The 71,863-nt window shown below is 37.8% G+C and overlaps 2 protein-coding genes and 1 long non-coding RNA gene across 3 annotated transcripts; 1 reads left to right on the top strand and 2 right to left on the bottom strand.

The window, feature by feature from the left end:
* Positions 1 to 12,938: 12,938 nt before the first annotated feature.
* Positions 12,939 to 22,533, bottom strand: KCNA4 (potassium voltage-gated channel subfamily A member 4). Its single transcript, XM_032445010.1, has 2 exons — positions 21,739 to 22,533; positions 12,939 to 20,943 (listed from the first exon to the last, which is right to left on the bottom strand). The coding sequence occupies exon 2, from the start codon at positions 20,142 to 20,144 to the stop codon at positions 18,156 to 18,158; it is 1,989 nt and encodes a 662-aa protein (XP_032300901.1). The 5' UTR covers positions 20,145 to 20,943; positions 21,739 to 22,533; the 3' UTR covers positions 12,939 to 18,155.
* Positions 22,534 to 32,582: 10,049 nt separating this feature from the next.
* On the bottom strand, positions 32,583 to 37,899 carry LOC107314373. Its single transcript, XR_001555383.2, has 5 exons — positions 37,678 to 37,899; positions 36,633 to 36,733; positions 35,054 to 35,143; positions 33,922 to 34,002; positions 32,583 to 33,580 (listed from the first exon to the last, which is right to left on the bottom strand). It is a non-coding gene; the product is annotated as an uncharacterized LOC107314373 (long non-coding RNA).
* Positions 37,900 to 56,985: 19,086 nt separating this feature from the next.
* On the top strand, positions 56,986 to 60,466 carry FSHB (follicle stimulating hormone subunit beta). The gene is made up of 3 exons (XM_015863527.1): positions 56,986 to 56,989; positions 57,440 to 57,599; positions 58,093 to 60,466. Exons 2-3 carry the CDS (start codon positions 57,441 to 57,443, stop codon positions 58,327 to 58,329), a joined length of 396 nt encoding a protein of 131 aa, XP_015719013.1. The 5' UTR covers positions 56,986 to 56,989; position 57,440; the 3' UTR covers positions 58,330 to 60,466.
* Positions 60,467 to 71,863: the final 11,397 nt, after the last annotated feature.

Raw genomic sequence — 71,863 nt, 5'->3', positions numbered from 1 at the left:
CAGTGGAAAGGCAATACAGGAGTGGAATGGCAAAAGGGACAAACAGGAAAGGAATGCTCACCCATCTCTGAAGATCTAGGCTCATGTGGAAAACACCACAAGAGATGGACCCCCCAACCAGAGGAGCCCTCCCCAGTGGCAGCCAGCCCTTAAATGAGGTCTAAGAGAGGTGCAGCCAAACTCCACCCCCTCCAGTCACTGTTGAATTGCCTTCACCTGTGCTCCCAGGGCTGACAGGGTCCTTTCCCCTGGTGATCAATCAGTGGTTCAGGCCGCAGCTTAGTAGCAGACTGATTAATACTTCCCTACTGAGACATTTTGGTTATTTCATTTAAAGTTGCACTTACTTAAGAACTAGATGTCCTAAATGTTCTGGGCATGTCAGAAAGACAGTGCCTCCCAAGATGGCAAAAGAAGTAAATTTGCTGACAGATTGTTCTGAATACATCCCAGGCAGCTAATAACTACCAGAATCTCAACAGGAGAATTCTGAATGATTTCATTTAGAAAATTTATGACAACAACAAAACAAGTCAAGAAACTGAATTAATGCACTGAAACGGTAGTTGCACAATTTAATTCCTGCCAACAGGCACAAAATTGATAAGATCCATCATGCAAACGGAATCCTGAGGCACAATCAAGTTCCAGTACAGGATTATGTTCAGTCCACTATTTGATTAAGTTAATCCTGATCTCTAGAGCTGGCTTCTTTCACCAAGTCATTCCAGACCAATGAACAGCTGAGAAATAAAAAGCTTCTGAAAGTGGCAGTTATACACAGAACAGAACATTTTTCACTCAATGAAACCCACTGACTTCTGATTTATGCTTCTAACTGAACTGATTTAAGTTTTGTTCCATTTTCTTGTAATTAGTCAGGACAGCTTAAATTAATTATTAGCCTTATATTTGAAAGCAGTATCAGGAAGTTCCCTGCAGGCATCATACAAACATGATTTTATTCTCTTTTTTTCCCTTTCTTTAAAGTCTGAACACTCTTTAGACTAACCTAAGTTACAATGCCATATGAATTGAAAGGCATTATTCAATTAGCTTCACTGATAAAAATCTCAAAAAGATGCAAGCTCTGCTGTAAACACAGTGATTTTAAAACCTCCACACATAACACCACCTACTGATGCTGGGTGTTATGTAGGAGCCACCAGCTTGAAGCAGCCTTTGTTCTCCTTATTAGAAGGACAGAGTCCGTGCCTGAACCCAGCTCAGGGAAACGTAAAAGCTTTCTTTTATCTATTCTGTGTCTATTTACATAAAGCTAAGCACAATCTAGTACACATCTAAATATAACTAAGTTCTCAGCTACTCAATCAAATTCCATCTGTGTAAATTAAGGTAAGATCTAGTTTTAATTGAATATCTGTTGTCTACACGGCTAGAATACATAGGCATTTCTCACGGACAAATGGAACGTTGAATATTCTTGGCACAGTGTTCGTGGTTAAAGCAGTTAAATATGCTGACCTAATTTGTCATCAATGGTTACATCACTTTAAGACAACTGAGGACAAATCTCACTTCCCAGCACTACGGTTTCAATCTGTTCATAGTGAACACCAGTAGATAACAAGCACCATGCTGCATTCACAAGAAACACTGCCTGAAGAGCGGTATGCCTTGTTCTAGGAAAAATAAAAACGCAGTAGCAAATTGCCAAATAATCAGTTGTAATAATTTAGATCTCTTTCAGTATGAAAAACACACAAATCAGATTATCCTCCCCTCTTGTTATACACAGATACATTTCTTTTTTCCTACCCACTCAGTTTTGTTTCCTTCTAACTAGCCAGTCACAGTTCAAAGCGCATTCAACTTCAGAGCCAATACCTGCTTTATACAGAGTGATTTTACTTGCTGGCTACAGCAAGCCTGTGTTGTAATACAATACAACTACTAAAGTACATGTCACAGTGCAGTTTACTTATTTTACTGTAACAATCGCAGCCAGATAGATAATACATCAAAAAAGTACAGCCTCCAGGAATCAAACTGCAGATGAGATTGCTATAACTGGAGCAGCATGCTGCTGGTACACTCCAGAAGCTCACTTACATGCCACACTTGCAAATCAGTGGGAAGAGGAAGCACAGCTAGCTATAAAAATGTACTACTTCTAACAGAAGATGTTCCTGTACACATGGCTTCAAACATCCATTTTTCACTTTCACCTAGTATTGAGAGCTTGGTATTCCAGGCTGTGTAGCTTAAAAAAGCTGACCCCAGAAAAACAGTCACATTCAGTTTTGAATCTTAGCTTACTTGCACTCTCCTGAGCTGGCTTCCCATCTCCCAGATTTTGCTGTGCAAATTACGACCAGTCATGCCTGAAGTTGCACAGCTCTGCTCAGGCTGCATAACAATCATTAAGAACACATCCACTTACAGCCTGAAATACAAAAAAGCCTGTTTTACCAACAGGTCCTATGACACTTATCACCTCTACTCTTCTTCAAGGGAAGGATGGCTCACATGCTCCACTGCTTTCACAGGTGCTAGGCCACGGTCTTCCTGAGATCTTCCCCAGCAGCAGAATGAAAGTTTCACTCCCACACAAGCTTCAAGCAGTGCTCTTGCTGATTCCACACATAGGGAGGCATTCCTGAGATGCTCACCTAGGAAGCACACTTTCCCATGAAAAACCTGAAGCAGTCTTCCTAGAAGTTATGCAAAGGATGTGCAAAACACGCACAGCACAGTACCCCCTTGCAGCCTACTAAGCTAACATTAAAAGGAAAAGGTTGTTCTGTGCTAGCATCAACTTGTAACAAACATTTCCCCAAGACTTCCCTACTTGCAACAGTACCTACACAGCAATTTTGATATGCACAGCAAGAAGCAAAACCTTGACTATATATACACACACCATGTTCCACAGCAAGATGTGGGATTACATCAATAATGCTGATAAAGCTGGAGGTGTGAAATACATACAGCAGTCAATGCAGGCACTAAGTATATGCTCCCAAACACTCCCAGACACTAAGGACGCAGGCCTAAAGGCACTCAGGCATCATTCTTAAAGAAGGATGTTCAGATACAGGATGCTGTCCTAATTCCTCAGATTTCCAGTTAGCAGTAAGGACCTATCATTTCAAAGCAATGAAAACAACAGCACATGACACATTATTTGATAATTCTTTCACATTTGCCCTAATTCAGACTTCCCTGAAAAGTATCTTCCTGTCTTACAAAACCTCTTATTCACAGTTCAAACGGTCTTATTCTCACCTCACACTTTGCATCATATTTCACATTTATCACCATATATAATCAGATTTACAACTCTGCTGTCTTTAGAACAAATGCCCCGATACATATTAATATAGTCCACAATAAGGAAATAAGTACATGACTTAGCAAAAACAGGGTACAGTATTTTACCTGCTCCTGTCTGTCAGATGAGCTGTTATAACTGATGGCATGTACACTCCCAGCTACCCCAAGCAAAATCAAATGGTCTCACTAAAACACAGATTGAAGAATGAAAAGACAGAACATAGATGTAACAGTTATTAACTTGCACCACAGGAACTAATTGTCACCTAAGTGATATAGAGAAATGATATTAAAATAAACAGTGAGAAAACACCCACCACCACCAAATTCTCAGGGAACAATTACTGCATCTCTTATAAGGAAAAAAATATATACAGTAACAATGATATTGCTATGTGAAAGTAAAACAAACTGCTGCTGCTCAAGATGTTTTAATTCACTTCTCCTGTACTTACCAGTAGAATATACACTGTGGAAAAAAAAGTGGAATGGCAGCTCTTCCATAGAAGAACAAAACAGCCCCTTACAGTATTTACACAGATTTATTAGACATACAAGCCCACATGCACCTTTACACAAGCACATCATTTGAATGTGTGAATAAAAACTGGATAACAGCAAGTTAAACATAACCACATCATTTGAGGTAGTAATGAGGAGGTTCAGTAGCTCAAGCTGGAGTAGTTTTAATAAAGCAAACTGATTTCAACAGAGCTGAAACTGCTGATACTGGAGGCATCAGAATCCAGCATTACAGCATCTTCAAAACCACTACTCTCAGGAAACCATCATTAGAAATCAATGGTATTAGAAAAATTAGCTTGAAATCAAAGTGAATATGTTTGAAAACAGAAAACATTGATAAAAAAATAAACAAAAAATATCAAGCCATAAGCCTTCTTCTGGCTTAAAACATCCTCTGTATGAAGAAAATCCCAACTGTGCTTCTCAGTACTTGTTCTGCTCCCCACAATACTCCTCCCTCCCCCCGTTCAAAGGGGAGCACAGTTGCACAATTCAAGTCTCCAACCTTCTGGCTGTAAACAATACAAAAAACAAAAAGAGCTGCCTAGCCGAGGAGAACTGCAGACAGTGCTTTCCCAGATTTCAGGTGAAGGAGGCACATGTGCCCAAGTGACATTGCTCCAGAAGGCATTGTTATCAAATGGCTTCAGATGAAATGCTAGCTCAGTGATAACACCAAGGCAAGTGCTCTGGTTTCATTCCTTCTTCAGCAGTTCCAAACATAAAAACGCACGCCTCAAAAGAACAGTAAACCTCAAGACTCCTATGAAATGCTGCTCCTGGTGTTTTAAGATGATTCAGATCATTTGAGTAGCATCTGTGGTGTCATAGAAAAGGTTCAGTATGGGACCAATGCAGCCTATCCATGAAAATAACGGAAGCAGCTTTTTTATAAGTTTAATTCTGCATAACCAGAAGTAGTACCTTTATTTTCAACAAGCCATTACATTGGCCTTCTCTAAGGATACAAACATTAAAAATCAGGAAATTCAGATTCATTTATCTTTTGATAACAGTGAAAGTCTCAATTTCTGCCTGATTTTTACCCCATATAGTCTAGTATGATCTCAACTCCATTCAGATCAAGTGACTACCACCAATTTACTGATAGTTTGGGAACGTGACCCTTAATTAAAAGAAAGTTTTAAAGTCTGTTTATTTTTCTTAACTAAAAAATGCTATGCTATCTAGCACAACATTTCAGCTTGTGAGAACATCACTTCCTTGTGCACAAGGGTTGAAATTCTCCCCATTAAGACGGACTGAGAACACTGACATTCACAGCAGGTATGAAAACTCAGCTCTACAACACTGACAGAAACAAACTGAAAGTTATCAGTGTGGTAAGCTTCACTGTAAAGAGGCACAGAGCCAAAAACCACGTATCCTTTAGAGATTGCTGTATAATACAGAAACATGAGAACAGCGTGTTCGCTCTCACTCCAGCAAACCGACAGAAATGCACTATGAGTGAGAATTAATAACTGCTACATCAAAAAAGGCAACCAAGATGTTAGCCATTTTATAGCTCCCTGTCATATGCCAAACCACAGACAGACCAAGAAAAATAGCTATTGGAACTGGTAGGCAATTGTAAACAATATTCAGTGGGTAGCATCAGTTGTGATGCAATTTAACACTGGTCTCAAGTTGATTTCAAAACCACAAATATTTATTTATAGCTGGGTAAAAACATTGCAAACAGTTAAACAGTTTTATAATGAAAAACCTGTTGCGTTTTCTGGAGGTGATGTTGTGCATTTGGTTGTAAAGAATCCCACAATTTATTTCTAAGTGCCTAGAACAATTGTTGGGGTCTGTGTTGTGAACATCCAGATAAACCTGACACAGATGGAAAACCCCTGTTTTCAGTCATACAGATACAGTGCCACTGTGAGAAGGGAACTGGTCCTTCAAGGGCATCTAACTGCACCTAACAGGGAGATGGTCTGGGAGCCAGAAGTAATGTAACTTGGCCCAGTTTTGGTAGCATATTCCCCCAAATTCAGTCACACAGTTCCTGTTTCTTCATAATGCCTCAAAACTGCAAAGTGCTTATAAAGAATAGGTGAAAAAAAAATGCATTCTCTGATATACAATCATGCTTTTACCAAAGCATGAAGGAAATGCATAAATCTCACAAAAAATAACCAAAGCACATAAAAAACAAAGGAAGTTTGGGAGGCAAGAGAGAGGAATAAAGCACAGTAAGCAGTTGAAATTAAGGTGATAAACAACCACAAAACATTCTGTAAAGCTGGAAGTCAAAGCAAAGCACTTAATATTTTCCAATTCTATAACAAGTGGTTCCAACTCTACTGCAGTTTGCTTAATATTTACCAGAAGTTTTTACTACATTTTTCTCTTGTTCTATCCTTACATACTGCAATCTTTTTTCTTTACATTCAAGTCACTCTTCCAGCACTGCTCTCAGCTCCTTTCAGTTGCTGGAGTATTTACCCATCAGTTTTAAAAGGAGCTCAGAAACTTATAGAAGCTTTTTAAAATTGTATAAGTTACATTGCAACCAGTCACATATTCTTTCATTCTTTGTACTACTTCACTAACCTTCTAACCAAGAATCTTTAAAGGTTTTCCCTCTTTTTCTTTAAATTAAAGACTTGTGTTTGAAACCCTTCAAAATCACATTGTTTTTACTGCCTTGTATGGGATCCAAAAGAACACAGAACCGAGCTTGCCTGAGCTTTTACTAAGTTGGCAAGAAAAATTCCCTTTTATAGGAATATTTTGAGAATGACAACTCCAGGCCAATTCTTAGTATTATTACTATCTACAAGTGTGAGGCTCTAAACATTTCTGTGAATATGAGAGCTTTAGTTGAATTAACAGGGTATCTTTAAAGCATCTCTGATCCTGTATGAAACCTGTACATTGCAATCTGTCCTTGATGCTGCTACAATGACTGCTTCCCCTGGCTGACACAGCATCTACAACAGTGACCTTGAGTGCTTACAATCCATCTTGATGTATATCAGCTGAAGACATCAGTGCCTCACGCACTGCAAAACAGTCGAGCTAAATACAGACAGGGCAAATTTTTGTGTTAAATAACCCACAACACTACTGAAAGCAGTGGGAACTGCACACTACCTGCCAGTCTAATTACACGTGTGACTATTGAGGAAAATGAAGAAAGCAACAAACCTGTCTTAATGCATATTCAAACACAAACACCTGAAGTAGACTGTTCCACCAGCTGATTGCAGTACACCAGCAGTGGAACACCAGCAAGCAGGGAAAAGCACAGGCCTACCTTTCCTTGGGAAGAACAGCTTAATAATCACAGAAAGAAAAAAACAAAGGAGGAACGTGACTAATTCTCCACAGTTTCCTGATAACATCCTTCCCACAAGGACTAAATCTCACCATTATGGCCTTGCTCTGGGAAATGACTGACAGAGCACAGTATTTCAATTAATGACATAAACTATCTGCATTTAATATAGTCCATTAGCTGCAGGTTATGAAATAGCATTTCTTGTAGATTCTAAGATGATACCCTCTGCATTTATTACCAAAAGATAATAAGGATTAATCAAATAAAACACTTATTTCCAATTGACTTCAGTTGCTTAAACCAGATGACGAATAATGTAAGGCAGGCACACCACCTTCTTCCTCATAACAAACATGCAATAACAGTGTCTTAAGAAAACCAAGAACAACCAGGAGCCACTGTGTTCTAACACTGTTTTGAACGGTCTTCTGTGTCACCCCTCTGTTTCAGAATCACATGCATTTCAGAGCAAAGATGCATCACCAGCTGACCACAAGGACTTATTCATCTATCATGCACACACATTGCTTTCACATATCTAATAAACAGTGCTTTACAGGAAGTTCACAACAGTTTGACTGCCTTGTTCCTGACGTCACTCTTACTTACACTTTCAGCACCTACCACCCACTTCTTCCCCCTGCATTTTCTGAAGGATTGAGGAGCTCAGCATTCTGCTTTGAAAGCCAGTGACATGTTATTTCCTGCAACATTACAGCAGTGTGAAAAAAAAAACCAACACACTCTTCATAATACAGCAATGGGCTGCTGTTATCAGAGGATGCACATTACAGAACAGATAATGGTCAATGTTCACTAGTGGGCAAAAAAATAATGCAAACTCCTGTTGCAGTAAGGAACTAAGTAAAGAAATAGGGCATTAAAAATGCGATGGAAGACACAGTCCACATTTCTTAGTATAAATTAATGGTAATACACGGATCATTATTATTTAATAAAAAGTACCTTAAAGTGAAGCTCCTGGCTATAAGACAACTCCATGATGCATGGAAACATGCAGTATCATACCAAATATATTTAAGCAGACATATATTTCACACCTACAAACTAAACCTACTTCCAACACTGAGAACTTAAGTACTGCATTCTTTAAATCAGAAAATCTTCTAGAGAACCAAGGAACAAAAAAAAAAATACACTTACAACTAAGAAGTTCCTTACTAACAATAAAATATTGGATATTATGTCACCCTGTTATTGCTCTAGCAATTATGACAACATAATAACTGAATATTTCAGCTAAGCCAGAATAAAAATTGGACTCATAAGCAGGAGGTTGATTACTAAAGGAATGTTTCCAGTATGAACAATAGACCAAAGAAATTTACTCCAGTCTACACAGAGGGGGAGGTACTTCCCTAGTACCTAACCTTAATTAACAACCTTTAATCAAAGGTTGCATTTGCACCATCCACAAACTAAGCCTTACTCAAAAACACATATCTCGTCTGTGAAACTCTGTTCACAGAGAAACCAGTAGTCAACTCATAAAATTTGATCATTTAATCGTATATAATGTAATTGCAAATGCTAACTTAGGATGACCGATACTTTCTCCTATTTTCTCTCACCAAACCAGTGAAACTGCATTAGCTACATTTCCACTGATAACACAGCAATGGCAATCAACTATGTTTTACCCTTTTTAAATGTGAAAAAGTTCCAGGGGAAACACATCAAATATTATAAACAGTGCCCATGAAGTTCAACAACTGCTCATTTAGCAAATCTACGTTAGAAGTACATATTTACAACACACAGAAGAATGTCAGTATGCAAGTTAGAAAGAAGTTCAGATATGTGCTGAAGGTGATACAAATTATGTTAAAACCTAATATAGAAGTCCAGTACAAATAATAAGATAATTCTTTTGAGACTGACTTCAAGATTTAAATTATTATAACTAGATGGGCATCAATATAAGACTCTGCTTTGTTCTGGACAGAATTTCACAGCTCTAGGCAAAATAATTCAGTAAATTTAGAATCTATCCATAATATTAATGAACTCAATATTTAAGCCATCTTGTACCATCAGTTCCTAAGTAGAACATAGTAGTGACTGATAACACTAATCAGAGCACACTAAAGCTTGATATTGCTTTTCATAATTAGAATGATTGTCAGTCATTTTAGACTAAGCATTTAAGGCTGAAGATTAAAAATATTGCAACACTGAAATACTCGAAGCTTCTTGAAAATCTTTTTCTCCTCATTTCTCTACAGAAGCCATTCTGTGTTTTTCTGTTTGTGTCTATAGTCCTTACAGGAACAGCATCATAGAAAGAGAACCAGATCAAAGAGTTGACTAGAAACAAAAGCAGAAATAGGCCCCATAGCAGGGAACCGAATTCATTTTTTATTTGGTCATAATTTCCCAGATAAGACAGCATTTTAAAATTGCTTTTTGAGTCTATTTTTACACTTCAACTAATTTGCTTTGATATGTAGGTAAGTAAAAGATTTCCACCCCCCAAAAAAGCTAGTAGAGATAATCTCATAAGTTTAGAGAAAAATGCATCAAATCAGTGAGCTATAGGAAAAACAAAAACAAACAAACAAACAAACAAAAAACCCAAACAAACAATGATAGACAGCCAAGTCTCAAAACCAGTGCTGTGTAAACTATTAATTTCTAGGAAATAAAGTCTCTATATGAACTCTGCATTTATAAAAGTAAATGGAAAAATTCTCCATGACGGAATTATAGAGTAGCCTGAGTAATTCCTTGAAAATTTAACCACAGCATTTTAAATTAACATTTTGTTCATTTCATAAAGTACTGCCTTTGCAATGACTGAAAACATAAAGTATTACTGAGTATATAAACCTCAAAACGTGTAGGTGTTTTGGAACAAGTGGTCTACTTAAAAGAGCACAGCATTCAGCAAGCATGTACAAATATTTGTCAGTCATACAACAGGCTCCCTGAACTCTACTACTCTGAATATGCCTGCATAATTATGGCTTGTTTGTATGAAATTTGGTGTGTGAAAAAATGAAGAGGTTTGGTCTTCGATATTATAGCTGTGTCAGCTCAAGAAGCCTAGCCTAAACACTTCTTCACCCATGTGTGAGCAGACAGTGAACAGATTCAGAGCAGTGCAATGGCACTTTTTTCCTGTTGCTTCTACTGAAGCAGCAAGCTGCAAATGTCACCAGGCAGCTCTTCAAATTCACTTCCAATGGGACCTCTATCACAGCCTTTGCTTCCTCCAAGGACTGCATACTATTGACACTAACCACTACAGCAATGGCTTAACAGCACACAGTCACAGCATATAAACTACCCATTTGTAGGAAAACAGTTTCAAATGAGGGAAAGATTGTAATCCTTTACAATGTGAAGTGTCAGACATTAGAAACAGAAAGTATACTAAAGACTAGAGAGTATGAATACACTCCCAAAGGCAGCCACAAGCCTCTCTAATTAACATAAGTTTCTTAACATTGCTTGCTATCGACTAATAACAATAAAAAATTAACTTTGCTCATAGTATGCTGAGGTCATGAACTTCTCTACCACTATGCACAAATCCTGGACTTCATTTCTGGATACCCTTGGACTCAGTTTCTATGGTTTTCTGAGGAGAATAAGTGCTCATCAGAGAGAAAGGATCCAGAGAATGCTCAATGCACTGCAGCACCCAGTACTGTGAATTCAGGCCCCAAACTAGCTGTCTCAACAGGTCAGGAGAATACTCAGATGTATCAGCATCAGCAAACACAACTTAATAAAAGCAAGATACTGCAGAAGAAGTAAGACACAAGGATGCCAAACAGCCTCAAAATCAATCTAACCTGCAGATTGACATCCTGGCCTAGCCTCAGACCCTGTAACCAGAGCCTTGCCTGATGCCCCCAGCTGTGAGCTATACCTGAGCATCTCTGCTGGTTATGCCCTACTCAGATAAGTGCTGACTAAGCATCTGCCCTGCAGCTGTGTGATCACGACGAGCTCTTGGCTTCCAGTCCCCTGGGTGGAAGCCAGTACTGCCCTGCTCCCTAACACCTTTTTAAACAGCAAGTTGAGGTGTTAATTATGTGCAAGTATGAGATCAAAGGAAGTTTTTTCAGTTACAGAGCTGATGTCCAAAGTATTAGAAGTGGGACAGTAGACAGTGCTACAATCTAATTTCCTTGAACATAAAAGCAAACCTTTCAAACCTTTATTTCACATCAACTATCCTTTGCAGTTTCCTGTATTCATGTTCCGCTGTGCAAGAAAAAACCTGAATGACATCCTGAAAAGCTATACCAGTAGGGGACAACAATAGGCAGAAAGTTCATTCACATTGCAGATGAGCCACACCAAGGAAATGTATTATGGGCTCCAACTGAAAATAAACCCTCACTGATAGAACAATAGTGAGAAACATCCCTATATCTACAGGGCAGGGCAAGTATAAATGACAGAGTATCGAGTGTGGAGAAGGAACTGTCCTTCAATTATACACAGCAGAGTAAAAAACAGAATGCTTTCATCCTATGTACGTGTTTGGATTTCTTTCCAAAATGTACTGTGAGGGGTTACTCACCCTAGCAAATGAAAATAAACAAGCAGTGAGGTGCTCAGGACATAAAGGAAATAAAGGACAGCCCCTTTTCAACAGCATAAACCAGTACCACAGGATGTAATCAACAAATGTACAATTAGCAGAATGGCACAATAAAGATGATATTTTACAGATTACATGTTACATATATATATATATAAAACATTAGATAACATTACATAACATTAGATTGGTACTGCTAAGAACAGGAAAAAAAAAATAATTCTTCAATTAAAGACTCTTTTGACCTATCTTACTGAATCTGCCCTTTCTTCTTCCCAATTGCAACACAGACAGCCCAGGAACATTCAAACAAACGTGAGGCCACTTTCTACACTTCATAGCAAACCACTGTAACGCTTTGGAAAGCTGCTTCACTATAGGTTTCATTTTGACCCTAAACAAATCACTTGGTCCAAAATTCATTTTGTAACTGAATTCCTAATGAAATGAATGGAAGTTGGGTGTCTAAAATGACATCTTGTGAACATGGACTCAAACCCCTCTGTCAGAGAAGAACTAGCAGACTGAGGGTTTTAGGGCCTCTCTGTCTGAAGGAGTGATACAGATTCACAGAATGGCTTGGGTTAGAGGGGACCCCAAGGATCATCGAGATCCAACCCACCTGCCACATACAGGGCCACCAACATCCACATCTGGTACTAGACCATGTTCCAGATGCCAGTTACAGAACAAACTGAATTGCAGAACAAATAATTTAAAAACCATTTGGCACTCAGGAAGGATAACAATGGTAGAAGCACAGACTTAACACCTAGGCTAAAAACTTCATACTACCCTCTCTAGCTCCACACCCCACAGGTGCAACACGTACCTTCCCAGTTGTAAGATGAATTACATTCTGAATTCATTACAAAGCTGTACCAATAGGCCCCTGTGCCTCTACCAAAGATGCAGCTGCTGCTCCTGAGGTCGCAGTGTATCTGTAATAGATATAATGCCTGAAGTACCTCTCTTGAGATTGCAGATTTAACCCATTAGCTGATTTGTTTTCAATGGCAATACCACACGTGCATAAGAAAACATATAACAAAAAGAAGTTTCTACTTACCTTCTTTCCCTCTAATAGAGTATGTTACCAGTTTTTGACATATAATTTAAGATTTCTCTTCTTTCCTTCTTTACCCATAAGTATTTATTTTCCAAACAACCTGTTACAGAAAAAGGTCTCAAGAAACATTAAAATTGTACAGAAAAGGATTAAAAATAAAAATTCAACCATTTCGGAACATACTGGTTTAATGACTTTTCTTTCAGAATTAATGTCATCAGAGCTCTGAACACACAGAAAGCATGGCAGCAATAGGTTCATGTTTGTGCCTGGTTGCCAAGTAGAACATATTTATGCACTTTTAACCCAGCATTAATGTCAACATTTTTTTTCACATTAGATGATCTCTGTAGAAATGAAGGAAAATTCATTTCAAAACCAACTGCCAACTTTCCTACAGGCCTTTTTTTCAAGCAGAGGTGCACAAACACAGTAAGTCTCCAAACTAGAGACTTATTCACAACAGAATCAGAAACATTTTGTCACTAAGTTATAGCAACAGGAAAAGGGACACCCTGTCCAATGACTAAAAATGTTACAGGCTGCCAATTAGGTTTATTTTATGAGAATAAAAAAAAAGTAATTTATATGTTGGATATTATACATATACATATATATATATATACACACACACATATGCATATATATATAACCTTACTTGTATTTGTTATTGTTTCATGCCAATTAATTGAAAAAACCAACAGGCCTGTATTCATAACAGGCCAACATGACAGTAGAAGTAATAAAGAATCGGTAAGAAACAACTAGAAGCAGCTAGTTACATAACCTCAAGCACCATGAATAGTTCATAATTAATTTGAAGACTATCAATTACCTCTGTAAAGCTTATGCAAAAAAGTCATGGACGTTCAGAATTAGTTTTAGGAGTCTGGTATCACCATCAGTACACATTTCCACAAATTACTTGGATATAGAATAGAGTTTCTGACATTTTTTTGCTGTATCTCCACAGTGGATTTATCCAAATATGAAAAGTTAGTATTTCATATTCTTGGGCAGTTTAACAATGATTTCCCATAGCCTAAGTCGAGTGACTTTCATCACCTAAAAGCACACTTGACAGGAACTTTCCACATCAGGAGGTACAAGACAGTAAACATTTATTCAAGATTATGACCTGATCCAAGTTCTTTGAATATTAATATTATGCAAAATAAATAAAGAAATAAATATCATTTTCCTGCTCTAGTGCTCCTTGAATAGTTATACTGATTGATAACATTCAATTCTCATTACCATGAGAAGCTCATAACACCCATTAGTATCTCTAGACACCAAAAGCTCTGTTGTCACAAGTTAGATATAATCATGGTAACAGTGGGCTTTCTCATTCCCTCGAGCTCCCTAAATGATTCCACATGGCATGGGTGTCACATAAACAGGCTGTGCGCAACAGATTTATGTGAGCAGAAGAATCTCTTTCAAATACAAAAACCCAAAAGCTACACCTTCCATCAAACAGAATTGGCCTCCTGCAGAATGGATCTGAGAAAGCTTAGCCAGACTCTAAAAAAAAAACTGCCTAGCGGGGTGACAGAACATTTGTTACAATACAAACTTCAGTAGATAGATTGAAGTTTTCAAGTAAACAATGTAGCATCACAAAACTTGATCACTGTAATAAGGGGGGAGGGGGAAAACGCATCTCTGACATCATGTCTTTAATTCAATACTTCAGCTGGCAAAACACTCCTTCAGAGCCTGGCTTTGGCACTTAAGACTGCTATAAAAAGATTAATATATATGTGTATGTGTGTGTGTATTTAATTAATGGCCAGTAGATAATTAAGTATCAGTATCAGAAATCTGATTGGATGCTGCTGTGATTTCATGAACTCTAATGGAGCCTCCTCCAAATTTTTTTTTCACCACTGCAAGTGAGCATGAAATATCAAAATCTCATTTTGCATTATTTTTAGCTAAAATGTATGTCAATGTGAAATCATTTGAACTACATTAATGGAACTAAAATGTTCCCCAGTGTAACACCATTCACATCAGTTACATCAGGAGTGCATTTCATCGTGATAGTCTAAAATGCAAAATGCCCAAGTGATTAAAAAATTATTTTTCTGATAGTAGTTGGTATCCAGTAACACTGTAAAAACTCAGGCAAGGAGCAGTAGTAGCATTTTGGAGCAGTAACAGCTCAAATACAGGGTTTCTCTGGCACAAATTTCCATCTAAGTGATACTCAAGGGAAATTTAGGTCTCTTGTTAAGCACTTGGGTTCTTTGGGTTTTAGCATGGTAAAGGGTAGGACTTTGGCTTTTTCATGCTGTGTTGTAACTGCGTGGACTAATGTACAGGTAGATGAATAATCAAACAAAAAAGCCAGCCCAAGTGAAGGTATTTGCTTCCATTCTGAAATGCACAATCCTTTCTGTGATTCAGAATGGCCTGCCAAACTGATAGTACAATCTAATATTAGGCGATGCTAGCTCTGATTTATAATGACAGTTACAAGTACGTAGGCTTATACATTGCAGGAGGCAGAGCAGGCTCCACTGTTATTAGGACTGGTCTCCACAGTGCTGCAGTACGCAGTGCTGACACACCCAGAATGCTGCTTTGCTAAAAGGTCCTCCAGCAAGAATTTTCTTTCAAAGATTAGGGTATTGCTATGATCTCAGCATAATGTAGACAACACCACACTTGTTTTAAATTATAAGATTGTGTATTGGTAGCACAATACCTGCAAGGCTTGCTGGAGAAGCTGGGTAACAACTTACGCAGTTACCTCATGCTGAGCTCCACCTCCGAGTGAACGTATTCTAGGAGTTATTCAAAAAGCTTTCTTTCTTAGTTCTATTAGACATCAAAAAAATCCCCCTTATTAACCACCTTTCCTTTCAAACAGTCAATACCATAAATACATACTAATTACTTATCCTAAGTTTTTTATTTGCCTAATTATTACTCCCTTTCTTTCTACATTTTTGCTATGGTCACTCTCTGGTATTATATGGTTGCTGGTACTACACAGGACTACTAGCAAAGTAGCATACAACTGAACTCTTGTGTTCTTTACCTTATTAACAGTTAAAGCTGTTGAAGAAACACTTTCAGTTACAGATGTTCTCTGGACTTCACAGAACGCTCACCTTGCTGCTAATATTGCCCTCATAGGAAAAAAAAAAAAAGCATTTAATTCATTTACCCAGGTATATAAATGCAATATTTAATTCTGACAAACACCTATACATAAAATGTCTGAAGTGTTCGATTCAAAACATGGCTGAAATTCACATTATCATATTAAAAAGTAGCCTTGTTTAATGCTTCACAGAAGAAATAAGAGTTGAAGCCTCCTCTACAATTTAAAATTATGAACTGGATATTTATACACAAGTTTTAAATCAGGGCTCAGTACAGTGCAGTCTTCTCAGAGCTTATTTATATATTTACTATGACTTCTGCAGTGCAATAGTAGGCAAGCAGAGAAAATTTTCCAAAATTTGATTCACAGAAAATCCATAAAGGCCAAAAACTCAATCATTAAGTAAAATCCTTTGGCTATGGCTCTGTTCTGTATCACTGGATGCTGGAGACAGCAAACAATGCCTTTCTGGTAGATGATGCATATCATCACAGCTACTCAATTTGGACAGGTTTTATTTCTGCTTTTCAGCACCAGAACTATAAATCACTGAATAGTTCTCTCCAGCAAACTCCCTCCTCACCTTTAAAGGAATATCACAAAACCACTGTAATTCAGTAGTGTTTGTAAGCACTCTTCTGTCTCACAACGTCCTGTCCCAGCCCTTAAAGTACATATGCCAATTTGGTTCAAGTTTTATAATTTGGAATGTTTCACAGTGCCTCAAAAACAGCTCCAATTACCTCCCTAGGTAATTATGCGTCTGAAAAACACCTGTTCTGAATCTATTATTTATGTTAAATGCAGGAATATCTTAGCTATTTAATTCTGGAGTCTGGAATGTGCTGTAGGTCAGGTAATCTTTACCTACCTTAATCTCCTATAAAGGGCAGTGGACATTTTTGACACAAACATACAGCTGGTCAAAGAATAAGTGAAAAGAATTCATGGAATGTTCTCCCAAGGACTACAAAGGACCCAACACAATCATTTTGAATCCCTAAATTCCTGTTTCAGATCCAAAATTTTGCTTGAAAGGTGGAAGCTGTAACTGAGGAAAATGTAGCACCAATAACATGTTAACTGTTAGTAATTCTGAATTGCTAGTACTGTAACAACTGAGTATCCTATTACTTTTACTTCTTGTCCCTATACATTGAGTTACTTCAATACTGGTAAGTGCATGTACTAAACATTAACTCTCAAAGTTAAATTAACATGGCAAAAATATGAACATGGAGTTAATCTTAATTGAGAACATCACTAGAAAACACTGATTTCAAATAATTTTGATTATAAAATTTTACTTCACAATCCTTTTCCAGATCACAGATATTCATAATGAAAAGAGTATGGAATTAATGTAATGTTAGCCATTTTGCCATCAGCATCACATAAAGGAAAAACAAAATTAAAATAAACAAACCAGAAAAAAAAGCCATAAAATATGATGCAGATCACTCTTCCAATGATTGTCATTGAACTATTACATTAGTAAACATTCACAGTATGAAGTCTCTTTCAATATAACTCCAGCATATAAAGTAGTGCAAAAAAGCATTCCAGTCATTTTGCCTTTGCAGTCAGACCAGGCTAAACAATTCTCTTACTTCATTTCTTTCATTATTAGACAACAAATGCTGCAATGCCTCCAAAGAGAGTTATAAAAATAAATCATTTCTGGAGGTTCAGCAGCCTTCTCAAAGAAAATTTCCAGTTAAAAACAAGCATTATAGGTTCCAAGAAAAAAAAAGAAAAAAAATTAGATCTATCTTCTGTAGAATATCTTTATACAATAAATTTACCATTTGAAAAACAAAGACTATGGTATCCAATGATTCATGGTAGCTGCTATTAAAGCACTGATAAATAGATAAATGATTTCCAAAGTTCATTGCTTCTTACATAGTAAATACCTCTGAATGCCAACTTTTACCACAGAGCTGTTAGCAGTGATGTCGAACAGTTCATGCACTGACTTTAAAACTGACTTGGTTTCAATAAATTTTTCAGCCTCGTGTGCAAAACACTTGCATTCTAGAAAAAAAATACAGTCTGAAGTTATATCAGATCTAGCAACCCCTTCCTCGAGTTATATCGCTTACTTGATATGTTCTACAAGTTTAACAATGCTTTTTTATTTGTGTTTAACCATTAAAATGGCATACTACTGTATGCTGTGGACTCGTTTGCATATTTCATTATTTCCACCGCACTCTTTAATGCATAAATATATTTGGAGACATAAAATAAATATATTTGTAAATTACACATCAGTTTCCACTGAATTTGAATTTACACAGTTTTTCTTCTCTGACTCACTACTATTCCCCGTGTCCTGACTTTTTTTCTCCTTTACACAAAGAGATTCTTTAACTCCTTCTTCCATCTCCAAATACTCTGATTTATCCTCTGTGGATGAAGATGACGAGCTTCTAAATTTCTTCAGTAAATTTGTTGGGAGGTAAGGGCAACTGACTGCATTTTGCATCAGCTGCGTTTGTTCTTCATTCTCAGTCTCTCTGTGATAGAAATAGTTAAAATTGGAGACAATCACTGGCACTGGTAAAGCAATGGTTAACACTCCCGCGATGGCACACAGGGACCCCACGATCTTGCCACCAATTGTCATGGGGTACATGTCCCCATAGCCCACAGTGGTCATGGTCACCACAGCCCACCAGAAAGCATCAGGGATGCTTGAGAAATGAGACTCAGGGTCATCAGCCTCAGCAAAGTAAACAGCACTGGAAAACAAAATTACTCCAATAAAAAGGAAAAAAATGAGGAGGCCGAGTTCCCTCATGCTTGCTCTGAGTGTGTGACCCAGGATCTGCAAACCCTTGGAGTGCCTGGAAAGCTTGAAGATGCGAAACACTCTGACCAGACGGATGATCCTCAGGATGGCAAAAGACATGGCCTGTTGACCATTACTGCCCTGCTCCTGAGCCAACTCAGTGCCCAGGGTGATGAAGTAGGGGATGATGGCCACAATGTCAATGATGTTCATGATGTTCTTGAGGAAATCTGCCTTGCTGGGGCAAGCAAAGAAACGCACCAGCAGCTCAAAGGAGAACCAGATGATGCACAGTGTCTCTACAACGAAAAAAGGGTCAGTGAAGATGGTGTGCTCCCCAGCATCCAAGTGAAGCGACTCATTGGAAAGACCCTTCCCTGAGCTCAGGGACATTATGAATTCTTTGTCATCTCTGAACTCCGGCAAAGTCTCCAAGCAAAAGATGACGATGGAGATCAAGATCACCAAGACAGAGACAATGGCGATGCCTCTGGCTGGACTGGAGCTCTCAGGGTACTCAAAGAGGAGCCAGACCTGGCGCTGAAACTCATTCTCTGGCAAAGCTTTGTCCTCTTCCTCTTTGACAAACCCTTCATCTTCCCTAAACTTGAGCATGGCTTCCTCCCCAAGTTGGTAGAATTTCACCTCCTCACTGAAGATATCAAAGGGTACGTTGACTGGCCTCTTCAGCCGACCACCACTCTGGTAGTAGTACAGTATGGCATCAAAACTGGGCCGGTTCCTATCAAAGAAGTATTCATTTCTGAGAGGGTCAAAGTATCTGCCTCGCTTTGCTGGATCACCCAACAGTGTCTCTGGGAACTGAGCCAATGTCTTCAGTTGTGTTTCAAACCGCAGTCCTGACACGTTGATTACCACACGCTCACAACACTCATACTCACTGTAGCGAATGGAGCTGTAACCCCCAGGGCCTCCACCATCATCAGGTGGCTGGTCTGAGTATGAAAACTCATCCTCCCCATAGTCAGCACTGTAGTAGACTTTTCCTTCTTCCTCATCGTCTTCATCCTCATCTTCATCCTCCTCTTCCTCCTCACTCACGTCTTTCAGTATTCTCTCTTCAGAACCACTGAGAGGAAGCAGCTCAGAACAGGGGAAAGAGGCTCCACACTCCCTGCTTCCCAAGTGGTGGCTCCTCTTTCTCCCTTTCTTCCATCTCTTACCACTCTGGCGGTTAGGCAGGCTGCTGCGAGATGCATTCCCACCATGTGAGGAAGAAGCACCTCGACTCTGTTCCTGGTGATAGTGGTGATATGGTCCACCTCCACCTGTTGCCCCCCCTTCTACTGCTGCAGTTGCTGCTGCTACAGCTGCAGCTGCTGCAGCTCTTGACTGTGCCAGCCGCTCTCTCTCTCTGGCCCGAGCTTGGGCTGCATATCCATAGGGCATATGGCTGTTGCAGCCAGAGCTATCTGCACTCACCATTGCAACCTCCATTTTGCAACAGCTTTTTTGTTGCTTAGTGCAAGAGCTTTCGTTTTATTTACAGTGCAACCTTAACTTTCACCATAGAAAGTTTAAAGCTATTTGCATTTGGAGGACAGTGCATTGGACCCAGAGCGGGGCAACATAGTTGCAACACTGAATCTGTATTTTGGGAAACCACAGATCTACATTTTCTTACTGTCTAAAACTCTTGTGGGGGGGGAGGGGAAGGGGGGAAATGAAAAAAAGGAAAAAAAGGGAAAAAAACCCACCTATAATTTTACTAATAAGAAAAGATGAAACTCTCAAACTAGACCAAGGAACAGCGGAGGCTTTATTCTTTCATCCACTGAACCCTTTTATTTTCATTTATTTCCCATATCTACCACTGATCTGATCAGATTCATGACTACATTCATGAAGACAAAAACATGCAAAACAAAGGGTACCTGCTCTCCATAGATGATTTTAGTTCATCATTGCAACCAAATGCAAATAGTCTCTTTCCTCACAATTTGTTCCTGGTAATGCTTTGGCCTAGCAATCTTATTATTGTTTAATATCATGATTTGGGGAGTTGAAACTAATTCCAGCCATCACTCTATTTACACAGTGAGGAGGTCTTTGCAAATCCTTTCTTCAGCCTGTCAACAATGTTTCAAACCTGGGAGCAGCACCCAGGGCGTCAGCAGCAGTGGTAAGAGGAGGAGGAGGAGATGAAGACTGAGAAATTGGTTCTGAGGTCCCCATAGGACATAAGGGAGTGGATGGGTCACCCTTTGGTTATGGTCATGCAGAAGAAGCACTTAACCTGAGGCACATGCACAAACACACAAAAATAAACAAAACAAAAAGGGAGAAGATTGGATTGTTTTCCTCAAAGGTCACACTGCTCAAATGAAACTGTGTCATCTATTACCACGGTATTCTAATCTTCCCCTTCCCACACTATTCACACTTCTACATTACACACACACCCACATCACATGCACAGAGAATGTGAACGACTCTGTTCATAAGGTTGTGGGTGGGTATGTCATATATATATAGACAGCTATACAAAATCCCCACCCATACAAGCACTTGCATCCATACACAAACGCATGCTTCTGAAACACACATAAACACCAATAAAATACTGTAAAACCCTATGCATTCAGAGATTTGACTGCATACGTAATAGGCACACCTACATATATCTACATGAAATATCATAAGAAAAGCATTTAAACAAAGAGCGTTTCATAGTATTGCTAAAAACAACAGACTTAAGAATGTTATATTTTAATTGGTAACTGAATTTTCAACCCTAACAAACATCTCACTGAATTTAATTTAGAAACAGGCAGGTACAATGCTCACTCAAGTGAAAACACCGTGATATGGTGTGTCAAACTACTGCAGGTGCACTGAAGCAACATCTACATGCAGACACATACAAGAATTCACATACACACACCCCTCTGAAACAGAACCCTCATCTACAGCTGTATCTATTAATATATGAAAGAAGGTGAATACAGACAATTAAATGACCGCTATTTCTTTTTAAATCATACCCATACGTCGTGCAAAAAAAGGGTCTTAGGATTGCTGCAATACTTACTGTTCATAGGCAGACAAATAGCAGTGCTGTTCTTGCCAGTGTAAGGATCTGGTGACAGCAGTCCTGAGCAGGGGGCTGCGCCAATTGACCCACGCCTGCAGGTGGGTGGGTAGGTCGGTCGGCACCACAGGTTGACGAGTTATTTTTCTCTCTGCTTTCCCTGTGCAACAAGAGAGCCGAGAACGAGCCAAGGAGGCAGCTTAAGCTGGGGGCACTCTGCACAACCGCAGCTTCTCACCCAGGCGATTGCAAAAAGGCAATAAGCAACAGCCTTGTTCCAAAACGATAAAAGAACGAAAAAAAAAAGGGGGAGGAGGGGGAAGGGGAGGATGTGAGAGTGTTCGTGTGTGAGAGAGAAAAGGAATGAATGGATGAGCGTGATCACTAGGCTTCCCGAGCCCGGCTTCTGCTGTAGATTTGTAAAGCAACGTTAAGTAATCCGTGTACCAAGCCTATTTCCACTCACTGATGGGAGGACGAGTGTTGCTTCTTGCTGTTTCTCCCCGTCACATCCACACAGCAGCAGCTACCTGCATCGTTCACTTGTTGTGCGGTTTGTTTTTTTGTTTTTTTGGTAACGCTTATAAAACCCATAAAAATAACAATAATTGATTAAAAAAATAAATTAAAAAAAAAAAAAGGAAAACCACCCGAGGAAAAAGCAGCAGCTCTCTCCCACCAGGCTCCCACCGCCCGATGTGCAAAGCTGCAGCAGCCAGCAACCGCAGGAGCTGCGCGGCCGTCCGCTGCGATGCTGCCGACGCGAGCCCTGTTGCTCCGCGGAGGCGCCGCCCGCCGAGCCTGCGCGCCGCCGGGAGCAGCCGTGGGGCCGCGGCCGTTCCATCGCATCGCTCCCGGCCCGCGGTCGGCCCCTCGCGGCCGCGCCTCGCACTGCTCCCGGCCCAGAGGCGGCTGTGGATGGGAGCGTTAATGCCGGAGATTAACGCTCCAGCGCTGAATAATGCATCCAAAAATCTCCGTTCCCAAAGCAGTGCTGCAGGTTTTGGTTTCTGGTTGTCGTGGTTTCTTTGCTTTTTTTTCCCTTTCCCTTTGGGTTTTTGTTTTCTGTTAGTTTTGTTTGCTTACGGGTTGTCAAGGTGGCTGTAAAGTGCAAAAACAAACACATATTGAGCATCTGAGAAAAAGCACTAAGCTGGCTCCACCTCTGTCCTCCTAATACCTTCAGAGAGCGATTCCCACTGCTCAGCAGCCATATGCTCTTGTCACCTAAGCCAATTTAACCATTTACCCCTAATCCTGTATATACAGAAGAGAAGGTCCCAGTTCATGAATAGGACTACTTCACATATTTGTAGACAAGACCTAAAATATCATTTTGACACTCTTGCTAAAGGATACATGTCTTTGCTCCCTCTACCCTCAGGCTGAAACACCTGCAGTGCGCAAACCAGATACTCCTTCCCCATCTGGAAAATCTACCTATGGACTGATACCATGAAAATGCAGCTTGGCTATATCTGATAGTACAGCTACAATTCCACTGCCTCAATAAAATGTGCAGATGCTTCTCCTTAGTGCAAGATAAGCAAAATAAAGACTTGGGACTTCAGTAAGAATGAAAGAAGAGCAGCACTCACTCCAACCACTTACCTTAAGGTGTTAGTACAGGGACACAAACTGAATGGTGCAGCAAGTGGGTGAGGCACGTTTGTCATTGCCCAGGCCTACTCCTTTTGCACAGCCCAGAGAAACCTACAGGCTGTTCCCCTTCAGATCCCTCGTGGTAGAAGCCAGATAATTCATGTTATATCTGTCTCTACTGCCTGCTTCCATCAGCACTTGTACTCTTCATCTCATTCATGCCGGTAGGTTGACGTGCAACTGTATAAGGGAGACTTAAGGAACAACCAAATTAATATTAAAAGGTCCTAATGGCCTTGTCAGAAGTACTGTGAAATGCAAAAAAGACACTTTTATCTGTTTCAAAATCAAAACAATAACAACAATTTTATATATTTACAGATCAGTACTACAACTCACTTCATTCAGCTTTATATTTTCATAGTATTCAAAGAGAAGCTTTATTTAAAAGTTAATGCATCCCCCCTGCTTCTTTATATTCATAAGGGATACTATTATTGGTAGAACAAAGAGAGAATATGTACATGTCATTATTTTCAGTAGTACTGTAGTAAGAACATTATATAGCACAGAAAAGGACCTGTAAGGTATGCTATGCACTGTTGCTTATTGATGCATACAGTACAAGAAAACAAACAAACAAAAAAAAAAAAACAAAAAAACCAAAAACCAACAAACCACACACAATAATTTAAAAGCACGTCCATACAAAGGGGACATGAGTTTTAAAAAGTTTATGGTGCTACGTCCAATATTAATTTATGCTATCTCTCCCAATCACTCCAATTCACACTGGCAGTCTGGCCTCAGTCCAACATCAATCTTCCTGCTGTAATCAAGAGTTCTGTGCAGAGATTAAGACTGTAGTACATCTCCATACTTAATGCACTTCTAGGCCATGAATTATCCTGTTCCCATTTTCGTTTGATTTTTTTTTTTACCCTTCCTGTTCCTCCTTATACTTGCTTCACTCTTCTGTTAGCCTCTCAAGGTACCTCAGTGAACCTCCCATAAGATCATGAACTCCCTTCAAATTATGCAAAGCACTGCAGAAGTGGGCACAGGAAAACAAGCCAACAAAACAAAACAACCCACACACGCAAAAAAACCCTCAAGTAGAATAACTCTAGTTACTGCATGATTTCACACGTGATGAAACATGGTTCAGAATATACCTTTTTCCCTTCCTCCTTCAGGACTAAAGCACTGAGTGCTGGAGACCCTCAGGTACCAAAGCAACAACAAATTCTTCTCTCTGCAGCCAAGTCTTCCCTCCCAGTGCTTATACTGTTTTAGGGAGTTCTCATTTTATTCATAGTTCAGTAACCAAGATCAGTAAGACACACTTGTCAGAGGATCTGGCTCTAATACCATTCTTTTGAATATGACTGGCACTACATAATGAACTACTTAGAATAAAATACAGCCCATCCTCAGGTCAGCTCTCATACACAATATATGCGAACAGCACATCTGTTCATTACTCATAATGCAACGTGCTGATCAACAAAAGTTGACACTCCACAGAACAATAGGCTCTTTTATATTCTCCTAGGAAAGTATGCAAAACCTCTGTCATCTACCACTGAGTAAACGCCATGAATTAGCAGTAAATACCCCGATGATGCTTATAATGTTTATATTTGGAGAATAATCTCTTGCATCAGAGTATAGATCTATTTAGAAACTAAGATAAAAATACCACGTATGGTTTATTTTTAGACTTGACAATTTCTCAGTTTACTCTGTGCAGGCAGGGACTCAGAGAGATTCTTCAGATCAACAGTATGAGAAAAGAAAAAAAGGAAAGAAAGAAAAGGAAATGAATAGGAAGCTTCTAAGCCAGGAACTGCCTGAGAATGGAGAGACCAGCCACACCACTGTTCATGCTGATATCCCCTTTTCCAGTGTAACTGGGATAGTTCACCCACTTCATTTTTTTCCCTAAAAATTTTCTTTATTTAGAACGTAATAATTTTGCAGCAGACAACACACCTCCTAACAGATATACTAAGTAGCACTCAGCAGTATAGATCTCAAGTTTGGATAATGTCATTGTAATTAATTCATGAAGAAAATGAATTAAATTCATACAGTTACTTAAATGACTGCATTGCTTGATTTGGCTCATTCCTGCATTCAGGAATCAGGGTATTATTCTCAATATGTGATTTTCAAACTATACTAACAATAAATGCAATAATTATGAATCCTTGGAATATTGGTTGGTAAACTCCACACTGCATGCATGGGGCATGGCAAGTTAATATCTCAATAGGTTTTTATCAGGGAAACTCTTGAAGAAAACTAAGTAGCAAGCTAATAATTAATGTAGCTTTGCACTTTGAAGTTAAGAATAACTTCCAGAAGATTCAGGAAGGAAAATGTTCAAGAGATGTCTGGATGAGGAGCCCTGAGATCTGGTTTGGTGGTTTGCTGTAGCTACAGCAATGGGAGGATGGTTGGACTACATAGTCTCATAGGTCCTTTCCAACCTTGTGATTCTATAATTCTGTGTGTAGAGCAACAGCTCAAAAATACTACTGTTGAAGTCAGGAAGACTTACTAGCTAGATGTTCAAGAATCTCATTCTCTAGGAATGTGCAGTCTGTAAACAAAAGAATTTTAGATGTTCAAGATTGGTACGAAACACACTGCACATTTCTTGCAATTTTTAGATGGGAAAAAAAAAAAAAAAGTATTTCTGTGAACTCAACGCTTTTAGCAGATAGATATTGCCCAGGTTCTCATAGCAAATAGATTTTTCTAACTCTCACTTATGAAATTAACATGAACAAAAAGCATGTGCATGAAAGAAATGTAGGATCAAACTGAAAACAGCAGATACATCAATATATCTGCAACTGCTCAAATCTCCTCCCGTGATAAAGATACAGCAAGTTCCTCTGTGTTTTAAGAGACTGATTCTGATAAATCTGAATTCACGACATATCAGAACTATCCGAGAGTATGGATGTTATAGGCAAAATGTTTAATTCCTGTTTTTTTCCACAACCTTATGAAAACAAATACTGGAATGTTGGTGAACGTGAAAGCAAAAGGTCAGTGTGCTGGGACAAACAGCCACATAACAATATGGTTAAATATAGCTGTGTCCATTTATTGCCCGAAAAGCCATACTTTTTTTGCAGACAGATGAGGGTGTTACTGCAATGACAACCCTAAAACTCCCCTTCAAAGCCACAAGCCATTCATTCTTACCCTAGAGGTATCCTTGGTTCTCATGCTGTTTATCCTTCTCTGCAGCCACTGCTCTGTGAAGTCCTTGTCTTGAACCATAGCTGCTGCTCTATAAAATTCTTCTTGTATTACCATGCTGGAAGAACACATATTCTCTAACCAGTCTGGACAGACTTACATAACAGAGAAAACACGAGAAATTTTTAACAAGGAAGATCATGGTGAGAAAATGAGAATCTTTTCTATCTTATTTTGATGACTTCAAAATCAGATTCAGAGGGTAGGTAGCTACCTAGAAATTCTAGATGTCCTGTGTACGGACTCATGTGGGCAAGACCATAAAACAAACTGTTCCTAACTAAACTAGAAGTTTGTGAAAGCTCTTGGAGGTGTATAATGTTAACATAAAAAAAAATGTTCCTGGCTTGACTAAACAGGCAGAATTAACTGACATTGGCAGGGTGCAAGAACAGTTCTTACCATGCCACTTACAGAAGGATAATTAAAAAAAAAACAACAAAACAAACAAAACACTAAGCCCTAAATTAAGAGAAACATGCAGTTTAGTACAACACATCTCCTTGTAACTATGTATAAAGACAGGAATACTTGTAATGTTATTAGGTGTGTCTGGGCATTGTTTAACTATTACTGAATACAAATAGAGAAAAGAGTTTTCAGATGGAGAGCAAAAACTATAGTTGTAGTTTATGAACACGATTAAACTTCATACAGTCCTGAAAACTGAATTAAACATAGTTCATTAAAAAATTTGCCACCATATTTGTGTCAAAATTCCATGTCAGAAATCAGGATGTGCTAATTCTAACCATAATGTTAACCTCAGCATGGAAGCCTAGGGTCAAAAGTCTAAATGAATGTGCAGCCAAATTCTGAGTAAAGTAAATGAATGTAAGGGCCTAGCTAATTCAGACACTTTCAGTTTAAGACAGATTAATTTTTTTTTCCTATATTGAGATCAAAAACCTCACAGAACTGCTCAGGATTAAGACTATCCAGATAATTAGTTGAGACTATAGCCCTTAATAGCTGATAGATAATTTGCTCAGTGGGATACAGAGCTAAATGTATAAATTACTTAGGAACAGCTTAACATATTCCCCACGTGGATCTGTATAAATGACACATAAAACTATTAGACATTTATCTCCTACCCGAATCCACAAGGGGTCAAGTTGAAAATGGACTCTGTTTTTTCTCAACAAAATTCTCCAAACTTATTGGCTAAAACGGCCTACTGCTGAAGAATTCAGTTAGGTTTCTTACCTAAAGATGGGGCATAAATCCCTCTCTGCTAGACAAAAGAGCCTAATCGACCTTGGCTTTTAGATTACCTGCTTCAACTGAGTTTAGCAACACTCTCCTCATGAATAACAGTACTAATTCTGACAAAGAATTATTGATGTATCAGTTATGAAAGCATCCCCTACACTAACTGTGCCCTGAACATTCACCCTACTTTTCTTCACCAGCATCTAAACATAGTATGAAATGGATTAATCAATGAATATTTAACACAGTCACTATGCTAACAACATAGCAGTTTCTATCCACAAGTAAAAATAACTTGAAGCTTGACAGAGGCTATTCTCTCAGAGATAACATGGTCTGTAGGCTATGCTGCCATTCCATTGTCTTTCTAACCTTCTTAATATGCATTCCCTTGGGTAAAATAATTTTAGATCATCATAGTTATGAAGTAAATAAATGGCAGTTACAGAAATAGGCTAACTTCTGATTAAGATGACCTCTACAAGGCAAACTCATGTTCAGCAACATTTTTTAGTAGCAAAAATCAAAGGAAATAATGTATAAAAATCTAGTACACTTCTTATGGGGACGGGATAGTTCTCTCTGCCATGCACTCCTCAAGGATCCACCTTCAAATGGATGGAAAATAGCAGAAAGTAACATCTTGCATTTATTTAATTTCCTCAGGTACTTGCTCTAATATAGAGAATGAATATCTAAAAATGAATTTAGTGTTGATCAAGGGGAAAATGCTTACCAAAATCACAATGTTTACTGATTTAACCACTACTGAGAATTTTCAAATGAAAAGTAGAAAAAATGACCTACAATAGCTGTTCTGATGAAGTGGCTGGATTAGGTATAATAGCTTTCAATGCAGTCCAAACAAAGGGATCTGAGCAATCTAAATCTGTGCGCATTACATCTGAATTTCAATTAGATACTCAGACCTAGGTATAAAGCAATTCACATACAAAAGCTTTTAACTATTTCAAGAAATATCAAGCACATCTCCCTCTTTTCTGCCAAGTGGAATCAATACGTTTCTCATGGCTGTGTATGTGCAGATATATGGACATGCAAACGTGCTGCCCAGCCCACGGTTCTCTGAGGGTTTTCTTTGCGCATCCATGGAGTTATTAAATGACAGAACATGATACGTGAATCACCTGTGGGAGGAAAATCATTACTTGAAAAGATACAGTATCATGTCTTAATCTTTTCTTCCACCCTACCCTCCCCCCTGTATGGCATGAATTCCAACTATGACTTAAAAACAGAACATAAGAGTTTCACGGGGAGAATTTGTTTATCTTAAATTGTTAATTTGCATTAGCAATGGCAAAGGGAAAAACAAAGATCGGCTGAAAATCAACATCAAGTTGGCTAAGATAGTCCAATACAGACCTGGTATAACTGAAGATAGGAATTAATATTTCTAACATTCAGAAATTCTGTAGTTCCTGATGATATTTGTCTCTGAATACTGCCAAAACAAATCCTTTTCTTTATGCACAAATAAAGACAAGAGCTTGTGCAAGAGTCCATTACCTATCTTTGTCTACGAAGACAGCTAAATCAGCATCCATCAACTTCATGGGGTTATTTTATCAAGTGTTTGTTCAGCAGAGTGGGAGTTGTAAATTTATGTTACTTTCCATGGGAATGAATGTTTTACAAATTAAGGTTTTTTTCAAAGCAGTTCTGGAACATTCTTTGAATTAACAATGCACTACGTCAAACAGGGAAAAAAAAATCTGACACAAAAACATCTATTATCTATGGAAATCATAATTGGTTTTCCTATCTGCTTTCCTTCTTAAATTACTCCCAAAAAGCAAAAGTAGATAATGGCAAAGTTCAGATTAGCAACTATAATCTGACTACAGCAATCTCGATTCTGACAAATTAAAGACCCAGTACAAACATAAATACACTGTTTTTGTTTACAACTGACAGTAATGCTAACTTTTAAAATGTATCCATGCCATCACTTAATTTATTTCACTGAGACTTCCACACTGCATTTGTGCCATTTCAGCGTTTTCCACATACTGCACAAAGACTTTCATTCAACAAGATAAACAAGAGTATCACACTGAAAGGAATTTATACAACTAACATCTGGTTTTCTTTGGCCTATCTGGACACTACTTGCTGAACAGTGCCACAACTAGTTCAGAAAGAGCACAGAGCTGAGTATCTCTTGTTGTTTCCCATACAATGGGAATTTGTCTGTGATTATTTTTGTGTAGCTCTATGTAACTTATTCTTACCTTGCATTTCCATTTCCTGTCATTTCGGTTCAACTAGATGATCTTGTGGGTCCTTTCCAACCTTGTGATCCTATGATTCTGTCACAGCAGAATTATTTGCACAAGCTTAACCTAAGTATTTCAGTTTCCTTGGGACCATAACTTACAAAAATGGCACTTCACGGCTTTTTGTTCCAGCAGAGTTTAGATAACTACTTCAGATTTGATATTTAGCATTAGGACGTGTTGTCATTCAGCTGCATTTTTCTGTCTTCTGTAGGTTTTGCTAAGAAACCACTATTTAGTAAATCTTTGTTATTGACATTAAGCTCTCAACTTTGTTACTTCTTTTGGAAAGACACATTCGTGCTTCTAAAATGTGTCTGATTTTCAGCAACTTCCTTTATGTTTGAGCAACTGTTCACTGGACCTTTACCACTCCTTTTTCCATTGTTTTTCTGAGCCAGCAAAAAGAAATAAAACAAGAAAAATGAAATAACTCCTACATTAGCATATAAGAACAGTAAGACGTGCAAACTAATTCTCAAGTTTTACCTTACCAAAAACTCCTGATGGTTCTTAGCAACACTGCATCTCACTGCTCTCAAAGAACTGGGAGATGTTTATCAGGCTATCAACTCACTAAGCATTCTCTAAAAACACAGTCATTGTATCTGTGAACTTCATGATGAAACAAAAACCAACAGTCCAACTGGCAAGATTTAGAAACACCTCCCAAATAAGGTGGTGAATGGCACATATCAGAAAATCCTGGGGGAAAAAAAAGCCACCTACTCTAGAAAAACATATGTGCCAATTTTTCCTCCTTGCCAAACAGTTTCCTTTTCTGCATAATTTTACACACTGGAACCATAGCTACTAAAATTCTATCAAAGATCAGAAAAGTAGTTTTCCTGTGGTTTCACTCATCAAAGAATTTCTCTTTCTAAGCTTTGTTGCTCAAAGATTGTGCATTTAACAGATCACTTATAATTAACCAGCTTTAGCTTCGGAATTCAGTTCATTATTCTCCTACTCTCAGCAAAAACAGCCAACTACACAACCACATACCTTCTATAGAATCTGCAATGTGTTTGGTAAAAAGCAGGAGGTAAAACTTCTAGTGCTTGTGTACGGGGAAACTGGTAATGATCTGAACCTCTAATTTATCAGGTGAGTCAAGAGTTGGGTCAGCTGTGGGAGCACAGGTGAAGGTAATTCAGCTGAGCTCCTGGAAGGGGTGGAGCTTGTCTCCACCTCTCCTAGATCTCATTTAAGGGCTGACCACCAGTAAGGCAACATTTCCTTGAGATTGCTTCTTTGTGCAGATTGCCTCAGTATTTGTCAGACTAAAAGCTTCTATACTGGTGAGTTTTTCCTATGAATAACTTTTTGGATATTTGTCATTGTTCTTCTTGTATTATTATCTTCTTTTTTTTTTTTTTTTTTTCTTTTTCAGCCTGGTACAGATGATTTCTAAGTTTACTTAGACCAAGAGCACAACCCTTTTGCTAATAAAGACATAAATAAATTTTATAATTAATATCTATAAAAGGTGATTCTTCTTCAGCCCATCCAGTGCCTGCAAGCCTGAAATGTCTTTTTTTTTACCAAGGATTTGATTATTCTTCCATATTTGTTGGCTAAAATTCATTGATAATTCCAAATACTAGTAGAAAATTTCACACACCAACAGTGTTCTGCTGTACTGCTACCTGTACATAGCGTTTGTATTGTAGTCCAAGGAATTAGGTCAAGACTCACAATGGTGAGGGAGACATAGAAATAATTGGACTATACCTGGAAAAAATAAGTTTCCAAAAGCATATGCCTGTGTAAGGTTTTATATGCTCTTGCCTACTTTTCTAACTATCCCTTGACCTAATGAAACTTGTTAATTTCCTCTAAAAAACTTAATATGCAGTATTCTGAACAGTAGAGTAGGTGTTTCAGTTTCAGCTGCTACCACACTACATCCACAAAAGAAAGGTGACCAATGTCATTTACCTGGATTTGAGCAAGGCCTTTGACATCATGCCCTACCACATCCTCATTTCCAAATTGGAGACGTGTGGATTTGATAGGTGGGCCACTCAAAGGATAAGAAACTGATTGAAAGGTTGCAGACAGAGGGTGGTGGTCAATTGCTCTATGTCAAAGTGGAGGCTGGTAACGACCTGTGTCCCCCAGGGATCTGTCTTGGGAGTGGTGGTCTTTAACATCTTTATCAATGACATCGATGATCAGGGGACTGGAGCACCTCCCCTATGAGGACAGAAGGCTGTGGGGTGACCTCATTGCAGCCTTTCAGTACCTGAAGGGAACCTATATTGAAGAGGAGAGTAAACTCTTTGGAAGGGCGGATAATAGCAGGACAAGGGGAAATGGATTTAAGTTGAAAGAGGGTAGATTTAGAATGGATGTTAGGGGGAAGTTCTTTACTATGAGAGTGGTGAGGTCCTGGAACAGGCTGCCCAGGGAGGCTGTGGATGCCCCATCCTTGGAGGTGTTCAAGGCCAGGTTAGATGGAATCCTGGGCAACCTGATCTCATAAATGTGGAAGTTTAGGGGCCCTGCCAGGCAGGGGAGTTGGAACTTCATGATCCTTGAGGTCCCTTCCAGCCCGGGTCATTCTGTGATCCACAGTGATGCTTTGATGTTTTGCTTTCCTCTTCTAGCTTTAGGCTATGTTATCCTTTTCTAGTTTGCTTTCTATTTATGAGACTATATAGTTCACAGCTACATTCTAAGCTAAGATCATAAGATGACGTATGCTCCTAGATATGGCCTGTAGAATAAAAATAAGGACAAAAATGTGTTCCCTAGGAGAGTATTTCTCATTCAATTTTAGAACAAGATGCAGCATTAGAGAAAGCCTTGCAGGAAATGTCACATGATCCATTACCATTTACTGATGAGTAATAAGCAGCAAGAGAAGCAGTGCAACAATGTGGTAAATCTTATAAAAGAAATCATAGGTCAAGATGTCACAAAAATAAATTCTGACAATTGTTATGGACAAAATGAAAATACAGCCTGAGTATGAAGAATGTTCTGGGTTAAAAAAAATAAAAAATAAACAAAAAAAAAGAAACAGCGAGAGAGCTGTGATTCCAAAGGTGATGTATTTAAGAACTCCAGGAAGAGGAAGAAGTTCATGCTGGACAAACTCTGTATGCATTACATGAGAAACCCTCTATGGGACAACTATAACTGCAGGAAAAAAGAAACTAACAGAAATTTTGAGCCTGAGCCAAGCACAGATTAGCAGAAATTTGTTTAGTGAAGCACTCAGTGCAACCTGACAGCAATTGGCAATCCAATTATAATCAACACTAGCACAATCATAAGGCAACAGTATATCTTTGCCAGAACTACAAGACCCATGTGTTATTTAAACCAACTCACCCAAAGATAATTGTTGCAGCAAGATGAACACAAGTATCTCCGAAGTTCTTTGCTTCCATATCCCTTATTCTCAGTTTCAGAGGAAGTAAGTCTCTAAGAGAAAGCTGGGTAGAGGCAGCACAGAACAAAGAGTTAGTTGAAATAAGCTAAGCCTGGCACCTTGACCAAGTAGCATGTTGGTTACTTTATACTGAATGACAGTCTAGCAAATGTGATGGACATATGGGTTGGGGCTAAGAGAGGAGGATAATTTAAAAGCTTTGCTGAAAAGAATTCCCGTGTGTGTTGGGTTTTTTTGGTTTTTATTTTGCATCCAAAGTGGAATTTTCTACAGATGAAATTATGGCATTTATGATGTACGAAGAACACAAAGTTTAAAATAGTTTTGCTATTTTTCTAAATAATAATGATGATCAGTACATGTCCAGCATAATCCCGTTCTTACCAGCAGCTGTACTTTAGAAGAAGGGACAAACATTCTCTCCAAAACATCAGGCTTACGTCACATTTTGCTTGCTTATTTTACCTTCAGAACAAGAAAACTTCAAAAGATGAGGCAAGGTATTACAGACAGAAACAGATGCCAGCAGAGGAACAGTCTGACAAAATGGTGCTTGACACAGTGGAATGGATGAAGCACCTCATTGTGTGTCATTGCATTCTCCCATGTGGAAAAACATTATACCAAGTGATACTAATTAATTCTTACTAAACATTTATGGAGTCAAACAGTGGATGTGAGCACAGTGAGACACTGGGTAGTGCATTTCAGCAGTGGCAACAGTGACATGAAAGACAAGCCACATTCTGATCAGCCATGCAGATTTTTATGAGTGTGGCATGCGTGCTCTTGTTCACCGCTGCTGAAAATACAAATAATGGTATTGCCTGTGTGTTCTGTAACTGAAAATTTGCTCTGTCAAATAATGTTATTGTGCTTTCTACTTTTGTAGTAGTTTTCATGAAAATAAGTAGGAGGCATTACCTTTGGAGTGATGTAAGTAGGTAGAGGCCGAGATACACCCCTGCTCTTATTTGTCACCCACTTTCTTCCTCCTCAATTTGCACTGTTTGCTAACTGAAGTCACCCCTTGCAGATAAAATGAAGTAAGGGTAAACATACAAAGTGGATGTGTAGTTTTTGCCTATAAAATACAATACTCATCTTTCAGAGGGTGCTGGCAAGGCAAGCACCTACAATAAGAGACTTGAGATAGCAATGTTTAATAATTTTCCCTCTGAGAATGAAAAGATACTTTGAACTCAAGAACTGTAAGCAGCGAAAGTTTTTGATGGTACTGTGTTTGTAGGGTGATTCTTCTAATTAATTATATGTTACCACCACTGCAATATGTCATCTCAAAATTTTATAAGTAGTTCTCTTAGAGCATTATACAGAGGTTAAGATGTCCCACTTAACTTCATCCTATAGTGAGGGAATTCAGTTACAGAGACACACTGTGGCTTTCTGAGGTTACAAAAAACAAGTAACGTGCAATGGGAATAGGACTTAGACTTTAACCTGGTATTAGTTTGTGACTGTGAGGACACAGAGTAAAATTAGAATAACAACTTACCTTAGTTTCTAACCTCTCTTATCTCTGGATTTTTAATTTCTAGGATTGACTTTATCCACAGAACACTTGGTAAAGATTTGCTTCATATCCCTAAGACGACGAAGAATTCAGAGAGAAACAGAGGTTCAAGTAATAGCTATGCTCATTCACACCATGATTAACATTGCACAGTAAAAGTAAGCTACTGAATACACTGAAAGGTTTCTATAAAATAAAGAGCAAACAGAACTATGGATGTGTTTAAAGCTGAAATGAAAAAATAAAATTAGGGAAATACTTCAGCCTCTTCAGCTGAATCAGACTCTTCAGCCTCTGCCTGTTGCTTTACAAGGAGACTAGGAGAGGACATCTTAGTAAGTTTGCTGTGTGCCCTATGAAGTGTAATTCAATGTAGTATAAATCACTGAAGGACAATAGCCTATATTTGTTTTCTTGGAATAACAACAACAGGAACCATCTGGAGAACAGTCCAAGCAGACCGCAGCACAAGCCACAGAGATTTTCTCAGACAATTGCACTGCACATACATTCATTTACTTCTGAAGTACATCACTGGAAATTGGCTGCCTGCCTTTCAAAATGACGTCCTTTGGACTTCTAATTGGTCCCTTGCTGGTTGGAATGGGTGAAGAGAAACAGTTAAAAATATAACCAGCCATACCTTCTGCCACCCAGCATGGAAAGAGAAAGTGTAGACTAGTGGTCTGAGCTCTCCACGTATAACACATGAATCAGAACTGGCAGACAAGCAGATGGTATGTGATTTAAACAGTTCATTGCTCTCTTAACCTTACTTAATGATTAATTTGGCACTAATTGCATATTGTGTAAATAGAGCTCATCATTTAAGATTTGAGTTGCAAATGATTTGCCAAGTTCAAACTTCAATTTTAGCCAAATGTTACCTTCATCTTTATAAATGTATTCAGCAGTTACAAAGCCTGTCACTGAAAATCCGGAGAACATACCTACAGAGAATATGATTTAAGTTTGAGAACACCCCACCTATCTACCCAAGTTTCTGCTAATGGATATTTTCAGGGAAAAAAATAGCAGATATTATGTGTAATGATCAGAGTAAAAAAAAAAAAAAAAAAAGATTACTGTGTATACAGTTGCTATTCTAACACTAATAAATGGTATTTTACAGCATGTGCCAAGCACCAGCCTACCAGAGACAGCTTTGAAAAATGAACTAAAATGGCACAGGCAATCCCACTTCATTGACACTGAGCTTGTAGCAATACAGCCTGGGGTTTCATTGAATGTCTAAGAAAAGGTACTGGAAATTCGTTTCACTTTTCTTCACTTCCTGTTGTTGTTGTGTTGTGGGTTTTTTTGTGTGTGTTTGTTTGGTTTTTTTTTGGTAGCAGTTCAAAGGAAGAGGAGACATTTACTATTACATGAACATATCACTAATGATGACTAGTTTATCACATACCACTTCTTCCAATTTATTTGATTCTTGCCTCCTTGTATCTTGATCTTAAGCTACCACTATGTTTACCATCATTAGCAACAAATACAATGCAAGCCTAGGGCAACAAAGATTTTTAAAATATTCCATCAAGGTTTTTACCTCATGAAATCTTCAGGATTATCCATGAATTGTGAGGAATGTGTGCATGCAGATGAAGCATCATCAGCCCTAATTTCTTCCAGGGCAATGAATAATCAGACCTGAAGTAGAAGAATAAAAGACCTGTTATTTCATCAACAACTGTGTGAAAGACAGAGCAAAGCTCATGTGATACCTCCTCCTCAACAGCAACATGAATCTTCACTGTTCTCAGAGTAGAGTCATAGAAACTTTTTGGATTCAGACAGAATTTTATCTTTAAGAAAAAAACCAAACCAAACCAAAGAAACCCACAACAAAACAAACAAAAAAACCAAACAACTATGCTTGCGTATCCCAGTGTTTCAGATGAGTCCTAATAGAGTAAGGACACACAAGATTGTTCTTTTAGAAATAAGAGTTTCCACGTATATGTATAGAATCACAGAATTACGCAGGTTGAAAAGACCTCAAGGATCATCTGTAAATTTGGCAATAATCAATTTTCATAAAGCATGTTAAATGCTATTTTATTTTACATGTTTATAAATATGTAGCTGTTTGCCTTCATTCCATATTACAGGAGGCAATGACAAGCACTGCCATGACCAGCAGAGTAAGTCTGAAATTACTGTGGAAAAGCCATATATTGCAGATTGATTTGGAAAAATGCATAATAGCTACAGATAAGTACAGTATTTCTCTAAGCTGGCATGCTAAATTTCTAATTCAGAAATACATTATTTTGTTTTCAAAAATGACTTATTATAGCAATGCTGAATTTACTTTGATACCATGAAAGAAATGTAACCCACATCATGTTCACAAAATAATTTTGTTGTGCTTTCTAGATATGAGACAAAAGAATGTAAATGTGCAAAATATGGGTTTAGATTATAATTCAAAACATACTTTTTTTTTCCCCCTGTGAGTAGAATAGCAAGTTAGGTTATTTTCAAGGTGAGATAATTATTTATCCCCAGCAATTCAAGCAAAATAAAATCTGGTTTGCACACCACATAAACAAGGGTGCCACAAGGTCAAATAGGACAAAAACTACTTATACCTATTTCTGACTGCAGCATATGGTTGAGCTGTAGCCCTTAGGGGAACTTTTTTCAGCAGATTTTCTACACAAGCTTCAGAAGTTCTTTATGACATGCAGGAAACAGGATCATCTTTAGAAACATGTAAATAAACATGTCTGCTTTGCCAATGATAGAAACCAAAAAGAGCAGGTCTGTAAAGATAAAGATAACAGCATGGTATATTTGGGAAGACTCATGAACACTACCTGAAAACCAGAAAAAAAAAAAAAAAAAAAAAAGTCAGTTTCAGTACATCAAGGCTATTTCCAAAGAATTCACTGAAACGTTCTATTTGAATTCTGTCATAAAAACAAACATTTATTTTAAGATACAGTAACTAAAAATGGTCAGTCTAACTGGTAAATACTAGGAAGTCATAATATTGGTAAGGCTTACATTCAGTAAGAAGAAACAGAAATCTTAATGGATTAACAATCAGTCCACTGATAACAGACACAGAATTCAAGCTTTTGAATCTGTCTCCTGAGTCAAACTTCAGACTGATTAGATTCCACAACAAAGCAAATGTAAAAGATTAAAAATTTCAGCAGAGAGATGGGTAGCAGGGACAAATCCTTAGTAAAAACAACATTTAATCTTCTTTTTAAATAAAAACCGATTGCTTACTTTTCTTGTTTGTATTGTTCATGGAATCACATAGAATCATAGAAACACAAGGTTGGAAAGGACCTACAAGATCATCTAATCTAGATGTCCTCCCACCAACATAGCTACCACAAAGCACTAAACCAGTTCTCATAGCTCCTCATCCAGATGCCTCTCGAACACTGCCAGGGATGGTGGGATGGTGATTTCACCACCTCTCTGGGCAGCCATTCCAGCACCTGACCACTCTCTGAGAAAAAAAAGTTCCTTCTTATGTCCAATCTAAACCTCTTCTGGTACAACCTGTGGCCATTTCCTTGGGTTCTGTTTGTTGCCTGGGAGAAGGGGCCAAACCCCTCCTCATCACAACCTCCCTTCAGGAATTTGTGGAGTGCAATGAGGTCTCCCCTGAGCCTCCTATTCTCCAGGCTTAACAATCCTTGCTCCCTGAGCCACCCCTCATAAGACTTGCGCTCCAGACCCCTGTTGCATTACAAAGAAATGAATACATCAAAAGATATGTCCCTTATGCTAGCTCTGATTCTCCACATCTTAATCCTCTATGCTCCCAGATGTCACATATATTCTCTGAGCCCAGAAGCTACTGTTTGTTGGGATTTTTCCTTTGTTTTGAAAGAATCTCAAAATCACAGAATCACAGAATGACCCGGGTTGGAAGGGACATCAAGGATCATGTAGTTCCAACCCCCCTGCCTAGCAGGGCCACCAAACATACACCTTTACTAGATCAGGTTGCCCAGAGCCCTGTTCAAAATGTATATGATTATGACTATGGTTTTAGAGCCACAAAAGTGTCTATTTGTTTATGGTGGTGGGTAAGCATTTTAAAAGCTGGAAGAAGTCAAAATGAGCTACAAGCAAATGCTACTAAGAAAAGATCATGACTTCCAAACTGAGTACCAGTCAAGCCTTCTAGAGAGATGTACACAAGCTCTTTTTGGATTTTCTCTCTATGCAGATCTATGCATTTATATTTTTCTAGCATCAATCTTCATCTTCAAGAGGACTGAACTTCTAAATCACATGGGTGTCTAATTGCAGGTGTTACATTTTGCCTTTATTCATATGAATAATTATAATAGAAATCTTCTCTCATATACTTAGTCAAATAACTGAGAAATAAGACTCAGATAGTAAGGATCACTCACATAGTATGACATTTACCCCATGAATCAATATCAGTACAAGACATAAGTAACTCTTAAATTCCACTACAACCTAAAATCAGGGCAACCTCTTATGTAAGGTAGTATTTTTGTCCTATATTTCTTTTTTAGACCAAAAAAATAAAAACTGTATCATACTCATCTATCCTCAGGATGGTCTGAATTCTTCAGGCTGTGTATGCAGTGATCAATTTACAAGTTAGGTCATAACATTAGTGCCATTTTCCACACCACTGATAAAAATTCCTGCACATTTCATTACCTGTAATTTAAACGTCTGCTTCATTAGTTCACTTATGCTCTGGCTATTTTCTTTTAGAACTTCAACAACATACCAAAATTCTTAATATTTATCTGATTTATTCTCAGACTGTGCCTTAACTAAACACAGAAAGAAGTGACAAGTAAGGAAGTGATAGCTTTTTATATCTCCTGTTGACTTATTGGATCAAACAGGTACTATAAATACAAACTGCTAAATATTCATGGCATCATAGAATGGCTTGGCTTGAAAGGGACCATCAAGGTCCAACACTCCTGCCACAGTAAAGACTCATTAATGCTATGTTTTCTCTATTTCTATTGGCTTACTTCCAATAATAGTGTTCAAGAATTACTGTGTAACACCAAAAACTCACAATAATTCCTGATAACTTCTGATGAAACAACTACATTTTGAATTTCCACAGCTACAATAAAAAATGACCCATAGGGCTAAATTTTGAAAGCTCTCATTTCTGTGAAGACAGAATGAAACGAAAAGTCAGAATAGAATCAACCTGTAAATCACAGAATCTCAACCTGTAAATCAAAGAATCTCATTGTGACCTCCAATTCAGACATTCAGATGATGTCAGAGGACAGGGGGCTTTGAAAAATCAATGTACCTAAATAAGTTCATGCATCTAAATAAGTTCATGCATATGAGCAGTCCCATTGTATACGCCACTGTTAAATAAATTAAAAATAAAAAATAAAGATCTGACAAAAATCAAACAAACATTTTTCACCAATGTATTTATCTTCAGCTTCAATACCTTGAAGTTTACATATAATGAATATTTTCTTTTTGCAGCAAGTCAAGGTCAAAGAGATTGTCAGTACAGCCAGAACTGAACTATATTAAATGAAATGAAAATTGAACTGGCGGTACCATATTCATCCGGTGCTTCAGGCCTCCAACCTGCCCTCTTTTTAGTAACAGTCATAAACCTTTAATCTTACAAAACATTCCATTTGTAACCACAGGGCTGGCTGTGTCTTTAAGCATACAGATACAAGTGAAGCATGTTGCACATGATGTACACTGCCCTAGGAAGAGCTAAGGGGAGTATTGCGCATGACTTGGATATGGGTCTTTCTCTCTACTGCACTTGCTGACAGGGGCATAGGTTTAAAATGGACTATACTCGTAACAAATAATGACATTCTTGTAGGAAGCCAGCTGCTTACTTTTTCCCTCCATACTTGTAGACATACCCCACAGCAGCTATATCTACTTTGCAAAGTAAAGGTCTGAGACTTTTCTCAGGTTCAGACTGTTTAAGTGCTTTCATGTTTAACTGAATGGTATGCTAGTAAAAAACATTACAGATTTCTGCATAAGCAGAAACTTCAATCAAAACTCATGCTAAGCACTGTGAGAATAATCCATACCTGACCTGAAGTCTCACATCAGTACACATGGATGGAAAGCACACACATCACAGGACTTTTTACATTTAACTTTGCAGTACATCATCATTGCATGATCTCTTCCAGATCCCTGGGCTAGTGTTTATATATCAATAGGGGAAAATTTGGTGACAAAATATCTTTAATTACACTATGCTAATTTATATATATATACATATATTACAGGGGGAAGGGAGGGTTAAAATATTCCAGTTACTCAACTCAACATTAAAATATTAGATGTTCATCGATTCTTCCTACATTAATATGTTCTTTTCTGAGAGAAAAACATCCTTGAGCCTGCAGGTAAAACCAAATCAAATTTTTAAAGTGTCAGAGCTCTGATAAAGCCCTTGTTCTTTAGCAACTACTAAATAATTAAGATGTTGCAGCAGCAGTTTGAAATGACCCATGCCTGGTAATTTATTTTTTGTATCAAAACCATTAATGATGGGCAACCTGCCTTTCTGTGTCATTTGAGGACAAATTGTAAAGTTTTAGGCCATCTTGAGGAAAGGAGGAAGAAAAGACATTACATTAATATGAAAGTGAAAAAAAAAATCTTTTTAGGTTAAAATTAGATTCTACAAGAATTAATTTCCATTTCATGCATCTGCCTTTATATTTTCCCAGTATGAGGAAAATGAAACTACTTTGTTCACATCAAACATGAGCAGGCCAAGTCAGAAGAAACAGCATGCTTTGGTTTATAACCCCATTTCATTTCAACTCTTTTCTTAGCAAATGCAGCCCAGCTCCTGTGAAACTGGTTAATTTCTATTCTTGATAAAGAAGGGACTTATTTTGACATATCTCTAAAAGCTCCATGAGATAGAAAGATGTGAGCCAGTAGGAGGACAAGCAAGGATGGGGTTGATAAATCCATGAGCACAGAACTAACTGTAGGAGTTGGAACCTTCAAGAATAATCAGAGCTGCAAACCAGTATTCTGGTGTTTTAAAAATTCACTGTGGACTGTTTCTACCTGGTTATAAACTGTTGACTTCAGCTGTGTGCATCATCACGATACATCTACATTCAATTTGCTGTAGAATTCTGTGTGTAACAGGCACCTTCTTTTGTCCACCAATGCAGTCATTCCATCATACAGGGCCACCAGACTGGTGAAGCACAGTCTTCCCTTGGTGAGCTATCTTGGCTGTCATGGAATACCTGCTCATCTTTCCTGTGCCTTAACATGTCTTCTAGGAGAATCTTTTCCAAGACATTCCCAGGCAAAGATGTGAAGCTCACTTGCATGTAGTTCCCTGGATCCTCCTTCCTCCCTTTCTTGTAAATGGGAGTGATGTTTCCCTTTTTTCCAGCCATGACAGACAGCTTTGCCTGACAGACATGGCTTTTCAAATACAAAGGAGAGTGGTTGGAATTTGCTTCCCCGGTTCACACGTGGAGGTTCAGGGATATGAGAATCCTGGCTGCCAGAGAAAAGTGAGGCAATACTCATTGAGTATCTCAGCCTTCTCTGTATCTGTTGTAGCCAGTTCTCCTTTCTCATTTAGCAGAGGAGGTATGCTCTCTTTGGCCTGTCTCTTCTGACCTATGTACCTGTAGAATTCCTTCTTGTTCTTTTTAACATTCTTCACCAAGTTCAGTTCCATCTGCACATTGGCTTTCCTAACCCATCTCTGCAAGTCTGAACATTATCACTGTATTCTTCCCAGGTGACAAGCCCTTGCTTCCACTGCCTGTACTTGCCCTTCTTTTCCCTCAGTTTGACAGCAGGTCCTTGCTGAGCTATTCTAGTTCCCTGAAACTCTTACCTGCTTTCTAATTCTGAGCTTTCATGCTCTCAAATGGTATCCTTAAAGAGTAGCCAGCTCTGTTTTTCTTTTATTTTTAAGAACTTCTCAAGAGATCTTGTCCAACAACATCTTGATATTTTAACTATCTCCTCTGCACCGATGAGTTTCTCATTCAGCAACATTTCACCTCTGGTTGGTCTGTCCAATATCTGAACCAGAAAGTTATTGTCAACAGACTCCAGGAGTCTCCTGGATTGATTATAGCTTGCTGTGTTGTCTTACCAGCTTGTATTGGGGTAGTTGAAATCCCCCATCAGGATGAGAGCCTATGAGTGTGAAACTTTTTGTAGATGATGAACCAGTGAATTTCCAGCAAGGTCATATATATTATTAAGATATCCTTTTTAGGATGGATGACTCCACACAAAGCTCCTCTGCTATTATTCATCTTTTCAGTCAATAAGATAAAGCCTTCCCTTTAAACAATATGATACAAGTAAAAATAATACACCAAAAATCCTGAACATCTAGTTAAGATATTAAAGAGGAAAAAGAAAATAAAATGAAAAAAAGCAAATAAGTTACCTGTATGGGAAATTGGTAATCACAGCCTGAACCTCTGATTAATCAGCTGGGGCAAGTGTCAGGTCAGCCATGGGAGCATAGGTGAGAGTTATTTAGCTGTGCTCCCGGAGGGAGTGGAGCTTGACTCCACCTCCTCTATACCTCATATAAGGGCTGACCACCACTAAGGCAGAATCTCTTGGAGACTGCTTCCTGGTGGATATTGTCTCAGCATTTCCCAGTGAAGGCATCCATATCGGTGAGTTTTTCCTTATAAATAACCTTTTTAAAATCAGTTAACACTTTGTATCATTCCACCTTACAGTATCAAGAAAAGACTCACCAAAACTAATCTTTTTTTTTTTTTTAATTCACAGAATGGAGTCAAACTTTTTCATTCTTAGGCTATTTATGTGGTTTGTTGTTTTTTTTTAATTTATTTTATTTTATTTTTAAGATGACACCAGACCCATAATCTATCCAAGTTTTCACAAGATTTTCATTTATTCTGAAATAGGATTTCTGTTATTAAAACTAGATGCATCTATGGAAGTAATTCTGAGCACTAGTGTAAGTCACCTAACTACTATGGAAACTATTTTTCCTTCTTCATGATACAGCCATCTGTAAGAACATGATTCAAAGACTAGAACAGGCAGGCAGTATATTTGTATTAATTAATGCATCATGCTGTATCCTAAAGCCCACTGTTATATCCAGGCTGTTTATTTATTAGCATGTTTAGAAGCATTTACCTCTCAGCTCACACCATCTCTTAAGCACTCAGCTGTTCTGATAAGCACCCCCACTATAGTTATAGGAAGAAGACCTTCAACCTTATTCTTCTAGCTTACCAAAGCAGTTTTCTGGCCTACATCTATAATGGGAAAGGGTCAGCAATCATGCTGCATAGAGCTGCCTCTGCTATAGTCTATCAATACACAAGTCATCTCTAGTCCTAGAAATGTAAGCTGTGAGCCAACTATCCTGCCCATGCTGGTGAGTTGCTAGTGAAAAGCAATGCTCTTCTTTCCCAATATTCATTTTATTAATGCACACGATCCAGCTTAATTTCACCTGATTTATCTGACCGGTACCACATATACCATACACCTGAGGATACGCCAGTACAAAAGCATTATTAACTTCCTCTCATGCTTTCCATTTTCTCATCACCATATCACTGCTAAAACATAATTATTTTGCAGCTGATACACTTATGCTGCTTCTTGTTAGTTGTTATGCATTGACAAAACCCACTGCTGTCCCTGGCAGCGTACAAGAGGTTTCTGGATGAGGAGCTACGGCTTAGTAGCTTGTGGTAACAATGGTAATGGGTGGACAGTTGGACTAGATGATCTTGTAGGTGCTTTCCAACTTGTGATTCTATGATACCTAACAGCATAAATTCTAGCAATTTGCCCCTGGCTGCATGACCTTGCAATTTAATTTGTTTTGTTTCTATTGACAGGCCTCAAATTCGTCTTGTCAAGTTACCTCATCTTTGAATAAAGTGATGCTTTCCAGCTTTAAGGCATCAATGAATATATCTGCTGGTCACAACAGGTAAAAATGGAAAGACACTGCCAAAGATGGATGCTTATGCTGATTATGGAGTCTCTCTTTCAGAATACTAGTTCTTATTGCATTAAAATTTTCATTCAAAAGCTGGGCAGACAGTGGCTTGATGGCAGCCCTGAGGAGAAGGCTTTCAGGATAGCAGCTGATGAAAGACTCAAGGTGAGCTAGCAATGAGCTAGCAGCTAGCAGCCCAGAAAACCTACTGTACCCTGGGTGGCTTTAGGAGAATCATGAGCAGCTGTTTAAGGGAGGTGCTTGTGCTCTTGTAGGTGCTTTCTAACTTGTGATTCTATGATACCTATTTAGGCTCTACCTAAAGTATTGCATCCAATTCTGGGCCCCCACAAACAAGAATGGCATGGAGCTGTTGGAGCAGGTCCAGAGAAGGGTCTTGAAGATAATCAGAGGGCAGGAGCACCTCCCCACGAGGAGAGGCTGAGAGAGCTGGGGCTTTTCAACCTGGAGAAGACAAGGCACTGGGGGTCCTCATAGCAGCCTTCCAGCACCTGAAGGGGCCCTACAGGAAAGCTGGGGAAGGACCTTTTACAAGGCTGTGTAATGACAGAACAAGGGGGAATGGCTTCAAACTGCAAGAGGACAGATTTAGACTAGATACTAGGAAGAAATGCTTTACACTGTGAGGGTGGTGAGACACTGGAACAGATTGCCCAGCAAAGCTGTGGATGCCCCCTCCTGGAAAACATTCAAGACCAGGCTGGATGGGGTTTTGAGCAGCCTAGTCTAGAGGGAGTTTAAAACTAGATGATTATAAAGGTCCCTTCCAACATAAACTATTCCATGATTCTTTACTGTCTTGAATTTAAGCATCATCTTTGAAGCTAAACAGCACTTTACATGGCACAGTAAGAATATATTCATGGATATCTTTAAAATAAGATCTGCTGTAGTTCAAAAGAGTCAATGTGAACAAAATACACCAGCCTGCTCTATAACAATCTGTCATAATTATTGTTTTTCTTCCTCTCTTTATTTTGTTTTATTTTGTTTTATTCAGTTTCTTGATGAGTTCATATCTTCACCTACTTTTAATTCAGACTTGCTGGTATACACTTGCATACAACCAATAAGTAAACAAAGTTTAAACATATATGTGGTTAAGAAAGACTATCGTAATGGAAAAATAATTAAAAATAAACAGAAATACTCACCGATATTGAAGGCTTGCAGTAAAAATCCACAAAAGAGTGACCTCCAGAGAAAGACCCATCCTCAGTAGCATTCAGCCCTTAAATGGGATTTAAGGGAGGTGCAGTCCAGCTCCATCCCCTTTGTTAGCACAGCTGAATTGCCTTCACCTGTGCTCCCAGGGCTGACTCAGTGCTTGCAGCAGGTGGTTAATCAGAGGTGCAGGCAGTGATCAACAGTTTACCATACAATTTGTCTCAGGGCTTTTTTTAATACAGATGTTATGTACAGTATTCTCCAAATTCTGGACATCAGTCCAGATTTAAAATACTAATTATAGGATACTTTCTAGTAGTAGTTGCACATGTAATTATTATTTTTTTTTTTTTTACTGTTAAAGAGTGAGGTGTGTGTAGTTTCAAAGTATGCAATAGAGTTCTTTCATAATATTTTCTGCTGAAAGGTAGTAATAATAAAGTTGTCATTTATGGGAATGGGAGATCTTCTCGTTAACTGCTGAGGTATCACTTAGTTATATGAGAAACCATTTTTAACAATGTTGAAGACTGACACTTTGCCTTACATGGAATCTTTTGGTTAGCGTGTAGCAAAACGTTTCTGAGGCACAGTAGAGATAATATTTTCTCACATGCATACAGATATTAAGAAATACTTAAAAATAGAAAACATGTAAATAAAGACAGGTGTCTGTATCACTGATAATAACTCCTAGCTGTAGTATAGTGCAGCTCATTGTGGAGCAAAGGATATGATAAACTTCATCACTTAGACCTCTTAGCCATTTATTCTCACATGCTGTATTTCCTCACAACACAATTTACTTGAAAGGCAGAATCCAATTATTCCTTAACTAAGCAAATCCATGTCATTTTTTGAACTAGAATGGACCTGCACTCAAGTGGTTGAATGTTCTTTTTTATGAACAAAATAGAATTCTTTATGTGTTCTGGAATTAAATGCAGTATAAAGAATTGCGACTAATGGGAAATTACCTATCTCAGAACTAGGAGCACCAAGTATCAGGAGCAGATTTGCACCACTGTGCTAGAAACAACTTACTGTCTCTACACATAATAAATCTTCCCATCTGGGTCTCTAAGAGCTTCACTTTTTAAATAAGCAGCTGAAGTGAGAACCTTGAAAATCACACAAAGGTCAGATCTGTAAATATTTGGAAATTGACCTGACATCAGTGTGGGCCAGTGATTATGTTAAAATTCTGGATTGCATAGGTGCACTGGAAGGCAGCTGTAGTAGCATATTTGCAGGCAAAAGTGCACGTATGCTTCTGAAATTCTGTGGGTCTTAGCAACCAGTTGCCAGTATTTAACTTTTTATAATTTCTTACCTAATTATTTTATTTAATATTTATTCCATACCTTTCTAAAAGTTGTTTTCATTCCCGTAGGATACTGGATTGGTATCCGAATATCTGGTAGACAAAATTATTTATATGCCTAAAACACATGGACTCCCTTCCCCTCCTTTTCTTAGTTTTGTAGTACCCATGACAAATCCATCTTTAATTTTCTTATAAAGGGATCCCAAATCACATAGGGATCAGTCTCTCACAAGAGTGTACAACCTTTCACATTTCCTCTGTTTTATGCTAAAAGGGGGTGGGATGGAAGAAATTCATCTGATGAGAGAGGAAAAAAGCCATGACTCAAAATTCAGAACAGCTAAATAGGTCATTCAAGTCTTATAATAATCTCCAGTACGTAGGAGCAGGTGATGACATTGCTAGTCAGAAACAGAAATTGAGAATACAGGATGCTGGCATTTTTTTTCAGGCTTATCCATCTCATGAACACTGGATCATCTCTACTATATGTGATGCTCTAGGATCCACATTACCACATGTATGAAGGAAAATTATGCATGAGAATATGCAGGACACAGCTCCACAACCTTAAAATGTCTGCTTTCAAAGCCACCCAAATACAATGGCTTTAATATATTTAAAGTCTACTGAAAGTAATGAGTCCCTACTGTTACAACCTCCACTTTTCTGATCCCACTTTTGCTTTAGTTAATATTGAACTGGTATATTTCAAAAATCACTTTGGTTAGCCACTCAATTCATTAAAAAGGTCACTCTTTTATAGCACGCACCTTGTAACTTCGTGTACTCATAGAAGAATGGTAGCATGCTACTCACCTGAGGTCATAACGAAGTTGTCTATAATGAGTGAAGAGTTATGGACATATGGCAGGACTACCATTGATTGCAGAAGTAGATGTTGAGCCTTCTGTTGTTTGTTGGTTTGTTTGTTTTTCAGAATGGTTTAAAATAACAGGTTAATAACTGAGACGCAAAGCTCACTGTCTCACCTCTCCTGCACTCTTTCAACTCAGTCAGTTAAAGACTTAAGCATTTTATAAGGCTACCAAAATAATAGCCTATTTAATTACCCACTGGCAATTAATGGACTGCAAGGAAAACAGCAGTTCTCACCTCTTCTTCCAGTACTGTGTATATGGTACTATCACAGCACAGTCTTTCCAGATTAGTTAGGAATCTACTATATTGCAGAAGTCCCTTTCAGGGCTCTGCCTTCTCATCACTACTGTGGGCATTTTATGTCTCCTAACTATGGAAATTGAAATATTAAACACAAACCTCTTTCTGGAGCTGTTCAATCATGCATGGCCAGCAACTGTGGATTCATATAGATTATAGATAAAAAATTGTCAGGTTCTTTCTTAAGTATCTTATATATCCTTAAATAGGAATTAGTATTCAGAGAAAAGGTGAAGACAAATGCATATTTTTCTAAAAATGACTGCTAATCTTCAGCATGCATTAAAAAAGGAGAAGTTATAGCAAAACACAATAGGAAATTGGACAAAATAAACAAAACAGGAGGCTGCCAAATGATGGAGAGAACCAGTTCACACACTTTCCTGCAGACTTTTTTCCAAGCAAGGCACATAAGCAGCAGGAGGACTGCACTTCACCTATTCATTTTGAGAGAAATTCTGAGTTTAAGATAACAGCAGGAATGATTACATTTAATGTTACACAGCCTAGAGAGAAAGCAAAGAGAAAGCATTATTTTTTTTTCTTGAGCACAGTTCTATATGTCTTTCATACACAGGGCCAAGTAAAATGGCCTGAAGTAATTAACGTCACTGCACTTAAAGACTATTGTATTATCACTCCTCAGGCTCCTTGGTGAGAGTTCCAGAACTTCTATTTGCCCAGAGGTTTTACCTGATAAAGAAAGGACTGAACACGGCAGGAGTCTGGCCAAGGGCCAGAAGCCTTAAAGAGTTGTTTAAGTTCTAAACACCATCATTTAGCTCTGCTTGCTGCGATACTGCAGAATACAATCTACTTTAGCTTTGAACTTTCAGAAGTGCATGAACTTTCACGCAAAGGCCACAAGATGGCACTACAACAAGCACAAAAAGCTTTTTATTTATCAGCAATTGTGATCTTGCCCATTCATATAATTAATGAAGCAATTGAGTAAGACTGTTTCTTCTTCAGGCATTACTACAGAGATTACAGTGGATTTGTTCTCGGTGACTTTTCTACTCCTACAAAGCCAAACAGGCAGCATTTAGACTATTACATTTCAAACAGCTGGTTATTACTGTGCTGAAGCAGACACAACATAGATCAACATTATAAAAGGTGATCAGTGACAATAGGTAGCCAATTTAAAGATAATATTAATCACATTTAAGAAAGTCTGTTTTACAGGTTGATTCATTCAACTTGCCCTGCTTGTTGCCTGCCCTGTTCCTTCCTCCTTCCTCCTTGTTTCTATGGTTCTTAGCAAGAAAAGAGAGACCCCAGGATCCTGAAGTGAATTAAAGGCAGTATATTCTGATGCTGCTCTGACCAAGACTCTGTTTAGAAGTTCCAGTAGTCAAGCAGCATTAATTTTCTGGCCTGAGAAAGCTTCCCACCTTCTGACATCATGTGAAATCAAGACTATTTATCAAATACTCTAAATACACGCCACCATAGCTTGGTGCAGCTCATGCTTTGAGCTACTTGACATGAAAGGTCCCTTCTATCTAATAGACCTTCCTAGCTACTTCTGGTCACTATAATGTGCATCCCCTACACTATCTTCCTACAGTTTTCTTCCTGCTGCTTCTCAGAGACAGTATTTCTTGGATTCCTCTGTAGACTGGAGAAGGCATGAAAGGATGTTGAGCCTTCTGTTGTTTGTAGGTTTGTTTGTTTTTCAAAATGGTTTAAAATAACAGGTTGATAACTGAGATGCAAAGCTCACTGTCTCACCTCTCCTGCACACTTTCAGCTTTGTTACAGGCAGAGAAGCCAACAATGTAGCAGTTCTTTTCCCCTTCCTAGGAGGCTGCTTCACAGCCTGCTTTTTTTTACACCTAGGTCTAATTCTGCATAAGAACAGTGTTATTCCTGAAACATGGTATGGGAGAAGACAGTGTCATATGAACAAAACAAAAAAACAAAGGCAGAATGAGAAGAAAGAGCTGCATCCTTTGCTGAGAAAACGCTGATCTTGCTAACCTTCTTTACCTGATTGAACAGAGCATAAAGATGGACAATGTAAACATACCTGCCAGCTTCTTATCACTCTTATTGAAATAAAGTCTATGGCCTTAATTATTATTATTTTCTGGGGGAAATTTAGGAATTTAGTCTGCTACAGAACCTTGTTTTCTATTCCATCACTCTGCTAATACAACCCAACAAGTAATATTTGTTTATTTGGGCTATACACTGGACTTACACCTCTAAAGCCTTTTCTGTAATAAACATTTGTTTCCTCATTAGAGATCTGGGATATTGCTTCCCATTGTACAGCTTTGCAAATCTTCAATCTGTAGTGTTCATTACAATCAAACTCAATGAAAATCCCCCTGAGTCAGTTAAATAGGTATTTCTGCAGGTCACACAGCAATGCCATCACCCTTATATTCTAGGCAATAATGGATCCATACTCTAAAACAAAAATATTAAAAGATTGCTGAGAAAAAAAAAATCCTTCAAAAATAATAAATAAAACCAGTATGCCAAGAACCCTTAAAAGCAGCTAACACTCTACAGACACTTGGTGAGATAGGAAGTAAAATTCACAGCTGAGAATGGCAATGGTTCTATACATCCTCCTTGACTCTTCGACCTACTTTTCATAAATAACTTGACCTAGAAATTTCTGCATCTGCAAGACGAATATGGGCCAGACATCTCCAACCTAAGCCTAAGACTTTATTTAGCAACTCAAATAGAAAGAGTTTTTTCTCAATTATCCAGTGTCCTGAATCATTCTGCATAAACTTTAGTATGCTATCAGTGAACAAAGTTGGCAAGATTCAAATAAGCCTTACTGTACATCCTAGCCATCTAGTTTTAAAACAATCAGCAGGTGCTGCTGTTCTTTTATAAATAAAGTACAGTCCTGCCAAACTTGCTGTTTTTGAAGAAATGCATGCTTTCTGATTAAACATATATATGCTTTTAATGTTTATTTGTTATGCACACTAGCAAGAAGGAAAATCAAGAAGCCTCCTTGCTCATAAACTGCCAGGTATGCCTCTCAGCAAGCTGAGCCAAAGCAGCAAGGTAGCTCAGAGAGTTTTGCTTTCATTCACCCCAAATAATAATAACTCATGATTCACAAGTAAATCCAGAGGGCTCTCTACTGCTCAGTGTGGAAGATGATAACACTTCCCATGGCTCCTTCTTTACAGGCACACACACTGGCATAACCTCAACTAGAGCGTTACAGATCTGCTCATCTCTGTGTGCTCTGCACAAGATCAACCGATAACAAATCATATCAGATAAAGCCTCATGCCCCTGTTTCTGATTTCTTCAACTTACACTGTAGGAGAAACAGTTCTTCTATTTAGCTATCAACAGCTTGGCAACAAATCCATACAGACCCAAAAACCACTTCCATAATAAAAATGAAAGCCTTGCTGGCTATGTATTAGTGGCACATACGAGTAGAAAGGTATCATCCATCTGGTCCCTCCTCTGTCTTTTCAGCTCTTTTCTCATATGACTAATCTACTTTGTCAAGCCCATGAAAACATTTTCTTGTTCTTTTTGAGCAGAAAAATAAAAATAAATACCACTCTGACTCAGAAAGCTGAGTATAAGACAGTATTGCTTCAGGACAGCTACATGATCAAAACTGCTACTTTTATACATACACACAAGATCTAAAAGATCTTTTTATTAAAAAAGTAAAATACTCTGAAACAAATTGAGATGCTGAACATTAAAGAATGCAAAGAGGCTGAGCCTGTCAGGGAAAAAGAAAAAGAAAGAAAAAATAAAAAATAAATAGCATTTGTAACAAATACACGATTTTTAAACATCATTCGGTGTTCAGCAGGATCAACACATTTACTAAGAGATCCCACTGGGGTTATCAGAGGATCTCATACACAAAGCCAAGGTCTCACATTGGTTTTACAACAGCCTACAGCTAAACAATTTATGAATCCCAGCATTAAACAGGGTAAAAACGTGCAGCTGTTATATACTCAGAAACATGGTATAAAATGAGACACAACTATGTGAAAAAAAAAACCACCAAACTATATGGCAGCAACATAAACACCTGCATTGTCCTTTGTACTGTTCTGTGTATATTAAACACAGTACAGAAGGATTAGTTTCTGTTGCTGCCAACTGCAAGGAGTATTTTTACATGACTTAGAAGGACTACTAGTTCACGTGGCTATTCAAGAAAAAGACCAACAACCTTTGCTGCAAGCAATGGAAACTGACATTTCAAAAGCTGCACAAGTCTGCACTGCAGACTTGATTTGAAACAAGTCAATGCATTTGTTTATGTTCCTGAGGGTGAAATATTCTGTTTGCCTATGAGTGAATATTGCAATTCTTCTTTAATAAATAACTCGTTAGTTCATGATGATGTGTCTATCCAGCTATGTGCTTGGTAGGCACAAACTACTCCACAATTCTGTATCATCAGTGTTGAGTAATTAAACAATACTGCAGAACAATAGTGACTAACTACCTAATGCAATTACTATTAAACCCTATAACATTTTCTCCATCGACTTTAAGAATTATAAAAAACTCCAAAGGTACCTTGACAGGCAATGTAATGAGAGAATTCATCTACCACCAGTAGTAAGCAACAACAGAAGGGGAATAACATACACTCCAGTCAACTTACATAACAGTGAAATACATCTTTGTGTTGCTGTACTGTGAAATAACAACTCCACAAAGAGATTACAAATTGCTTCTCAATATGTGCTTCAGGAATCTGTGTACTTCAAGGATATTAATTAGTGAATAACTGGGAAGCAGCAAAAAGGTCTTTTGCTTTAAATACAACAGGTAGACTGAATTTGCACCTGCACAGAGATTTGGACAGACACAAGAAAAGAGAGGGTACTCGGTTAAGAGTTGCCACATGCAAAAGAAAATTCATGCAAAAGGCTTGTTGGCAGTGAAATGCACATGTCCAAACTTAAAGAACCAGCTCTTCATTCTGTTCTGGATATTCAGTTCCTCCACAGTTTTAAGCATCCTTTAAAATGCCTCGAGGCACATTTTCAATAAGAAATAGCTTTCAGATAAAAAAGTAGTATTACAATTCCCCAGTAATGTATTTACTTGACAAGACCTAAAACATGTAATTATTACAATGAATCTAACAAACTGAAACCCAAGGTCTCTTGGCACATACATATATATATATTCTAATATATATATATATATTAGATGCCAAATTTGTTCTGTTGCTGGAAAAAATTGCAAATTTTGACAGGACGGATTCGTATTACCCATAGTGGATAAGTATAAACATAAACCCACATTTACCAATAGCACTTTCACAGAAGCTGAAGCTTTCTTAGAGATATAATTCACATTCTTTAAAGCAAGGCAGTTTCAAAACCTCCAGCAACAAAACTGCTAGTATTACCACCACCTTTCTTGAAGAACAGAATTTCACTAGTTTAAGGAATATAAAAACCACAACATTCTCAGTTCTATATTAGATGCTTTTGCAAATAAGTAAACAAATAAATGAAATAGAAAACAATAGCAGAAGGTATCACATCACTTCTGGTTGGAGTGGTTAGAAATAGCAAAGCAAGTGCTGCACAGTTGACAACAGCTTGCAAGGTTACAACCGAAAACAGTCCAAGGGAATCATTCAAAGAATATTTATTTTAAATAGCAATGAAGAGAAGCCTTTTATATCCCTAAGATGCTACAAAGGCATTAAAATAGCCATGTTAATGTGATGCCTGCTATGACTTCTAAAAAACACGGAGAGTCTCAATCTCCAGGACTACTCACTGTCTGATGAACAAACATATTTAAGTGTAGCATCTTGCCCAACTTGAGAAACAACTCATCTTTCAAAACAGATATGGGAGCAAAATAAAACCTCCTTAAGCAACAACTGCTCATCAAATTACCACTCCTCAAATGATGGATTGCAAATGAACTGATCTTAATTTCTAATTTCATACTCACCTAAAAAACACATTCATAGTCTTAAACAAGGAATTTATGGCTGGTTAATCAACCTTAGAATCGATGACTACAAAAACAAATGCTTTTGAAGTAAGTGACACAATGGAATCTCCCTGTTACAAGACTTTGTTTTGTATTTACAGTGTGGCTTCAGGAATCTTTCAGAGAAAATGTTATGTGAAGTCTTTCCTGTTAAACTCTCCCCGCATTACCAAGAAGTCCCATCACTTACATTGCTACAGCTGTTCATTTTGTTGGGAACAGGCTAATACAGATTAAAAGCAAAGCTATAGAAGAATGTTGGTTGTTTGGCTTTACTCTGCTTTTAGTAAGAATGATTTCTTGATTTCTGTAATACATGTTGCTACAACTGACGACTGGGCTAACCAGAATGAGTTAACTTGGAGGAGCAAGAAGACAGAGTGGCAGGGGCTGTTTGTACTTTGCTTATGAAACTGAGGCTTTAGTAAATGTGCATGTCTTCCTCAGCTCAGGAAGCAGATCGTTACAAATGAGAGATTAAATATTTTCTGTGTTGCCCTCTTCAAATATAGTTTATTTGGTTTTATTTAATTTGCACAAATTAGTACTTAGAAAAGGCCAAATCCTCCATAGAGATTTAATTAATTTTAATCAGCTTTAGGCTGGCATCTATGAAATTATTGAGAGTCCTTCCTGAGAAGCATGACTCTATTGATTCTAAACAAAAGACTGCTAACCAACCATCACAGTTTGCTATTAGCAAAGACATAGGTTTCAACTTTCATGCCTTCCTTCTACATTTAATTGGACAGTGATTTGATTTAAATAGAACTATCATTAAAGAGTACATCTAGGGAACAACTGCAGACCACCTTCTAGTTTGGGTGTGAAATTCATTAACAAATTAAGGGTAAAAACTGGAACTGGTGGCCAGACTGCAGGACTGCAGGAAGGTATGAGAAACATAAACAGTTCACTTGAAAAAGCCATTCTGAAAAGCATCCTCTCTGCAGAACCACTAATAAGCTGACAAGAATTTCTTTTCTTGATGAAATGTTTTTAAAGGTCTGTCCTTGCTTAGTTTTCTACTCTGAATGGATTTCAGTAAAAGTCAGACTGACCATAATAGAACAGTCATAACAAAGCAAGACTGGCTGTTCTGGGCAGGTGGTGGTAAATACAGTGTTCCTGTGAGTCATTCTCCCCAGAAGATATTGTATGTGAAGCTCCACAAAGTTATTTCTCTGTCATTATTCTGGTAAAGAGATGCACATCACTCACTTGGGAAAGCAGGAAAAGGACAATGAACAGGCAACACCTCTCACAGAAAATCTTATTGCAATTCCAAACTAGGGAGGGCATTCAAGTTAAGTTACATGGCTGCCAAGTGGAAATATTACCAGGTTCCCTGTAACATGAGAATACTTTATTTGAGATCACTGACTGAAGACAGAGACCTGGTATCTAATTATATCATTTTTATAGTCTCTTTCGACAATACAAATACACCTTAACAAAATTAAAAACAATAAAATAAAATGGCCGTGTACCTTCAAAGAACAAGGACTGCACATATTGGGATAGAAATCTGAACTTTGATGAGCAAGAGAGGTATTTTAGATGGTAAAGAAAAGTTGGGTCGCTCATGATTTAATAAAACTCAGAATACTGGCCTTCACAGACTACTGATGAATAAACAAGAACATTATGTAGCCCACTGAGTAAAGCCTCTCGAACCTAATTCAGAACCAGTTAAGTTTGGTACACCAAAATAAATAAATAAATAAATAAATAAAATAAAATTTAAAAAATCAGGGATATTCTTCTTAACCAAGAAATACTCTGGCAACATCTCTGCTATGAATTACCAGCTTGCACTCCAACATATCAGTTTGGGATTGACACAAAACAGTTAAAACACCCCGAAAAGAAAACTTTTACAAAAATAAAGCTCTCAGTCTATTTCCAAATTGTAGAATGGCTCAGCTATTTCTAAATGCCAGTGAATAAAATCCAGGGAAACTTATAAAATGACATTGTGACAGTAACCTTCACCATCACTTCCTAAATCTGTTTTGGTTCTTTTTTCTCCTCTTAACAAGACATGATCTCACTGTCTGACTGAACACTAATCCCCTTTCACCAAGTACCAAGCTAATGCTTGCTCCATTAACACACAGCAAATCCTCAGGGTATACATTACACATGATTTAGTATAAAAAGATAAGCTTGGGGCTTTCTTCTCACTACAGCTATTACCAGGAAGGTGCAGTACTCTACAAGAATACAGGTGAGTTTTCATCGGATCTTGATCTGCAAATTCTTTTTCAAACTGCAAATACTGTATACAATGAATTTCTTTCAAAAATCAGGTTACCCTTTGCTCTTTTTTTACCCTTGTTTCTTTTTCTTTCTCCTAAAAGACAGGACACATTCTCTATACAGAAGCTTAGATAAAGTATTTCATTGAAACTGCTATGTTGCTCAGCTGCTATTATTCTGCAAAGACTGCTGATATACAATTTCAGTTGCTTAGGAAAATCAATAAATATACAGTCAGATCTACTTAATGACTTTACCTTCTGCTCTCACCGATCAGAACTGTTTCTGAAAGTTTGCTATTATAGAAACACTTGACTGTAATGTGAAGATTTAATTTGTCTCTGTTTCTATTAATGCATCCTGTAGAAAATAATCATACATTTTGACAGTAAAGATACACTTTCTGCTTTGTGCACAGGATGAAGACACTTAACTGTTATGTGCTGTTATTCTGCTGGAAAGCAATCTGTTGCTATAGCTGTGAACTCACCAACATTACTATAGCAGTGGAAAGAGAAGAATGTGAAATGTGCATTACGGTGAATGCCACGTGGTGCTCAGGATACTGCTTCACAAGGGTGAGAATCTTGAGCTTAAAATTCAGGCATCATAATTAGGTGTTCAAGTGACATATGAACAACATGTTTCTTCAGTTTGTAATGAAGACATGAGCAAGATGAGCCTTGTGAAAGAAAGGGTTGAATAATTGCTGTGTTGTTCAATAAGTAGATACACAGCCAGTGTGAACTGTAAAGGGAAGGGTGAAGAAATGCTAGCTAAATTTGAATCCTTATTTGGCTGCATGCATTACACTCATACTATATAACTAGAGCTGAAAGTGGGATAATCTGGGTCTCTGCTTTCAGTTCAGTTTGGAAAATGAAACCATTGACCAGTTCTCCTGAAAGAAGAAATCTATAGATCCGCAGATCCAAATACTTCTGCTCTCAGTGGGATTTTCCCCATTGTTTTTATTAGGTTTCACATTAGGATTTTAACTACTTTGTGAAAATTTGGCATTCTTCTCCTTAAAACATTTCAAAATAACTATTTCTTTCTCATAATTTTCAGGATCCAGTATACAAATATCCACCGGTCTCATCTGTTCAGCAAATATGTACCTTCAAGGAGGTTGTGTATGAAACAGTGAAGATCCCTGGCTGCGGTGACCATCCTGAATCTTTTTACTCATACCCAGTAGCTACCGGGTGCCACTGTGAGACCTGTGACACTGATAGCACTGACTGCACCGTGAGGGGACTGGGGCCATCCTACTGCTCCTTCAGTCACAATGGAAGCAATCAATGAAGGGTACTTGATGCAGCAGCTTGGCTTTGAATTTTCACTTCTAAGCAGATAAGGGTATTGAACAGGCTGAATAGACAAGGCTACTGAGAAACTGCCAAGCTTGAAACAAAAATTTTTAAGGCCAAAATGGAGAGCTACTGACTAAACTTCTCTTCAGGCCTTCTCTATTTTTTCTGTTATTTTCCTGAAAGTCATTTTCATGGGTGCACGGAATGCAGATTCTGCCTTTCTCCCTCTCCTTTATTCCATCTTCATTCTCTAGGTTTCTTTATTTCCACAGCTTAGTTCACTTAACTTATTCCATACTATTCTATGCTTTTAAAACATTCCTGACTTTATTATGCCCTCATTTCCATCTCTCATCAGAACTCACTTATTTTAAAAAGCCTTGCAGCACCGGTTTTAATTACACGCAACATCCATGCCCTTACTGTCTAAATTCTAGTTAGACTCTCTTAGCTGAGACTCTGACTTTTTCAGCAAAATATTGCATGCAGTCATTACGCTCTGTAAACAGTAGCAGCATGTTTATTTAAGAGCCATGTTTGAACCTATGTTCGAATGTTGAAAGTTACCAAACTCTTCTGCTTTCTTATTAAGGCTTGTTAGCTCTGGCTCAGTGCCACAATAACAAATGGCATGAAGTCTATCCAGTTCATGCTTGGCTAACTCACTGCTTGAAATGCTGAGCTGTCAACCTCAAAAAATTGTGAAATATTGCCACAAATCTGAAACACTGGATTTCCTCTCATTATGCAACAGAACATAAGAATAAGAATTATTTTAATAGAGAAGAAGACTCACAAATGATTTAGGGATAAATCTAGAGAAACCTGACCCTGGCAGGGCAAATCTGGAGTCAGAACATACCTTGCAAGTAGTCTGCAGTAGTGCCTCTGAGAATAGAAGTTTATACAGCTCTGCAGCAACCTAATTCTGCAGTGAGCAAAATGAATGGGACAGAATGGGACTGAATCAGAATGGAAAATTATCTCTGGTCTGAAAACTACATAATGAAATCTACCGACACAATCGTCAACACAAATACACAATGGAGAGCACCTGGCTCAGCAGCAGTTTTGCACAGAAGACTTGGAGGTTATACAAGCAGGGAATCAGTCCACAGTACCATACTACTATGGAAAACCTGAATTGTATAGGGTAGAGCCAACAAGATACAACCTACTTCCACTATTATGTTCAACCTTCTGAGGGTCTCAACCAAGTTTTGGACACTGAACTTCAAGGCACTGAGCAACTGGAGAAAGATCACAGAACAGAAATAACAATGGAGGCCTAAATAACACATCTTAGTAGAAAAAGTGTTGGGTTTTTTGTCTTGTTTTTTTCAGGTGTAGCTGCTTTTCTTAGGGGGTGGAAAGATCTGAGGGAAGAAAAAAGTGAAACCTTTTACATGCTTGAATTCTACTACAAAAAGAAGGTCTGTTTGTCATGCTTATAGTGAACAGAACAATGAACATTAGGTCATTAGCAGACCTTACAGAAGGAAAAGTCAGCCACTGAAATAAATTGTTGAGGAGGTGGGGGAAGGAAAGAAGACAGAGGGGTATCTGTGCAGTAGTGACAGAAAGAACAAGAACTCCAAGACCATGCTGGCCTGTTGGGAATGACAGCAGCAACGATAACCTGCTATGATGCAGGGACTGTGGAAGTTCACCTCTTGAGGTACTTCCCAATACTATTTTAGTATTACTTGACCAGCTGTCATGACTGCTTTTGAGATCCTTACAGAGATGTTTATTTGTCTGTTACTCTGGATCACTCTTTGTATGGATATTTTAATTTATTTCATTTGTAACTTTTTTTTTTTTACTGTAAAATACTAGTGTTCTTAATTGTATTTATAAGATGTATCATTGTGGACATTGACTTTGGTCTAGTGAAATTTTAAAAGTGGTAAAGCTACAGGTAAATGAAATTGCCTGTCATTTCAATTTTAAACAAGAGTTGGCTTTCATTTAAATCCAACTATGTTGTCCACATTGGGAATTATTCAATTCTAGATGAGGGAATTCTGAATAAAAATTGTGAAATAGAGTGGCTTACAGCAAAAAGTAGGAAAAGTGTGTGTTTTCAAAATACAACTGTAAGCATCTGTACTATCTGTTGTATATTTTGGGAAAATAAAAATAATTGTATTGTAATTGTATAATGTATGTCTTTGTTAATAAACCAGATAAAAAAATGTAGTCTCTCTGCTTCATCATGTTTTAAATCACATCTGCTCGCCATCCTCATTTTTTTCATGCAAATAATATGTTCATATAGGCTGTACTGACATTAACTAAATATACAGCCAAGTCACATCAAACAGATGATATATTTTAGGCCAGCTCAGTAAGGTTATGCTGAATTATTAAGCAGCTTTAACACACTAGAACTGTGAACTGGAATAAAGGTTATTATCAATATTTTACTTAAACAATAAGGATTAGAACTTCTCCAGAGCTGTGTCCACATATTGCACAAATTAACTTACATACGAAAACAAAAATTATACAGATCTTCCTTCATCAGACAAATACACTTCCTGAGGGAAAAGAAGGAAATGTACATGAAGGGGAAGCAGGGTTGTGCAGCCTGGGAGGAATACAGGGCTGTTGTCCATGTGTGTAGAGACAGGATTAGGAAAGCCAAGGCACAGATGGAGCTGAACTTGGCAAGGGATGTGAAAGATAACAAGAAGGGGTTCTACAGGTACATAGGCAGGAGGAGACAGGCTAAGGAAAATGTTCCCCCTCTGATGAAAGGTCATGGGGAGCTGGCCTCCTCAGACACAGAAAAAGCTGAGGTGCTCAGTGAGTTCTTTGCAACAGTCTTCACGGGTGGTCAGGCTTCCCATGTCTGCCAGGACCATGAGTGCCTAGGTGAGGGCATGGGGAATGGTTTCTGTCCCACTGTAACAGTGGGACAAGTCCAAGTCCTCTTCGTGAAACTGAACATTGCCCTAGGAGGTTGTGGATGCCCCATCCCTGGAGGCATTCAAGGCCAGGCTGGATTTCAATCCAGGCCATTCTATAATTCCATGATTTTCATTTTGCAAAGGAATCTAATCAGAATCACAGTACTAAAACTATAACAAATGCAGTCAGAATAGAAAGGTTAATAACAGAAAGCTAGCAAAAACAAACAAACAAAAACCTCCTATTTGTGCATCAATTCAAGCTTCCAGACTCTCACTTCTTATCTCTCACGCATCTTAGGTACTAATGCTGAGAGAAACACCAGAAACCAGGGGCACGGAAGCTCTAACCCCTTTAATATAGATGTGCTCTCCATGTAAATAATTAGCAAAATATAGACTTCAGAAATACCTCTTCCAGATGTTTTGTCAACCCCTGCCCAGAACATAAGCTTGAAATCTACCAGAATCTCTTCAGTAAAACTGGCATTTGAAAAGTTCGGTATGTCATGCATCAAAATATTTGTGTGCTTCAAGATATCAATAGAGGAGTAGTAAATAAATAACTTCTTGAATTTATCTTTTTTTCTCTGATCATGATCACGAAAAGAAGCTTATAAAACATGTAAGTCCTACTTGAAAACTCTTTTTTTATTATCAGTGAGCCCAGAGTGCACACCTATACTTATATAAAACTAGTATTGATATTTTCCTCTGAAATGAAATCCATTCCACAACAAGTTGAGAACTATTTGCTGTTCTGTAGGTGGATTGCAAACATTTCATTACCAGCAGTTTCACTGATAAATTCAGTGACTCTTGCAAAAGCCTGGCTTGATTTGAAGATATTTTCAACTACCTTAAAAAGTCTGACAGACTGGGCTATGTCTTATCAAAGCTCACTTTCCATTTAATTCCTAACATTGATTTAATTAAACTTAATTTTACACCAATATTTTCCCAAAAATTAAGTGCAGTTTAAGGTTCAAAGTAGATTTGTATTACTATTTAAGAAATAAATTCAAGAAGTAGTTAGAATGATCTTTGCCTAGTTTTATTGTGATGAATAGATAGCAACTCTACCATGAAGTACAAGTCTGTTTAATATGCTACTAAGTAACAAATTGGAAGGAAAGCTTTTAGACACATTCCTAGTAGACTCTGGTGATTTTCAAAAGTTCTCACTATGGGCCTAACCCTTTCCAGTGAAATCAATAAGTTTTCAGCTTCAACAGAGCTGTTAAAAAACCTCACTTTAATTCTACCTTTAAAAGCAGGCCCTGCAAAAAAGACCTTCCAATATCAGATTTTAGCAACCAACTTACAGAGCCTAACTTTTTAGAGAAATCTCACAATGTGGGGTAGTAAAACCTAAAATGAATAACTTTTCTTCATCCTTATACTATTTACTTACTCTCAGGTACATAAAATTGTCTCTTTTCTTGCAACACCAGTAGGAAACCCAGAAAACTATCACCTACAACCCCTTAATGAACACAGAGAGCATACAGTACACAGCACTGAACTGTTCCTTAAAGACCTTTGAGAAGGACATGATGTAAGATTCGTTGTGTTGCAATTAATTGAGTCCTTCAAATACTCAGATGCGCAGATAAACTGTGTATGAAGATTATTCATCTCTGCCTCCGCATCTATGAGTGAATTAATATTTTCTATTATTTATAATGCAGACAGTTTGACCTTGATCTTACAAGTGTCTGTGCCTGTTGTACGTCTGCAGACAAGATGAGAACATGAAGTGCAGCGGCAGTACTCATAGCCCTACTAATTGAAAAGACTATTTAATCTCAACTGCACTGATTTTACTGAGTCAAAAAAATACAGGTTCCTCACAGCTAGTAAAGTATCACCATAGCAGTATCACCAAAGCAGTATCACCAGTTATTCCCAGCCTAAATTCTGCAAATTGTCCTAGTTTAAAACAAACTGTCACTTGTCTTTATAATTTGAGCACATGGGGGAACTCACAGTATTTCTTGCCAGAAGTAAAGCAAATAAATAAAGAAAGAAATGTTATCACCTGGTATTAACCCAACTGAAGCACAAAAACTTAATAGACATCCACAAATTCTTCAACAAACCTAATCTGAGAGAGAGCCAAGTCCAAACAACAGCTGAAAAACAGAAATGTTAGAATTTGGGCTTGTACATGAGTGGTTGAGGCTGCACTTATGCTATTTGAATGGGGAAAGACATATTCCTCCTTCACCCTCACAGCTCAACAAGAACATTCTGCTTTGTAAGTACAAAAAATTCTTAGCCTCACACTTTATTTTCATTAAAAATACAAGTATCTAGCAGCATGGTTGAAGATAAATAAATACATAAATAGATAAATAAAAAGAGAGATAAGAAGAAAAAAGAATTGAGCAGTTAATCTGAAAAAATCATTTGGAGATGGTAGCCTTGAGATTAGTAGTTTCCCTTCACTCAAGCATTTGGATCTATAATTTTTTTTCAGCGTATCTCATGTTTCTCTTCAATTTATGTTATTAACATAAGCTATCAAAGCCTTGGTCTTTCAATATGACTTATACTGGTAGACATTACAGAAGCTCACAAGGTTGCAGTCTGGGAAATATAGCAAACAAAACAGCAGGGTTAGAGAAAAGACATAACTTTCAAGAAATCAAATGTCAGCGTATTAATATGCGTAGGTGGGGAGGAGACAGAATTAACCAGCTCTGCTTTATGATCATTAACCATTGGCTGTCTTTCACGTAACATTCAAGACATAAGGTACTGCAGTATTATCCAGTAGCTTGTAGAAAATTATTTGAAGAATTTCAAAAATCCTGTTTTCTTCTTTCTCTATGTATTTAAACTTAAAGTTTCATTCTGGTGTAGCATTAGCTTTCATTGTCCCCTTCTCTCATCATGCAATATTGGCAGACCTTGGTTTTGTGAATGCTGGAGAAATTCCTAGTCAAAACTCTATGATAATGAAGATAAACATCAAGGTTCAATAAAGAAAACTTTTGGTTCAGAAACTGCCATAATTTTTGTCAGTGAGGCAAATGGTTAAAGATTCTATGCCCTGGCAGTACTTGCCTTCTCAAACCAGCTTTTAAGAATATGAACAGCATGATTCCATATAACACAAAAGTATGGTCTAATTTCAGCCAGCCTAGTGATTAAGCAATAAAAAAGACAGCTTAAAATTAACTCTACCCCCACTTCCAAGGAGTCCCAAAGACAAGTCTGCCAAGCAGATAAAATTCTTCTTCGAGATTTCTCCTTTCAGAATAAATAACTGAATCTTCTTAACAGTTCTCAATCACATGCAATATTTAACTTTAACTGAAAGCATACATTTCTCCTTCAATATATTGCTTCTTTTAGAATAAATAACTGTATCTTCATTAAAATGGTCAATCATGGGTGATCTAATACTTTAAACAGGAGGCTGATTTACATCATCTGTGCAAATGCATACAACTTTACCACTTTGGCCTTGTTTGTGCAATCTATCTCTAAGACATGTAGATCCTGATCTATGAGTAGCTGGATATGTTCATATACTTGGATTATTATGTCGGGAACTTGAAACCACTTTATGCTGTGATGCTTAGCTCAGGGACAATGTAAAAGCATACTGAAACCAATTCCTATCTATGCACAACCTAATCAGTATTTGTTAGTGTGTACATTAAATGGAACACTGTCACTCCATGTAAGCTCAGTCTAAGACTTGTGCTGCCCCGTGTGGGTAGGTAAGAACCATGCCAATAAATAGAAAGTACCCTGCTCCTCCAGGGTTGGAGTCTGAACACTTGAAAAAGGTTTTCTTACAATAATGGTAGTGAAATACTGGCACAGGTTGCCCAGTGAGGTGGTAGATGCCCTGTCCCAGGAAGGACAGTCTAGAAAATTATTCAGCTTATTATCATCCAGTCACTTAACTCTCTTATGCAGCAATAAGAAATATATATTACTTGAGAACATGTATCTCTAGCCACATTTCAGTATCTAAAGGGAAGCTACAAGGAAGAAGGAGACAGACACCTTAGCATGGTCTGTTGTGATACGACAAGAGGAAAAGATTTCAAACTAAAAGAAGGGAGATTTAGATTGGATATTAAAAAAAAAAAAAAAGTGATTTTTTGGTGTGTTTTTTTTTTTTTTTTTTTTTTTTTTTTTTTTTTTTTTTTTTTTTTTTTTTTTTTTTTTTTTTTTTTTTTCCCTTACAATAAGGGTAGTGAGGCACTGGAACAAGTTGCCCAAAGATGTGGTGGATGTACCATCCTTGAAGACACTCAAGGTCAGGCTGGACAGGGCTCTGAGTGCCTAAACAAGCTGTAGGTATCCCTGTTTATGACAGGGGAGTTCGGCCAGTTGACCTTCAAATGCCCTCTTCAACTCAAACCATTCTATGATTCCATGATAAATTATAAATAAGCATATCATTCATTACAGAAAAACATACACAGGATGAGATGAATCCTCCTCCTCAAGAGTCCAAGATAGGATTTAAGGTCACCTGAATGGCCTTTTGGAAGCAATCTTTTTTTTCTCTTTTTTTTTTTTTTTTTTTTTGCACAGACTAGAAGAGGAGCCTATGTTCCCACTTCAGACCAATGAAATAATCTTTGAAGGTCCAATTCTTAACTTGTGTAAATCAGTTCTACCCATTTCAAAGAAGTTACCTCAAAAACCAAATCAATTTTTCTCTCTTTTCTAAATAAGACACTCATTTTTTAAACTATTTCAAGTAACAATAAATAAATATTTTTAAAGACGAAGAGAAAAAAACATGTAGACAGTCCATTAGTCTCTAAGTCTTATCCTCTACAGCATCTGTGATTAGAGTGTAGAAACTCCCTGTCAAGTACTACTATCCAATTGTTACATTCATTAGAGATAATAAATGCAGCAGTTTGAGAGATTCAGCTCACTGCAATATAAGCATCAAACATCACCTCTGAAAACAAGCACTGTAGTACTGGAAAATGTACTGTATGGAATGGTCTTAGAGACTCATGGGAACAACTTTTTTTCCCAAAGTGTGTTTTAAGAGAATTGTGAGGGCTATAAGAATTACTGAGTATTCCTACATAGCATCTGAAAAATATCCATTTATTTTGGTATGCAGTTTCTAGACTAGTATTGCTTTAGCAATCAAAAATAATACAGAATGAGAGCAAGCTTGGGAATACTTGCACCACATCAGAATAACTAAGCCACAACTATGATCATCAGTGCTTAAGGAGTTAAATACTCAGGGGGTTGAGATGCCCTTAAATAATTCAGTCCATGTTCTTTGAGTAGATGTCTGATTTATTAAATATTCAGTAACACTTTGAAGACTGGAACAGTGTCAGATCTCAAATTAGAAAATTTCCTTTTAATGTCACTCTTGTGTTAATTTCTGTCATATTATTTCAGGCTATTTGCCACAACTCAGACTAGGTAATATTAATAGTATAAAAAAGGATCTTTTCTTTTATTGATATGTCACTGTGCTGTCTGAAATAAGCAATTCTGTATTTGATGTGCAGCTCCATTGACTTCAAAACAGGAAAAGTGACCTGGCCACAGATGTGGCAATCAGGAAGAGAATTTTAGGACCTCCTCACATCTAACTCTAGCAAAACTGCATAGAAACACAGTTTGAAGTATTATTCAACTGGTAATATTAATATACTATGCCAGTTTATTAAAAATGTATCCACACACTTGGTCTGAAAACAAAATAAAAGCTTACTGCCCATGAAAAGAAAAGGGAACAAGATGTAAATGTCAAATAGTAACTCTACTACTAAATGATGAGTTAATGTAGATCTGCCAGGCTTTGAAAACAGGCAACAATGCAGGGAAATCCTTTCCTGCCTTTGCACAATATTACATAATTATTATATGCTTCCATAATTGTTAAGCAAACAACAGGGAATCCACAAACACTGATGCTACAGTAACACATCCCACAACTTCTATCTGTACCAGCTTCCACATGCTCCTCAGCAGATAATATTGCACAGTCCTCTACCAGGTGACCTCATTGTTGCCTTCATCCAATAGAATCCAGATTCCTAAAAATGCAGATGTGTGTATACCTGTGTGCATGTGTGCTCAAATATGTACACAACTGTTAGGAAGGGAGGAAACAAGAATAGTGGCTTTTGCACACACACACACATACAAATCCTTACTGATACTCACAATGGATAACAGTCCAAAGAGACTAGAAAGCAAGATGCCTTATTAGTTACACTTCTTCCTCATATCAGTGTTGAGACACAGTAAGCGACCAATTTTCCCAGTACATTCCAAGCACTGTGTAAGTAATGACACTGCAATAAATACTGCTCTCCTCTCGCATTGCATAAAGTGTTTCGTACCCCTAGGGGAAGAACTGGGTGACAGAGTACTGGAACTGTCTGTCTAGAGAGGCTGTGGAGTCTCCTACTTAGCAGACATTCATAACCCACCTGGTTACGATCCTATGCAGTGTACAGGATTTGTAGTTGTGGGATGCATTACCATGGCATTAATGTTGGTGGATTCCCTGCTCGACATTTTGTCTTCCACATAGGTGGCCCTATACCCCACATATGATACTGTGTCTGACGTGAGTAAATCCCTCCAGATCAGAAAGAGGTAAATAAACTCTATAAGTAAGCTACCACCAATATTTCCAAACCTCTACTGCATAGCAGACTAAGTCTATTTTACTGCTGTTCCAGAAAGAAAAGAGAATTAAACTGATAGTGCGACAAGCAAAAAAATGCTCATATGAGTAATGAAACTCACACAGTCAGCTTTCAGTGTGAATACAAGGTAATTTTCCTTTTCACCTGTTCATCTCAGACAGCCTGTGGCATTTGTTGAGCATTGTGTTCTGATTTCAAGTAATATTCTTTGCTCGAATGAGTATGACCTTTATGTGCACTAAAGTAAAATTCATTGGCAAATCAAGGCCAGGCAGATTTTCCCAGTGAACACCTGAATTTCCAAAACAATTCACATTAACACATTGTAAGCAGTCCTTTCAGGAACCTAGTGTTAGCTATCTAAGTTATAATCGGATTTACTTTTTAGAACACAAATATGTCCTCAGGCATCTCACCAGAACAAACTGAGAATCTGTGCATCATTTTCCTGAAGCCAGGCTCTGAAATTCCACCTAACCTGGAAGATTATGTTTTGAAAATGAGACAAAATCCCAAATGGGTTCCTAAAACTAAAGTACAAGACTTAAAAGCAACTGAGTGGGGATTTAGCATCACCTCCAGGATTTGTATGCATTTTTCCAGATCCTAAATGACTAGCATCAGATTCATAACACTGGCATTTATCTACATGCTTTAGTTATCTCTGTGACCTGAAAAACTTTCCACACAAATGATACTGTATGTCTTCATCCTTCTGGTACCACTAAGCACAGACAGGAAGTTTTCTTCAAATAATCATTCCCACATACAAACTTGAAGTGATACTCAATTGGTTAATTATAATGAGAGATTAAAACTAGCTGAGTATAGCTAAAACACATTCAGTGGCAAAATACATATATATATGTATTCTTTGAGTATACGTATACATACGCAAACATATATTCTGTGAGTGTATATATATGCTTTCTGTTTTTTCTTCATATTTTCCTTGGAAAAAAATTACTGAGCCAGTAATAAATTCATATATTCATATACCACAGTATTAACATGTTTATCAACAGTATTGGGTCCTTGAGAACCCCCTAAGAATTCATTAATTCCTCTCAATACTACTTGGGCACCCGGTAGTTTATTCTAGCTCTTCTGAGGGAATCACTGTGCATGTATCCCACTGTAGCAAGAGGAATAACACTCACCAAACCCACAGAAGTTAGAGAATATAAGTAATGTAATAACAATACCACAAGATGGCACTCCACCACACTCAGCTGGAGGAATATGGTGCACTGGAGCTTGCTCTCGATTGCTTATTTGCAGGAAGGATTCAATAGTCACTGAGTCATCTGGAAGCAGTCAGCATGCAGAAAAGAAATCTTAATTTCTGCACTTGAAAGTAACATAAGAAAACATATGAATTGAATGAAAATGCAGAATGGTAAAAACTACCATTTTTCCTTCTAGAAAACATAAAGTATTCACTTTATGGATACTTTACGTGAGCAGTCCTTGAGGCATGAGGTTGTTACAGCAGGACTGGTTAAATTACATCTTAAGCATTGAAGTCAACTTGGTCCCTGCCAAAGACAAACCTCTAGCTGAAGCAGTGTTTTTGCAGTCAAGCTGACTGGCCCATAAAGGATGCAAGGTTAATTTTCAAGTACTAAAAACTAGTGACAGTCAGCTCTGTGCAATTTGTAAAAGCATCCAAGCAGCCCAAGTTAAAACAGCATCAGAAAAAAAAGCAAACAAGCAAACAAAAAAAACCAACAAACCGCCACTTCAGTGTGATTTCAATGCTCTCTTGAGAGTCAAATAAATGCTTTGTAAATTATTGCAAGCGCAGATGATGCACGCTGTCTCTGCAGTAAAACACAGTCTGAAAAGATTTCAGGGCATTACTGAAGATAAATCAGTAGTGCCCCAAGATTACCTTCCCAGAGGTGTTGGCAGGAAAGCAGTCTTGAAGGATGCAAGCAGAGACTACAACAAATTCCTACAGCAAGAGGGAGAGCCTATGAACTGTAACATCTCAGAAGATAAGACAAGATCATCTTGGCTGCTATAACTATTCCAGGTCTTCTGCCCATTTATCTAGTTTTATCCTCAGTATTTATAAGTAAAACACATTGGCATAAAACCTTTGTGGGGTTTTTTTGTTTTTGTTTTTGTTTTTTGTTTTTTTCCAGTTCTTGTCTGGTTCAACAGTGCATGGAGTCACAGAATCAGCTATATAGTGTGCATTAAACTTCCTGTGCCAGAGGAGTCTCCAACCTCCCAGTAAAAAGCACTAGAAAAACCTAGAAAAATGATCTACATCTTTCCCTAAGATTAAGTGATAAAAGAATCTATTAAAACAAACAGCCATTACATTTCCTGCTGTATAGTTATTTCATCTGAAACACTGCAGGCCCTATCTAACTCAAAGCTACCTGCTGACTTCAATGGGCCCTGGATCAAGCCTCAGCAGAGGAATGCTTTTCAGTTCTCTTTAATGAGACACAGTTGATTAACAGCCCTCCTGCCTGCTACTCTAATGGGAATGCTTTCATTTTTATGCTTCTCAGGGCTGCAGATCTGCTTGTATGATCATCAGCAAGAAAACTTTAAAGACAAGCTGTGTAACAGCAGCATCCCCTAGTGAATTTACACCACTCAGCTGTTACAGGAGATCCTATCATGAAATGATAGAAATGTTGGTTCTAAGAGAGTAGCTGATCTTTTACAGCATCCAAGTATCAACAAAATACTGATGTGAAAACATTCAAGACAACAGTGTGAAAATATGTTAGTTTTTAAGACCTTCCAAACTGATGAGAGGTAAAGGAAGCTTAACAGAGACCACAATAAAGATATTAACTCTTTAGCAAAGGATGAAGATTAAATTCTAATGTCAGTGAAAACACTGACAATGGAATGACTGAATTATAGGCCAGGATTTAAGCTAATATCAATGCATTATTAAAAAGTCATTCACATGAGAAAAAAGAAAAAAGAAAAAAAAAAAAAAAAAAGGACAAATGCCATATTGATACTTATAAGATCTTACAATTTTAACCACATATGTTTTTATGTCTGACAAGCAAACTTGCACTGTCCATGCCAGAGGAAAATATCCAACAGAATGCAGAGTTTGAATCCCTTGTGTTTAACAAGTGGAAAAATTCATACCAATATATCTTGATTCTTAATCCCTTAGCTGTAGACTTGGCTAGTCTTTCTGTTTTGACCATGTAATTTTATTAGTGCAAAGATTACTTCTCAGAATTTATATTTAAAAGAATAGAAAAGGTGATTTTCAACACCATACACCATGACTGAAAGTACCGATGAAGATAAAAAGTAAATGGGCTACTATTACTTATTTTCTTTGAAAATATCTATGATGTTTGCCGCACAGAGAACTTGCCCTTCTCAAACTGCTTTTTCTTCTGCAAAAGAAACACATTATTCCATAAATTATGCACTGCTGAGTAAATACTACTGTTGCTACAGGATACATGAGATAATAATATCCCATATTTTAACTACCACGCGTAGAAAAACTGTTGTCAGTGCTGTTTCAGCACACATACTTCTGAATCATCCAATTAACTGTTCAGAAAGAACTCAGAACCTCCAAGAAAATTGAAGTCCCTGTCACTGGAAGAAACAGGTTTCACGTAAGTGACAACAGTCTTGAAATATTATCATATTATCATATGATAATATGAGCTATCACTGAGAGTGGAGTTCAAAACAATAAGGAACAAGAGCTGCTCAGTCCTGTTCGCCTTGCATGATCAACAAGCATTTTGCAACATCAGTACAACAGTATACGTGACAGAGGCACAAAGGATATGGTAAAATCTATCCTAACATATCAGTGACTCTGAAGCTGGAAGTAAACCTGATTTTGAATAACTGAAGAATATGCAATTTCTTCAAAAGCAAAAAAGTGTTATAAAATAATACATAATCTATACATGACTGAGGATTA

The sequence above is a fragment of the Coturnix japonica genome, chromosome 5 (genome assembly GCF_001577835.2).
Source record: "Coturnix japonica isolate 7356 chromosome 5, Coturnix japonica 2.1, whole genome shotgun sequence".
NCBI classification, from domain to species: domain Eukaryota; kingdom Metazoa; phylum Chordata; class Aves; order Galliformes; family Phasianidae; genus Coturnix; species Coturnix japonica.
Note: the sequence above shows the minus strand (reverse complement) of the source record. Positions and strands in the feature narration are given on the sequence as shown.

Excerpts from the sequence above, each read along its gene's own strand:
- FSHB (XM_015863527.1), top strand. The coding sequence starts at position 57,441 with ATGAAGACACTTAACTGTTATGTGCTGTTATTCTGCTGGAAAGCAATC. Across the intron at positions 57,600-58,092 it reads CAGGATACTGCTTCACAAGG|GATCCAGTATACAAATATCC; the intron begins GTGAGAATCTTG and ends CATAATTTTCAG.
- KCNA4 (XM_032445010.1), bottom strand. The coding sequence starts at position 20,144 with ATGGAGGTTGCAATGGTGAGTGCAGATAGCTCTGGCTGCAACAGCCAT.